This window comes from Anolis sagrei, chromosome 3, assembly GCF_037176765.1.
Source record: "Anolis sagrei isolate rAnoSag1 chromosome 3, rAnoSag1.mat, whole genome shotgun sequence".
Lineage (NCBI taxonomy): Eukaryota > Metazoa > Chordata > Lepidosauria > Squamata > Dactyloidae > Anolis > Anolis sagrei.
In genome coordinates, this window is record NC_090023.1 from 143,539,539 (window position 1) to 143,611,627 (window position 72,089).

Below are 72,089 nucleotides of genomic sequence, written 5' to 3' on the forward strand. Positions count from 1 at the left end.
GTAATTTTCTGACTCAGCCCCCTCTGGCCTTTTCCTTTCCTCTCTTTGTCATCTCGGAATCTTGGAATTGAGGCTGGCCAATCAGAGACCATATGCAAATTTTCTTCTCATGACTCCGTTTCTGTCATGAACTCTTTTCTCCACCAGGGGCTCCTCTTGAAGCTGGCCAATCAGAGACCATATGCAAATAGCACCGCTGCCCAGCCAATCGGAATCTTTGAACTTTCAGGCTGGCCAATCAGAGACCACAGTGGCAGCCAATCAGAAAGCGAGCACATACACCGCCACACTTTTGTCCTCCGCATACAAGTTTTGACTTTTATTATATACTAGCTTGGGGACCCGGCGTTGCCCGGGTTATTAGAGAAAGTGGGTAATGGCGGTTCTGTATGCCAAGTTTGGTCTTTATTGGTCTTTGGATAATGGCTGCATTATTTTCAGGAAGTGAGTGAAGGTACTTGAAGTCCCATCATCCATGGGCCATCCTCCTACAAACAGCAGCAGGATATAGAGTGGGTCATGGGGGCTCTGTGTGCCAAGTTTGGCCTTTATCAGTTATTAGATGAGGGTGGCAGTGGTGTCAGTAAGTGAGTGAAGGTACTGCAAGTCCCATCATCCAAAGTCCATCCCCTTTCAAACTGCAGCAGAATGTAGAGTGGATCATGGGGGCTCTGTGTGCCAAGTGTGGTCTTGATTGGTCATTAGAAGAGGGTTGCAGCAATTTTTGGAAGGGAGTGGAGGTGCTTGAAGTCCCATCATCCATGGTCTGTCCTCCTCCAAACTGCAGCAAGATGTAGAGTGGGTCATTGGAGCTCGATGTGGCAAGTTTAGTCTTGAGTAGTCATTGGCGAGGGTCTCAGTGGTCTCAGGAAGTGAGCAAAGGTACTGCAAGTCCCATCATCCATCTCCAAATTTTTCCAAACAACACCAGGACGTAAAGTGGGTCATGAGAGGTCTATGTGCCAAGTTTGGTCTTGATCCGTCATTGGATGAGGTTTGCAGAGGTCTCAGAATGCGAGTGAAGGTACTGGAAGTTCCATCATCCATGGTCCACTCTTCTCCAAAACTGCAGCAGGATGTAGAGTGAGTCATGGGGGCTCTGTGTGCCAACGTTGGTCTTGATTGGCCATTAGATGAGTTTTGCAGCAGTCTTGGGTAGTGAAGGTACTTGAAGTCCCATCATCCATGGTCTGTCGTCCTCCAAACTGCTCCAGGATGTAGAGTGGGTCATTGAAGCTCCATGTGCCAAGTTTAGTCTTGATGAGTCATTGGCGAGGGTCTCAGTGGTCTCAGGAAGTGAGTGAAGTGACTGCAAGTCCCATCATCCACTGTCAAATTCTTCCAAACTGCACCAGGATGTTGAGTGGGTCATGCTGGGTCTCTGTGTAAATTGTGGTCCTGATCCATCATCGTTGGCAGTTGTAATGGTCTGAGGAAGGGAGTGCAGGTATTGCAAGTCCCATCGTCCATGGTGCATCCTCCTTCAAACTGCACCTGGATGTAGAGTGCGTCATGGAGACTCAGTGTGCCAAGTTTGGTATTTATTGGTAATTGGATGAGGGTTGCAGTGGTTGTGAAGAATTGAGCAATGGTACTGCAAGTCCCATAATCCACGGTCCATCCCCGGCCAAACCACACCAGGACGTAAAGTGGGTCATGAGAGGTCTCTGTGCGAAGTTTGGTCCTGATGAGTCATTGGATAACGTTTACAGCGGTCTAAGAATGTGAGTGGTGGTACTGCAAGTCCCATCATCCATGGTTCATAGTCCTCCAAACTGCAGTAGGATGTAGAGTGGGTGATGGGGGCTCTGTGTGCCAAGTCTGCTCTGTATTGGTAGTGTTCTGACCCAGCCCCCGGCCTTTCCTTTCCTCTCTTTCTCATCTCGGAATGTTGGATTTGAGGCTGGCCAATCAGAGACCATATGCAAATTTCCTTCTGTCATGCCCCGTTTCTGCCATGAGCCCTCTTCTCCACCAGGGGCTCCTATTGAAGCTGGCCAATCAGAGACCATATGCAAATAGCTCCACAGCGGCAGCCAATCAGAATCTTGGAACTTTCAGGCTAGCCAATCGGAAAGCTGCCACAAACACGTCCGCCCTCCACACTTCTACCCTTCCACTACAAACACTCTCTTTTATTATATATACAGATACAGATATAGATAGATATAGATATAGATATAGATAGATAGATATAGATATAGATTAACTTAGGTACCCAGCAATTTCCATGTTAAGTTGGGTTTTTTTTTAATCGTGTCAGAAGCAGCTTGAGAATATACTACAAGACGCTTCTGGTGTGAGAGAATTGGCCATCTGCAAGGACATTGCCCAGGGGATGCCTAGATGTGCTACCATCCTGTGGAAGGCTTTGCTTATGTCCCTGCATGGGAAGCTAGGGCTGACAGACAGGAGCTCACCCCATCTCACGGATTTGAACTGCTGACCTTCAAGTCTTCAGGTCAGTAGTTCAGCTGGCACAAGGGTTTAACCCATTGCGCCACCATGCTCATAATGGGTTTAAAAACCTGAATAGTGCTTATATTAACTCTATTATGCAATCTTTCTTGAGATTCTAATGCCGTGCTTTTCAGCCTGTGGGTCCCCAAGTGTTTTGGCCTACAACTCCCATAAATTCCAGCCAGTTTACCAGCTGTTAGGATTTCTGGGAGTTGGAGGCCAAAACATCTGGGGACCCACAGGTTGAGAATGACTAGTCTAATGGCTATGTGTTTATTTTGCAAGACATGTTGAAGATTTTTCAATGTAAAGATGGGTTTTACATCCTGGACATTCCACAGATATATAAACCTCACTTGCCCAGTTTCCCCTCAGCCTCTGAGAATGCCTGCCATAGACGTGGGCGAAATGTCAGGAGAGAATGCTTCTGGAACATGGCCATACAGCCCAGAAAACTCATAGCAACCCAATTTATTTATCGTGTCAGGAGCGAACCAAACAGTTGTATTGCATTAAAAAAAACCACAAAGTTTGCAAACTTGGCATTCTAGCTGGCCATTTGGAATGCCTCTGGTGTTGCTGCAAGAAGGTCCTCCATTGTGCATGTGGCTGGGCTCAGGCTGCATTGTAATAGGTGGTCTATGGTTTGCTCTTCTCCAACTGGCATGTCGTGGATTCCACTTTGTAGCCCAGTGTTTCCCAACCTTCCTAATGCCGTGACCCCTTAATACAGTTCCTCGCGTTGTGATGACCTCCAACCATAACATTATTTTTGTTGCTACTTCATAACTATCATTTTGCTACTGTTATGAATCATAATGTAAATATCTGATATTTATTTTCATTCACTGGACCAAATACGGCACAAATACTCAATATGCCCATATCTGAAAACTGGTGGGGTTTGGGGGGGGGGGGGTTGATTTTGTCATTTGGGAGTTGTAGTTGCTGGGATTTATAGTTCACCTACAATCAAAGAGCATTTTGAACTCCCCCAATGACAGAATTGAACAAAACTTGGCACACAGAACTCCCATGACCAACAGAAAATACTGGAAGGATTTGGTGGGCATTGATCTTGAGTTTGGGAGTTATAGTTCACCTATATCCAGAGAGTACAATGGACTCAAACAATGATGGATCTGGACCAAACTTGACACGAATACTCAATATGCCCAAATGTGATCACTGGTGGAATTTGGGGGAAATAGACCTTGACATTTTGAAGTTGTAGTTACTGGGATTTATAGTTCACCTACGATCAAAGAGCATTCTGAACCTCACCAAACTTCTCACACAATACCCCCACGGTCAACATAAAATACTGTGGTTTCTGATGGCCTTTGGTGACCCCTCTGACACCCCCTTGCGACCCACCCAGGGTTCCGACCCCCAGGTTGCGAAACACTGTTGTAGCCCCATTTCTTAAGGTTGGCTCTGCATCTCGTGGTGCCAGAGCACAGTCTGCTCAGCACCTTCCAAGTCGCCCAGTTTTGTGTGTGCCCAGGAGGGAGTCTCTCATTTGGTATCAACCATTAATTCAGGTTCTGGGTTTTAGCCTGCCACTTTTGGACTCGCTTGATGAGGTGTTCCTGCGAGTGTCCCAATGTGCATACAGATTGGAATTCCAAAGACCAGAACTACTCCAGATTCCAAAATTGTCTACTCTGGTGGGGGGGCTTGTTGCTACTAAAGGTTTGCAACGTACTTTTCTTAAGTTTTGGAAAGGATCAGAGCTGTTTCTGTTACAGCTGACACAGTTAATTATTGGGATAATTAAGTGTATTGTTATCTCATGTGTGTTTGTACTTTAAGTATTGCATTGTATTTGAGTTTTGCATTATCCGTGTTGGAGTTTTGCATTCTTTGTGTTGGAGTATTGTGTTCTACGTGTTTGAGCATTGTGTTTGTATGCTTTGCTTGGGGCTCGGTTTGAGTTGAAAAACCTTTGTTTGTTTGATGCCGAGAGAAGTTACTGCAAGCGTCCAGAGCTGAAAATAAGGCAGCAAGTCAAGGTCACTCTACGGACAACTGACTAAGGGAGACTGCATATCAACGCGGAATGAAGAGAACTCACCGAAGATATTGTTTTATGTTATGTTTTTGGTGAGAGCAATTCTTCTATTTTGTTTTGTATGCTGTGAATACAACTTCGTTTCTTTTCTACTTAAAGCTGAAGACTCATGTGTTTTTCTTTTATGAATTACACACTAGCTGTACCCACCATGCGTTACTGTGGCCAATCTTACATCTCTCCTTCCTTCCTTCCTTCCTTCCTTCCTTCCTTCCTTTCTCTCCTTCCTTCCTTCTCTTCTCTTCTCTTCTCTTCTCTTCTCTTCTCTTCTCTTCTCTTCTCTTCTTCCCTTCCTTCCCCCACCTTTTCTTTCCCATTCTTTCTCCCCTTTCTTCCTTCTCTACTTACTCTTGGACTGCACCTCCTAGCAGTCCTCCTGATCCATCCATCCATCTATCTACCTTACCTATCTGGAGGATTGCTGGGAGTTGCAGTCCAAGAATAGGAAATTGCAAGTATGCAGGGATTGGGATGCTCTTTAAAAAATCTAAGAAGAAAGCTTGCAGCTTGGAAACACTGCATTTGGATCATCCCCCTCTCTTAAAAGGCCTGGTCTAGGGGATGCTGGGAGCAATAGTCCGAAAGAGAGTGTGGAATTGCTATTGTGTGGGTATTTTTGCCGGGGGAGTCGTTTTTGTGCATGCTCTGTAGCATCTTTTTGCTTTTTTGGCTTTTTAAGTCCCAATGTGTTTTTCAGTGTTTTTATGAGTGATGGTCACTTGTTGGCCTGATGGGTGTATTGTGTCCAAATTTGGTGTCAATTCGTCCAGTGGTTTTTGGCTTATGTTAATCCCACAAACTAACATTACATTTTTATTAATATACTAGCTGTCCCCTGCCACGCTTTGCTGTGGCCTAGTCTGTGTATATGTTTGTGTGTATATATATTTGTATATGTGTGTGTTTATATTTGTGTATATATGTGTGTTTGTGTATATATGTGCTTTTGCGCATGCGTTGTAATGTGTGTGTGTGTGTTTTTTTTGCTTTTTAAGTCTCATCCACTGTGTTTTTTTGTGTTTTTATGGGTGATGGTCACTTGTTGGCATGAGGGGTGTCTTGTGTCCAAATTTTGTGTCAATTTGTCCAGTGGGTTTTGAGTTATGTTAATCCCACAAATTAACACATTTTTATTTATATAGATTTTTATTAATATAGACTAACTGTCCCCTGTCACGCACTGCTGTGGCCCAGTCTGTGTATATGTGTTTTGTGTGTGTGCATATATGTGTGTATATGTGTATGTTTGTGTATATATATGTGGTTTTGCGCATGCGTTATGTAATTATTGTTTTTGGCTTTTAAAGTCTCTTCTGCTGTGTTTTTCAGTGTTTTTATGAGTGATGGTCACTCGTTGGTCTAATAGGTGTATTGTGTCCAAATTTAGTGTCAATTCATCTAGTGGTTTTTGAGTTCTGTTAATCCCACAAACGAACATTACATTTGTATTGTCGAAGGCTTTCATGGCTGGAATCACTGGGTTGTTGTAGGTTTTCCGGGCTATATGGCCATGTTCCAGAAGCATTGCAAAGGTGTCCCTGCCTCAGCCTTGTCAGCATTTACATAAGTAGCCCGCAGGCTGACTTTACCCTTGTAGTAACTATATAAATAAAAATGTAATGCTCGGTTGTTGTAGGTTTTCCGGGCTATATGGCCATGTTCTAGAGGCAGTTTCTCCTGACATTTCGCCTGCATCTATGGCAAGCATTCTCAGAGGTAGTGAGGTCTGTTGGAAGTAGGAAAATGGGTTTATATATCTGTGGAATGACCGGGGTGGGACAAAGGACTTTTGTCTGCTGGAGCTAGGTGTGAATGTTTCAACTGATCACCTTGATTAGCATTTGATGGCCTGGCAGTGCCTGGGGGAATCTTTTGTTGAGAGGTGATTAGATGTCCTTGTTTGTTTCCTCTCTGTTGTTGTGTCGTTGGCCTAATAGGTGTATTGTGTCCAAATTTAGTGTCAATTCGTCCAGTGGTTTTTGCGTTCTGTTAATCCCACAAACAAACATGACATTTTTATTTATATAGAGTTATTACAAGGGTAAAGTCAGTCTGCAGGCTACTTATATAAACGCCGACAAGGCTGAGGCAGGGGCACCTTTGCTATCTGATATTTGCTATCTGCACAAAGTTATTGTAAATATTGTTTTTTTTTAAAAAAATTCAGGCCGTCTACGGTGAAGATGAACCGTGAATGAAAACCGTGTTTGGAGGAGGGTCCCATCTCGTCGGGGCAATGAATCAGGCGGGGAGGCGGCCCTCCTTCCCTCCCTCCCTCCAGAGGTGGGGTCCTTCTGCCTCCGAAAAGGGGCGGGGCGGAGGCCACGCCTCCTCCTCCTCTTCCCCTTCCTCCCGCGCGCACGCCAGCTTCCCTTTCCTTCCCTCCCTCCCTCCTCTCCGGCTCCACATCCGGCCAGCAGACAAGAGAGCAAGCGCGAGCCCAGCCCGGCCCCGCCCCTGCCTGCGCGCGCCTCCTCCTCCTCCTGCTCCCCCCTCCCTCCCTGATCGCGGAGCCTCAGTGCGAGGGCTCGGAGGGAGGGGCCGGGCGGGGAGGGAAGGCAAAGGAAAGGAAAGAAGGGGGCGAGGGAGCCGCCGGGGCCGCCATATGCTCCGAATCGCGCCCGAGCAGACCCCGCTGGAGCCCTGCCCCTGAGAGGCCTCTCGATGGGCAGCTCCCACTTGCTCAACAAGGGCCTGCCGCTCGGTAAGGCGCCGCCGCTGCCTCGGGTTTGCTGTGCCTGTTTCTCCCGCCTCGCGCACGGAGGGAAGGGAGGGGTGGGGGAAGGAGGAGGAGAAGGCCCCTCGCGCTTTGTGAGGCATTGTGTCCCCTCCTGCTTCCCCTCAGAAGCTGAGGAGTAGGCCGCAGGGAGGACATTGGGGGAGGGGGGGCTCTGCTTCGGCCTGGCCTCGCTCTCCGCTGGGGCCTTTCCCCGTGAACACAGCCCTTTGGGGAGGGGGCTCGCTGGAGGCCGGTTTCCGGTTGCGCCCCCAAAGGCTGAATATGGTTATTGGGCGCCGCTGGGAGGGTCCAAGGCCTGGCGCCTCTTGCCTCGCTCGGGAAAGTTTGATGTCGTCCCCTTTTGTCCTTCCTCCTTCCCTTCCTTCCTGGCACCGCCTGGGCCCGGTTTCGAGCCGCCCCTTCCCTCCCTCCTTTCCTCCAGGGGGCCGTTTGTGCCAAGATGGAGGAGGAGGAGGAAGAAGCCGAGCTCCCGCTTCCTCACCTCTGGGGGGCTCCCTGACTTCCTGGCTGTCTCGCTGCCCTCCCTTTTGATCCATCTTCTGTCTCTCCCTCTTGGCCATCCAACCAAGGGAGCGTGGAGCGCAGGGCTGCTCTTTCGATGCCGGCTTGGAGTGGGCATTGTTCTTAGGAAGCCATGTAAGGGCCTTGTGGTCAAGAGGGCTTTTAATAAAATAATAATAGTAATACTTTATTTATACCCCGCTACCATCTCCCCAAGGGACTCGGTGCGGCTTACATGAGGCCAAGCCCACCGCACATCAATAAACAAAACATCAATAAACAAACAATCAATACAATACAATTCATATAAATCACATTAACAAAAAATAGGCAATAAACAATCAACAGTGACATACAAGCATTTAAATCCAATGGTTGGGCCAAATGTAATAGATTAAAATTAAAAAATAATTCTGACGTGAGCAAGGTAGGATATAACTGGGATAGGATTTTCAGAGAGAATTGAGGGAATGCAGTCATTCCTAAATCAGTGGTAAAGTGCATTTTGAGGGCACATTGCTGAGAGTTTTCCTTATTCTGGGAAGGCACACTGGCACAACCACGCTTTTGTTTACAGCCACCCATCAACAGAGAGGCCATCTAGACTACCATATAACGCAGTTTAGAACTACTTTACGTGGCCAGTGTTGACTCCTATAACTCACTTATTAGGACCTCCTCACACTAGAGCAGTGGTTCTCAACCTTCCTAATGCTGTGACCCCTTAATATAGTCCCTCATGTTGTGGTGACTCCCAACCATAAAATTGTTTTAATTGCTACTTCATAACTATAATTCTGGAACTGTTATGAATCATAATGTAAATATCTGATATGCGTGATGTATTTTCATTCACTGGACCAAATTTGGCACAAATACCCGATATGCCCAAATTTGAATACTGGTGGGGTTGGGGGAGATTGATTTTGTCATTTGGGGGTTGTAGTTGCTAGGATTTATAGTTAAACCTACCATCAAAGAGCATTCTGAACTCCAGCAATGATGGAATTGAACCAAACTTGGCACACAGAACTCCCATGACCAACAGCAGATACTGGAAAGGTTTGGTGGACATTGACCTTGAGTTTTGGAGTTGTAGTTCACCTACATCCAAAGAGTACTGTGGGTTCAGACAAAGGTGGATCTGGACCAAACGTGGCATGGATATTCAATATACCCAAATGTGAATACTGGTGGAGTTTGGGGAAAATAGACCTTGACATTTTGAAGTTGTAGTTACTGGGATTTATAGTTTACCTACAATCAAAGAGTATTCTGAACCCCACCAATAGAATTGGGCCAAACTTCCTACACAAAACTCCCATGACCAACAGAAAATACTATGTTTTCTGATGGTCTTTGGTGACCCATCTGACCCCCCCCCCCCCCCGGATCCTGACCCCAAGGTTGAGAAACACTGCACTTAGAGAATGAATCCACTTTAAATCCGGTTGCTGCCTCCTGCAGAATTCTGGGGTTTGTAGTTTAGGGACAAGTCTTTAACAGCCTCACTAAACTACAAATCCCAGAATTCTGCAGGAGACACAAACTGGATTCATTCTCTAGTGCAGGCAAACTTCAGCTCTCTAGGTATTTTGGACGTCCAACTCCCAAAATTCCTAACAGCTGGAGTCCAAGACACCCAGAGGGCCAAAGTTTGTCCATGCCTGCTCTAGTGTGATGAAGTAGACAGGCTGCATTATATGACTCTACACAGACCATATAGTGCAGTTTCAAACTGCATTATAGGGCAGGGTAGATGAGGTCCCGAGGCTGGATCTACACTGATCTATATCCCAGAACCTGATCTCAGATTATCTGCTTTGAATTGGATTTATTTCTTTACTATATTTATACCATGCTCTTCTCACCTCAAAGAGGACTCAGGGTGGCTTACATCATAGCAAAATTCAATGCTGCATTATACATACTAAATATAACATATCAAATTATAAAACTATTAAAACATATAAATACAATAAGTAAAGCCCCCCCCCCCCTTAACATTAAGTCTAGTTGAGTCCGACTGTGGGGTGGTACTCATCCAAGGTGATGTGGCCAGCATGACTGCATGGAGTGCCATTACCTTCCTGCCAAAGCAGTACCTACTCACACTTGCATATTTTCGAGCTGCTAGGTTGGCAGAAGCTGAGGCTAATAACGGGAGCCCACCCTGCTCCCCAGATTTGAACCTCTGACCTTTCAGTCAGCAAGTTCAGCAGCTCAGTGGTTTAACCCACTATAAAACCCCTATAAATACAATACAACAGATTAACATCATAGTACCAAGTCCCATAGTCATTATATAAGCTGCTACGTTCAAATCGGATTGTATGAGTCTACACTCATATATGATCTACTGTGGAGGGCCTTCTCTTAGTCCCACCACCCGTTCAAGGACGCTTGATGGGAGCATGAGAGAGGGCCTTTTCGGTGTCTGCTCCCAGGCAATGGAACTCCCAAGAGAAACCAGCATGGCCCCATCCCTGCTGGCCCTCCGCAAGCAGATCAAGACCAACAGGCTTTTGGGGAAGGGTAAGGGGAGACTCTGGGGAGAATGGTGGGGGGAGATTGGGGGTATATGAGTTTTAAAGGCTATTTTAATGAATTTGCTGTATTTTAATTCTGGTTTTACTACATTTGTTATTATTTAATTGTTTTTAACTTTTGTATTGCTCTTTTTATACTGTTTATTGTGGATAGATGGTAGCCACGTTGAGTCCCCATGCGGTGAAAGGCGGGATAGAAATAAAGATAATAATAATAATACTAATACTAATAATAATAATACACTGCCAGATAATGTAGGAAAAGTAGATAATCTGGGATCAGATCTTGACATATAGGGCAGTGTAGATCCAGCCTTAGTGTTTAGAACCTCTCCCCTTATAATATGCCTTGCTTCCTCTACATTGTGTCTCCCTCAATAATTGGCTGTTAATGTTGGGTGCTCCAGGCCTGCCTTTTTCAGATCTGATTAAATGTTGTATTTGCCCTGTCCTCTGGAGACTAATATTAGCAACACAGAGAGTTAACCCAGCTACTTCAAAGGTACTTTGGTCTAAGTACCAAAGTAAAATCTCATGCAAACTTGCTATAGCTCAAAAGCATAGTTTTCATTTCTCCCTTCCCAAAATAAGGAAAGATAATCTTTGATAATAAAAAATCATTTTTTATCTCAGGTTTAGGTTTTAAAATATTATTTACTTAAATTCAATCAATGACTGCAATGTGATGATGACTGACCAAGGCACAGTTCCTTATGTGCAGTTGGTCCTTGGTATCTACAGATTCTGTATCCACGGGTTCAACCATCCATTATTGAAAAACATTAAAAAAAGGAGACATTCCAAAAAGCAAGGGAATTATGTAAGAAAAACTATTTTACCATACCATTGTATATAATAACACCTGAGCTTCAATGGGTTTTGGCATCCATAGAGGACCTGGAACTAGACCCTAGCAGATTCTAAGGGGCCACTGCTCAGAACTGCTGATAAGCAGTTTTATTTCTAATGAAAGTTCCAATAAAGTGGTGTAGTTTTTAAATTACATGATGCTAGCTGTGAATACCTAATGGGAAGAAAAATACTAACAATAAAACTATATTATATTCTTGTCCCCTCCCCCATTTTTAAAAAAAAGAAATATGATTATCCTGTCAGCATATAACATTAACACGAAATGACATTTTAGGTGCAGCACATTTCTTATTTGTATGAATCACCGTTCCTTTTTGTAATATGCCCATGCCTACCATTATTAATTTGCAGATAGAATGAGTACTTAAGTAATGGTTTTACAATTATGTTCAATTTATCACATTCAAAGAAAATCTATTTGCATTGATAGTAACATGGGGGAGAGGAGGCTTTTTGGTTATTTTTAGCATCTAAGGGAAAACACAGTTTTATTTATATTTAATCACAAAAACCATATGAATTTCTTAGTATTATTTGATGTGTTTTTTAAATAATTCCTTTATTAACTATAATTCTACTTGCTTCAGTCTTTGATATAGTAATTAACATTTTTTATTTTTTGATATTTCCTGGCATTGTGCAAGGAAATAGCATTGAAGCATGTAATAAGTGGGGGAAACTTTTTCTCTCACCCACTGCCCATCCTTTTACTTTCCAATTTACTTGTTACTAACCCCCCCCCCCCCATAGAATGGTCATGATACTAAAGTTTGAGAAAGCGTATCATGCAATTAAAGGAGCAACTGCAGCAATTGAAAGAAAAATGACTAAATATAAGAAAAACAATATTTTCCAGGGGTTGTTGTGAGTTTTTTCGGACAGTATGGCTATGTTCCAGTAGCATTCTCAAATTCACAACAGCCCAGTGATTCTGGCCATGAAAGTCTTTGACAGCACAATATTTTCCAAGTTGTTACAAGGAGAAATATTGGTAGGCCATTATTTTAAAAACAAGGATAGAACAGACTTGTTCTTTCTTTTTGAGTTAATATCTGTGTATGATATTTATACCCCACAAAGGGAGACTTCTATTTCTGCGTGGTGATCTGTTCAGCCACCAAAAAGCCCTCTTCAGTTTAATGAAATTCACCCGAGGATACAAATAAATAGTCAGAATGATGTGAATTAAAGAAGATAGTAATGCAAGCTGTCCCTAAAACTGGACTGCCATTATCTTACTATCAATAACTCAAAGCAAATAGTTAAACAGAATGCTTTTAGGGGCTTGATTAAATCTTGCAGTGATCGGAAGATAAACCATTTCCCTTTGTTCTTCGTGAATTAGCTGCCAGTTGGTTTCCCCCAAAAGACAGCTATGGCTGCAGTCCTATGCCCACTGACCCGGGAGTAAATGCTACTGAAGTTAGCGTGATATGCAGTTGAGTATGCATGTAGTGAAATAGAATAATTATTTACATGTCTGTTTCAAATAAGCATTACTGATTCCTGTGGGACTTAAGTAAGTGTATAGGATGCACCTTAGATCAGCCCTGAGCTTTGCTTTTCACTGGTTAGGGAAAAACATTTTTTTAAACTATGTAGTATGATCATGGATTTTAGAAAGCTGATAGAATTTGTGAAAAACAAAACAAAAGAGAGGGTGCAGTAGAAATCAGGCAGCAACCAAATCTAACGCTGTGTTTGCAAATACTTTTTCAGTTAATGTGCATGCTGTGTCAGCACAGAAAATTATTATTAAGTAGGACAGTGGCTTTCATGTTCTCTAAGGCCTGTCAAGGGTTTTGTACTGGTAATGGCAGACAGGCTGGTCAAAAGAAGGACCAGCTGTCATTTTGAATAATCTCTGCAGTATACAATCACAGGGAATGCTGTGTTTGGGTTGAAGGCTATGACTGTTTTGGAGCTCCAAAGGGCATCTTGGAAAAAATAGTCCAGAATTCTTGAAACATGCTGGGATTACGTGAATTACTGAATAAAAACAATAGGAAAAGTTACCTGGGAACTGGAACACTGCCAAGGAGAAGCTGAAGATCTGAAATATCTGTAACAGTGGAACTGCTTGGTATATGGCAAAAATCAGGATTTAGTTTGGTGTTTTTTTTAGTATTTTCAAGTCATTGTTGGCTAAATAAGTGGATACAAAGGGCTGACTGTAATTCTATATAAGGCTGTCCACAAAACCTCCCTGAAATAGGCGTCTTTTTGAAAAAAAATTCAGTGGATTTCCAGTGTTCAACCCAGTGTTCAAATCAGTTGGCCAACCCAGTGGAGCTATTTTGAACACAAATGCACCAGGAGCTTCTACAGCTTTCTACTAGGATAGATTTGTCTCTACTATAGAAACACAGATTGAGGATAATCGTTTTTGAGATCTTCAGGGGCCTGGTAGATGCATGTGCGGGCTTCCAGTTTTCTTGTTGGCTTCTGGACAGACATACCTGGCCTTGGTTGTGTGGAAGGAATTCTAAAAATGAGGAATAGGTGCTGAAAAGCTTGAGATAGGTTGCTTTAAATTTCATGATTGCCATTTGTAAAATTGCCTTTGTGCTGCTAGCAGGTTATGTGTTGGTGATTTCAGGTCAAGGAGAGTGTTTTGGGCTACTTCATGGGCTTGAAACGGATGTGATGACACTCACAGTCTCTGGGCTTGCGGCATTTAGAGGCTGTAAAATCCTGCAGCAGTTGGCAGTGGAAGGAACACTGCAGTCAAAATCTGAAGCCACTTAAACCTGGTCTCTGCCAATATTTATTTCATGAAAATGTTAGTAAAGCATTACATATAGGTTGGACACTTCTAGAGGAGAGAACCTTGGTGGAATACATGGATGATGTGGGGACAGTAAATAGTATCAGTAGACGCTTCAGTGCAGAAACAAGTTTTTTTTGAGAACACAGTGAAGGATTAGGGAGCAACCCTATTTATATTGACAGTGCTCTCCAGCTGAAAATGGAAAAGATGGATCTGAGAGCTCTTAACTATACTGATAGCAGAAAGGTTAACATAACTTAATTAAGCCATTGTTGTTTAGCCTGTTCATACAACAGCAAAACTCGGGAGTATCTAGTTTGTGGTGTTTATTTGTTAATTTCTATTACATAACACGTTATTTATTTAGCTGAATTTTAAAGTGTTTTCCCAAATGTTCAGTAAATGTTTTCCCAATTTTCAGTAAATGTGTTCTGGTGTTTTTGTCCTCTGGAGGATAGCTTCAAACCAACATTTTGGGGGAGGGGTGGGAGTCTATAGAGTAAACAATCCAAGCATCTTTTAGAAAATGATACCTGTTTCTAGTTTTAAAAACCTGTTTAATTGGTTGCGAAACTTGGCTGACCTGCCCTTGAGCCTCCCCCCTTTCCACCAATATTTCTCCTTTGGGTGATTGTGCTCATCTGTTTGATGTTTATCTTACAGCTCCTTTCCTCCCATAGCAGATGCTGGAAGCACTGCCTAGTGAAGATACCTCAATGTCAGGGTGTTTCTGGTCAGTTCATCCAGCATTCTTGTGCTTTTTCACTACAGTGTTTTCCTGCTTCCATGGCTTGTTGTACATCAAGCGACCTGCTTGGAGTGATGGCAGTTCTTCATTTTTCTTTTCCATCTTTTTATTTATTCTTCTGCATCAGTTCATGCTACCAATCCATGTTTATTGTGAATGTTGTGGGGACAAACAAAGAAAACACCTGGATTTTACTTTAGAAAGGATTTCACTGGCTACTGGGCTTGTTTTCAAGCATAATTCAGAGTGCCGGATATGACTTAACATCTCCTATGAAACTTTGCCTAAATTCTGAAATCTTTGGGGTTGGGGTAAGGAAGGGGCTTCTGTGTCCTGCTGCTCTGTGGGAGCCATGAGCTGGTTTTACAACAGCCTTTCTAAGTTCGTGGAAGGCTGGTTGCCTTCCCGGTTTTCCTCTTGTAAGCAAAAACATATTTATTAAGATATTCCTTTGGCAAATAATAATTTGCTTGAAGAATTGACTTTATACTCAACCAAATTTACTTTTTTATAGATAGATATGAAAATTGTTTTTAATTATGCTTTTTAATGCATGAACTTCATTTTGTGTTGTATATTTATTCATTCATACCGGGTGTCATTTTAGGTTCCATGTATAGGTGGAATATTACTCTGGGGAAAAAAATTGACTGAGTGTCCCAGAGTGACTGAAATACAGCCTCAATTCTGAAATCTTTGTCCCCGTGCATACTTTTTATAATCTAAACCTAAAATAGGAAAGCAGGCCTAATTTCATTCTGCTGTGCTCTGTAGTGTGATCTGGTGTTTACTTGTTGCCATTGCTTTTTGTTAAAATATGTATGTTGTTACAGGATAGCCACAAGCTTTAAATGGGAATTAGACATATGGGGGAGGAGAAGAGGAAATCGGTGTGTTGATGCTTCCATAATGGCTGAGTGGAACCCTCCTATTAAGAGGCAGTCTATGAAACTCTGTATTAGTTGCTGAAAGCTGCAGTGCAGAGAGAGTGGGAGGCCTTCAAGCTCTGTTATGAATTCCTGTGGGTATTTGATTGGGCTGCTAAGGCTAGCAGGGTGCAGAGTTGCTTTATTCAGAGTCTCACATTTAATCTGAATGCAGAAAGTGCAAATACATGTTGAACCTCAACAGGTTTACAGTTAGCCATGGGGATACCTTCGGTTTCATCACTCTCTGAATTATAGTGCAGGTGACACTGTGTCTTAGAAAAATATCTTAAGAATACATTAAGGACAGTCCATTTTTCTTCTTTCCAAGAAGGAGCCACATTTTGGGATACAGCCCTGGGATAAAAATATGCCCACTCTCCATTCAGATTGGTCACACTGCAGGAAAAAAACTGTTGCCTAGGGCAGCATCCATTTGTACTCTCTGTGCTGTGACTCATTTTTGCAGCAGCTGAGGGACAGCAGCCAGCAGCAATGTTGCTCCTGGTGCATAGCCAGTTCAGCAGTTGGGACAAGGAATGCAACAGTAGTTCATCTGTCCTGTGTCGATACTCCAGCTTTGGACTGATAAATATTAAAAGCTTTCCTGTCTGTGTGCTGGTATCAGTTCTTACACATAATCCTCAGTGAGAGTTGTTTCCATCTTGGCAGCAGACATTTTGTCCAGTAAGTTAAGTGTGGTGGTAGTCGTGATGCCCTCAAGTTATTTTTGATTTACGATGACTAAAGCACCATGTCATAGAATTTGTTCAAAGGAGGTTTACCCTTTCCTTTTTTTGAGGCTGTGTGTGTGACTGACCCAGTGTCACCCAGTGGGTTTCTGTAGCTAATAGGAATTCAGACTCTGGATTCTCAGCCCTGTCTACACAGCCATGTAAAATCCAGATTATCTGCTTTGAACTGGATTTTGTATTGGAGTGTAGACTCATATAATACAATTAAAAGCAGATAATGTAGATCATCCGCTTTGATAATCTGGATTATATGGTAGTGTAGAAGGGTCCTCAGATGTTACATCCATGCCATATTGTGTCCCATCTATTCCATTACTTCTTAAACTGTAGGTCCCAACTCCAAATGGGTTATCTTGGGGTCACGAAGAATTTGGCAGCAGTAAAAGGAGTTTGAATGTCACCAACTTACACAAATCTCTTCACAGCAATGTGCAGTGTTTGCATGGACTGCAGAAAATGCTTCAGCTGTCTTCCACACAAAGGAAAATCAGCCTGTTTAGCAGGCCTTGAAATGTTGATTTATTATCAGTAAATGTTTGATTTTTACACCAGTTTTATCTACCTATATTCCAGGGTCACATTAAAATTTCTGGTAGAAAGGGGTCGTGAGTGGAAAAAGTTTAGGAAGCCTTGATCTGTTCCAATTTTGCAAATTGTGTTGATGACTTCTATCATATGATATCTTCTATAGTTTTGCATTTCTTCACTGAAATTGTTGGTCTCCGTGATATCAACTTTTTGTGGATTTGTATGATTTCCATTCTTCTGAAGAAATATTAAAACTATAGTACAGCTGCAGATGGGTTGATACAGCCCTGAAGTGAACTGGCTTCACTGTGACAGAGGAGCTGGTGATCCTCTTATACAGAACCTGTAAGACCTTTGGAACCCGAATCTGCATTTACTGTGTAGATGCTAATGTTTTTTGGATGGAGAGATTTTATTACCATGCTAATTTATGCCCCCATCTTTTTTTAAAAAAATCCATTACCTCTCATTTTAGTAGTGGGTTGAATAGAGACCCACTGGTACTGATTCTAGCCTTTAACATGTTTTGAGTCCCACATACATTGGAGCCCACTCCAATATATGTAGTGGTGGCCAAGTTTGATATTCCTGTTTTGTGCAGGAAAGGACAACCGTGGACACTAGAATGGCCATTATGGTGAATTGTCCCACAGGAGAATAGTTTTTCTTCCTTTTATTGATATCTATTGATAATGTTAATTGCAGTTCTGGTTAACGCCTATGAGTTGGATGCATTCACTTACTGTTGCTGTTTTTTTGATGGGTTGATATGTATCTTGAATATTTTGAATAAGTTCTTTCCTTTTTAGGATTTAATTTTGTTGCTTGTGGCGATGGTTTAAGCTGCTCCAAGCTTGTGAAATATAGAATATAAAATGTTTTTAATAAACATAGTATCTCTCCTAAATGATCAGGAAGCATGATGAATTGATGGTTTTTAGTGGAAAAGTAGAATACAAATGTAAGATGTACAGGCAGTCCTCAGGTTACAAACATCTGACTTACAAACAACTCATAGTTAAGTGTGAGTTGAGACAACAGGAAGTGAGTGAAATCTACCCCTAGGAAGGAAAATTCACTCTTGAAAGAGTTATCATGGGGAGAGGTGTCTCAATTGAAGCTTTAACACCAATCCTTGTTCCCACAACAAGCCAAATTTTTCAAAATCCAATTATCACAGGGACAGAAAGTGAGGTGAAATCTTCAGAACAGGGACACAAAGAGCAAAACATCACCACAGAGGTGTTACCCCTTCCCTATGCTATCCAAAGCACACACTATATACATATATTTGGCTGGAGTTACACTTAAAATGTACATGATGCAACTTGCATGCAAATTCAACTTAAGAACAAACCTAAAGAAGCTATCTTGTTCATAACTTGGAGTTTGCCAGTGCTCTAACACAGTATTTTGATAGAATCAAGAAATTCATGAACCCAATGCCCTTGACAGTCCAGGGAATCAAGCGGTTATTTATTTATTTATCGTGTCATCAGCAACCATTGTATTACCATTCTAACAGAGCAAAACAAACACAGAGATTAAAAAGAAAAAAAAGAGAAAGAAAAAAAAAACACACAGATTTTGTAAATTTGGTATTTGGTTAAATGTCCTTTGACCAGTATCTGGCCACTTGGAGTGCCTCTGGGGTTGCCGCAAGAAGGTCCTCCATCGTGCATGTGGCAGGGCTCAGGGTGCATTGCAGCAGGTGGTCAGTGGTTTGTTCTTCTCCGCACTCGCATGCCGAGGATTCCACCCTGTAGCCCCATTTCTTAAGATTGGCTCTGCATCTCGTGGTGCCAGAGCGCAATCTGTTCAGCGCCTTCCAAGTCGCCCAGTCTTCTGAGTGCCCAGGGGGGAGTCTCTCATCTGGTATCACCCATGAATTGAGGTGCTGGGTTTGGGCCTGCCACTTTTGGACTCTCGCTTGCTGGGGTGTTCCAGCGAGTGTCTCTGTAGTTCTAAGAAAACTATGTCTTGATTTAAGTCGTTGACGTGCTGGCTGATACCCAAACAGGGGATGAGCTGGAGATGTCTCTGCCTTGGTCCTTTCACTATTCACCTTTCACTATTTCACTAATCAAGCGGTGAGACTTTATATGTATGGAGGGTTGTTTTTATATGCTGCAGCATTTTTAATTAAAACTAAATTTTCTCAAAAATTTTTTTTAGCACATTGCTGATATTTAAGTGACAAATATGCATGTGCTCATACACACATCCAGTTTCATATTTACCTAATTCTGTCCTCTGAGAACATACATAATGGATGCCACTGTAACCAGCAAGGGGTTCTTGCTGATCTTCCTTCCCTTTGGGATTTTGTAATTCATTAGAGTCTGTTCGATTGTGTGATGCAGCTTCATTTGGAGGCTTTTCCCGCCATGTCCTTAATTATGCATACAAATCTGCTTAAGTATTTGCCTGTTCTTGCTGGGTCGCTCAGACATCAGAACATCAATTTCTTTTTAGCTTATTCAGCCTTTAAACTTAATGCATATACTGCATATAGAAACAGTTTGTCTTCTAATTTTTGGCATGTTCAAAGGAAATAACCTTTTTACCTGACGCAGAATAGAATATATTTAGACTCAACTGTTCAAATAAAAAGAACATTGCTGAGGGAAGTGCGCTATAATGCTTCCTCTGTTGTACTGTTTGTGCAGGAAATAAGTAATTTGATGTGAGAGAGAGCCTTGCGAAAGGAGCCTATAACTTTCTGGACTCTCCACAGTGCCATACATTTTAAAAAAAACATTTTTAGTTCACTGTAGCATTTTTCATGGGTTGTAGGGTTCACTGTAGCATTTTTTTTATGGATTTTTGCTGTACTTGTAAGTTGCTTTTTGCTATTTTTCCTTTCATGTATGCTATATGTATAGACTGTTCAAGATGAAACAGCTTACTCTTTGAAACAACTGTTTTGGTTCTTGATGTGCACACAAGAAAATATCCTTTCTAGTGAAAGATGAGAGCTTATCTGTATATCCATACATGTAGCCAAGTCTAGACTCCTTCGCTATCTGCAAAGCTGTTTCATTAAAAAAAACACAGTGTGTTCATTCATGTATCTAGTTTCTCCTAGTAGTGAAACTGAATTTTTCAGAAACATCTGGTGTAGTCAATTTCTTACTCCACTTACAAATATTGGACCAGAGAGATATTGCTGCAGTTAAGAGTTAGGACAGAGCTGTAAAATGAGCTGTGAACTTTTCCTTTAAATCTAACTTTTGAGTGCAGTTAGATTTAAATTTAAATTTTAGCAGGTATGGTGGCAGCAAGGTGGATGATGCTATTGCTTTTTAGAAATATTATCTATACCTATATCAGAGGAATAGTGTGTTGGCCACATTTGAGCACAATCTCGCCAATTTGCCTTGCTCTCCTGAGGCAGTTGCTCACAGAGAGTGAGCAATATAAGGCCTAGTGGTAACAGTGAGTTTAAATTATGTAGAGATGGAGAATGAAAATACTTCTTTGTTTAACAAGTAGTGGTTTCAGTTGCTCTGAGATTAATATATTGAGATTAATACCGAAAACTGATTTTTAATTTCAGTAGTGGAAATAGTATCAATAGATAAGCAGCAGAAGTTGTCAAAACATTTTTGCCACTTAAAGACATTTCCTCCAAATGTTACAAAAACTGCAAAGGAGGACAGCTCCCCCATCTCTGGGGCAGTCCATGTCTGATGTCTTACTGGCAGGATTTTCTTCATAGTGTTTATTTGAAATCTCTCTCTCCCTACAATTTGAACCCATTTGCTGCTCTGGAGAGTCCTAACCATTAGAGCAGCTAGGGAAAAAATTAGGTGTTCCATCTTCAGATGAAGTTGCTGCTCCCAATACGTTTGCTAGCTCGTATCCAGGCCACATACGTGTCTGGAATTTTTTTTTTTTTTACTGAGTGCTAAAGGGCATTTTGTAAGTTTGTGAACCTGCTTTGTATTGGATGAGATGAGTTGGGTTCCAGTGTGGTCTGATTTGGCTGGCAACAGCTCTCAAGGGCAAAGGATGTTACCTATTAGATTTCAGTGTAAAATGGACATGCAAAGGATTAACCTGCGCTTACTGAGCTGTGTCCCTTTGGGTGTAGACGTGGGGCAGAATGCCTACTTGGAGAGTCTCTTCAGTGAATTTGTCTGAAGCTGCAAATTCCTCCACATTTATTTCTAAAACTCATGACTAGACTTGGACTTTAGAGAAATTTGCATATACTCTCAGACTCCAGGAACAGTTGCTCTGATGCAGGTGAATTGCAACGACAAAATGTTTGATGTAAATGGAAATTACACTGCCAAGTTACTGAGCAGAACGTAGGTTAGTCTAATTCTTCTCCAAAACTCTACAAGGTTTCTTCAGGCCCTGCTGTTTCTGCAGTTGTATCAGAGACTTATTTCATGACTCCCAAGTTGTGTCCATGTTACAGGAATACACATTAGTAGCTGCCTGTTACTCAGATTTAAATGAAACTGCTGAATATGTGTTTTCATATGTTTTTGCACGTCATTTGGATGCATACTTAAAAGGACCCCTTTGAACAGTTTTAAAATGCCAGTTTGTTTCTGAACACAATTAATAGTGCTATATAGGAAGCTCCCGCCTAGCAACTTTCCTGTGAATTTTGTTAATATCAAGAGCAGTGACAAGGTCTTGAGTCTGAAAAACAGTCCTAAGTAATTTCTAAAGCAGTGGTTCTCAACCTGTGGGTCCCCAGATGTTTTGACCTTCAACTCCCAGAAATCCTAACAGCTGGTAAACTGGCTGGGCTTTCTGGGAGTTGTAGGCCAAAACACTTGGGGACCCACAGGTTGAGAACCACTGATCTAGAGGCTGCCTTGCCATTTGACAATCCCTTTTATCCATAGGGCCACATCTGTGGTTTGATTTATCTGCAGCCACCATTCCCAGAAGTGCTTGTGACTATCTTCTAATTCTCTATATTGTATTATATACTTGAAAGTTGACCTCCCCACATTCAAACATCTGAAGAAGCAATGAAAAGAAAGTTGGGAATGGCTCAGCAGCAGATGAGGAAAAAAGATGGGAAGTGTTGTTACCAAAGTTCCTTTAACTTTGCACCAAATCTTATCATTTCAGTCTATAGTTGACTGCTTAGACTTAGTGGGTTGCATTTAAGAAGTCGTCTGTGGTTTGAACATATAGGATTTGATAATATCCATGGTTTTAAGTACCCTCGGGGTCTAGAAGCATGCTATCCATGGATAAGAGGGTCTTACTTCCCTTAGGTATGAAATATTTTTGTTCTCCTGTTAAATGTGTTTTCTATTCTTCTTTGACATGGAAGTGATAAGGTGTAGTTTTTTCCTTTTCAAAATGCTCCTGTACCACTACTAAAATGTTGATGGATATGTGCTATAAACAAAAGAAATACTATATTACATGTTGCGAATTTGAGTGGAACATACTCCTGTAGTTCTGTTTTCAGGTGAAATATAGAGTGCAGTCTACCAAAGTTAGTTTTCCCTCATGAAAGACTGAATGAGGCAGAAATATAAGTTCTTTGTTACACATTAGAAGTTTTAATATCCTGAAGCTTATGTTGAACTGCGGCATCTATGTCTGTTCAAATTTGCTTGAAATCTTGGGACTATGATGTTATCTGCAAGAAATCTTTGTTGTTAGTTGCAGCCTGAATAGGAAGAGAAGAGACTTCCGCTTGATAAGTGCTGTTGAGATGGATACGTGGACTGACTGACTGTATGTATTTTATGGTTGGAAACCGGTCTGAGTCCCTCAAGAGAGGTGAGATGGTCGGTATATAAAACTTTTAAATAAATAAAATAAATGTTAAAGACTTCATAGTTACATTCTCATTCCCAGCCACATTCTGTGTCCCAGCATAGATTCCTATTCTTGAGTTCAGGGATCAGCTGTCCATTGTAACAGCATGTCCTGTTCTTACATGAGGCTTACATTATTTGTGGTAATTCCGTTCTGGCCTGTTGAGTAACTGAGGCATCATTTGATCATGGTGTAATTTTGAAACTGATCTTGTTTGCAGAGCAGGTGGAGACAGAGGTACTGGGCTTTTGAGACTCATTTTGTTTCTTTAATAAAACCCTGAGGCAATCCTTATTAGAATCATTAAGAACAAGTGGGTTAACCTACTGGCAATTGTTTTTGAACAGTGAAATGTGCTACTTATCTGATGTGCTTTCGAACAGCTATATCTAATCAGTGATTTCCTAGCACTACTTTCACGATATTGCACTTTGTATTGATCGATAAAATGCTTGATTCTAGGTATCAGAGCATTTTTGTGATATAGCAGACATTTTTCCTGCCAGGTGAAATTATCCCTCAGATACCAGAACTAGTGGAACAAAAACTATGGAATAAATCTGGTTGCTAGACCCAACTACACTAATAAATATGACTTTTAAAGCAACATTTGTTTAAGTTCAGTAAATTAATTTCTGTGAGTCTACTCTGGAGTCAACAGTTGAATATAGCCTTAAGTATGGAAATAATTTTATAAGTAAACCCAAAAAAGCTTTTAGTCTGATTTTGAAAGTAACCTAGGCAGATAGCATGGAAATGCAGACTCAGTGCCTCTCCATCACAGTTGAAAATGTTTTCAATCAAGCAACCTGGAAGAGAAGGGATAATATTGAAGGATAGGCACTTATTTGCTTGCTGTTATACTGACTGCTAGGAATTCTGTGCTGTCATCTCGGTAGAATTCCTCACCTGCGGCTACTAGTCAGGTTGTTTTTAAATACTTTTTCTTTGGAGGAGTTTAGATATGTACATGATATGGCCAATGGCTGATTTAAAGCAATCTCAATTGTAGCCAATTTTAACCTTGCGCAAACCTTCTCTAGACATGCAGTAGAAATTTGTAGGGGCGGAGATGGGGATGAAAGCCACATCAGCTTTGACAGTCCATGTAAAATTTGGAGGTAGACTTAGCAAGGTAACTTGGAGTCTTGTGGTGTGGTACACAGCACAATCCTATCCCTTCACATGTTCCTTGTTACGCACAAACCAAATGGGTACACTTTATTGTGTAGGCCATGACTGGTTTAAAGTAATTTAAATAACCATGAAAACAGTCACTTAAAATCAAATGTCTTAACGAGTGTGTTTTCTGCACAATAATACAGAAAGTGATGAAAATGTCTTAGTGTATAATTACTGCATATAGTCATGTGTATGTCTTAACATTTTAGTAAAACAAAATCAATGCCCAAATCCTAGATCAGGGATCCACAAACTTTTTAAACAGAGGGCCAGGTCACAGTCCCTCAAACTGTTGGAGGGCCGGATTATAATTTGAACATAAATTCCTATGCACACTGCACATATCTTATTTGTAGTGTAAAAAACACTTAAAAACAATACAATAATTAAAATGAAGAACAATGTTAACAAATATAAACTTATTAGTATTTCAATGGGAAATGTGGGCCTGCTTTTGGCTGATGATATAGGGTTGTTGTTGTTATGTGCTTTCAAGTCGTTTCAGACTTAGGTTGACCCTGAGCGAGGGCCGGGTAAATGACCTTGGAGGACCGCATCCGGCCCCCGGGCCTTAGTTTGAGGACCCCTGTCCTAGATCAACTAAACCATGAGTCAGCAGGAGGACTGTAGCTCAACTCTTATCAAAAGGGAGCAGTTTCCTTCTTTGAGAAGAGAATTGAAGAATGAGAGCATGTTCATCCTGGGAGAACCTAAAACAAGCGCCAACCACTTCTACTTTCTCTCCTGTACTACGGCCTCTGATCCTTTTGAATGACAGCAGCAGTGCAATTAATAGCTTGCTGCCTGGCAAGGATACTAGATCAAGACTTGCAGAATCACAACCCAGTACAAAACTGTATGCAAGATAATGTGCCTAGTGCCCAGCATCTCCCAGAAGGAAGGCTGGCACTTATTGTGCAAAACCATTTTCCCACTCTCATGTGGAAATACATTTTGACTTCTGTGAACTGTTGAACTAAAAAACCATGGGGTAAGTAAGTTAGTAAAACAAGTTAAAACAATAACAATAAAAAACAAGAATGAAAAACCATGTATATTTACAGAATCAGTGTAAGACAAGAATATAACTCCTCAGTGTTCACTGCTATGTATTTAACATGTTTCTTGTTGTGTGTCATCAAGCCATTTCAGATCTTTGGTGACACTTAAGATGATCCTGTCACAGGGTGTGCTTGGCAAGATTTTTTAACAGGGAGTTTATCATATCCTTTCCCTGAATCTGAAATAATGTGCCCATGATTACTCAGTGGGCTTCTGTGGTTTAGTGGGGATTTAAAACTTGTTCTCTAGTGTCTAAGTCCAGTGCTCAAAACATTACTCTGCACTGGTTCTATGTAGCATTATGAGTAAATATATAGCGATAAACACTGCACAGTCAGTTACATGCTTGTCTTAGACGTTGCCTCTGCATATGCAGGTCACCTTCATTTTTTGTTCACAGGTTAAAATAAGTTCATCTTGTGTTAAAACAGGAGCAATAAAGACATCTCATACAAGGGGAGCAAAGTGAATGGAGAGTGATAAGATAGCTTAGATATTTGCTTTCATACTAGCCAAATGATTACATCAAATATTGTTTGGAACATGTACTTTTTACAGTGTATTGCCGGCTGCCATTTTCAGATTTAGCTAAAATTTTGTTTGGAATCTGTTTGAAATGGAGATTGTTATTTGTAGGGTATACACTGTCATCTCTGCTAAATTATTTTTTGCTGTAATTTTTTGCATGGTTGTGAAAATAATGCTTACGCTTAGAAGAAATGACTGCTTTTTTTTTAAGGTGATGGTTATTATTTTGAGCTCATTCTCTTTCCTCCCAACTAGCATAAACCAAGGCTGCAATCTTGTACACAATTACCTGGGATTCAATCCTATTGAATGAGATGAATTGTACTTCTGAGTAGATGTGTATTAAGACCGATGAATCAAATGCTTTAATGCAGTGTTTTTCTGCTCTGTTTAGTATTAAATGTTGTTCGAACAAAACTAAGGTTGTTTCCCACAGAGATCCAAATGAGTGAAATTTATGTGCTTACAAAGCTTATTTTCTTAAAATAGAAGAGAGTTTAGATCTGATAAGAATATAAATATATAATCATATTGGTTTTGAGGGGAGAGGGAGGGAAACCAGGAGAAAATTTTATTAATCGCTTCAAAATCTCTGGAGGCATTCCAGCTCCTGGTATCGGTGGCCTTGCATGGGCTTGGATTTGCCGTTAAGACACAGGAGTTGAGCCTGGGATTCCTGTGCTTATTCTTTTACTTAGTTACTTATCACATTGAATCAAAAAGTATTGTGTATCATGAGGGAAGAATCAGTCCAGAGGCATTTTAGAAATACATGCCCACAATACATTTGCAGAATTTTGAATCTAGTTGTGTGAAGTGGAATTTTGAGTTTCCTAGTTTGCAACAAGATAAGCTGGACTTCTTTGTGAGCGTGTTATAGGGGATATAGATTCAAGATAACAATTCTAAAGTAATAGCTGCTAAAACGGCTTTGGATATTCTTATCAACCACATATAGTGTCAACAAGTTCTAAAAAGGAGTAATTGGAATAGCTGTTTCTAATTAATTAACTGTTAACATAGCTCTAAAAAAGGCTGCCATCCCTTGGGGTTTTCCAGATATGAAAGAGTAAACAGAAGTATAAGCACTAAACACTGAGATTCAGGAGTGCTAAAGGAATGTGTGCCTTTAGCACTCCTGGATTGGAGCATCTATCAGATTTACATTGGTAGTGGGTGTTCATTGCCTCTAGAAGTACTTGTTCTTTCCACTTGTACATACTTATCAGGCAGTTCTCTGTGGGTTGAAGCATGGTGTCAACAGACTTTCCATACCTTGTTGTTCTCAGCTCACTATTGCATTTTGATTGTGTTTCACTTGACTTTTGACTCATTTTCCTCAGAGTTACAAGTTAAGATCATGTAGCCACATTACAAGTAGAATTTCGTAGTAAGAACACAATGAAGATACCCCTTCCTGTGATGATAAATGATAATGTGTTTTTTTTTACTCTATGTAATGGAGGTGGTTACTGTTAAACAGACAATAAAAGTTCTTCATTTATATTTCATTTTCTTCATTTATATTTCAGTTTCTCTTCAATTAGTTACATATGTTTTGAGAAAATAGGAATCACTCAGTTGTCATAATATTAGGAATTTTCTGGTGGCTTTAAGAAGTAGTAGAGGTTGAGTATCCCTTATCCCTTAACTTTGTTACACCAAAATATTTTAAAATATTGTATAAAATTAGCTTCAGGATATGACTATATAAATTAAATATAAATTAAATATAAATTAATATCAGATTTAGAATTATGTTCGATTTCCAGAATATTAAATTGTATGTATATGGAAATATATGTATTCCAAAATTTGGAAAAATCCAAAGCACTTCTTGTCCCAAGTATTTTAGATAAGGGATAATAAATCTGTAATTGGAATCCAGTGTTGCTGTTTTCTCCAGGGATGTCACTTTAGTTTCTAAAATTAGATAGCCGAATGATCATTTCTTTAATTTTTAATGCTGCTTTATAGACATTTCTCCGCAAAGCAAATGGTTTATGAACTGAGTGTGGGGTTTTTTAAGGCCTCCCTTTGCTTCAGCAAAAATTACATGTGGGAATGAGAAGTATAACTTTCCCAAAAGTTCCCAAAACACCATAACCAATAATAATAATAATAATAATAATAATAATAGAGCCTTTCATTAACTTTGCAAGAATACCAAAAGAACCATTCCAGAATATTTTAATGAATCTGAAATTGAAATCTATTTAAAGATCAAATTATTATGAGCAAATATTGCTATGGTCACTTTTGGTTGTTGTTCATTTTTCCTAATATGTAGGAAGGAGGGTAAAGAAAACTGAACTGGGGAGGGATATGTCACATTTATATGATTTATATGATACACAGACGTCATGGAGATGCTTCCTAAGTGTTTTTAAATATAATTTTGGCAAATGCAAGGAGTAACTTAAAAACAACAACAACATCAAACATTCATGGAGATAACAAAATAATTATATGGAAAAACAGAATTACTAGTTTGCTTAGTTGTACCACTCTCTGCACTTTACTCATTCCCCGGCATATATTACTACCACACGAGCCCCAGCCAGCCCTTTCAAATTGTCTAGGCCCACATTGGTAACCTATTTTGCACAATGGAATAATGTTGGAATCAGTTTGTTTTAATGTATAGGATTGCGTTAATGATTATGTCTATATTTTTAAATGGCTACTTTGTATGTTTTGTGTTTGCTTTGTGAAAACTGCCCTGAGTCCCCTAGGGGAGATAGAGTGGTGTATATAAATAAAGGTGGATATTATTATTATTATTATTATTATTATTATGGCTATTACAATTTATCCTTGAATTGTTTCGGAGTAAAATTAGGTATTTCAGTTTCATATTAAAGTTGCAAAACAAAATTTGGGTATTTAATTACTTCAGAGCCACCAATAGTGTGTGCAGTACCATTCATTCCTTTTCTGAGAAACTTTTCACAGTCAGCATAATTTTTGTCTTAAAAGATCTATAATTGTTTTGAAGTTCTTCTGTTTGTAATTATTTATATCTTGTGAGTGAAGATTGATACCGCAATTTTTATTTATTTATTTATTTAAATAGAAGTGAAGCAAACATTTCATGTTTAACATGGAGGTAGAAGTCAGAAGACCCAGTATGGCCTAGTATTGTTTGCCAATATGTCAGGCTTTGAAGGTTTTTTGTGAATCAGCCCTGTTCCAGAGCTTTAATTAAGGGAAGATGGTTAGAAATTGTGGGAGTTCAGGCTAACTCTAGATTTGAACAATACACAGTTTAGCTGGTACTTCAGGTCTTCCATTCACCCTCTCATTCCATATGTGTATATTCAGCAGCTGATGGGGTCAGTCTGCATGCATGACATGGAAACTGACACAATTCGGATTTTTCTGTAGAACAGTTAGAAATAGATAAAAGAGTTAAATCTAAATCGTAGCCTACATTAGTGAAAGGATGTATGTAGGAAGGAAACCTTTTTTCATCATAGCAAACAAATAAGATATGATCTCCATTTTGACCTTAGCCAATGATTATTGAAATATTGGCATGCATTTGAGAGGAGACATAACTGGAATGTAAGATGCATTTATCATGTCAGTATTATATAATTACAGCCAGATTTTGCCTTAGATAACCTACTTTATGCTATTTGGTGTGTGTGTGTGTTTATGAGAGAGAGAGAAATCCAACTTCTTTGCTTGGTTCTTGTGGAAATAGTTTATCTTCACATGTGCCTGCCCTTGAAACAAGATCTTCAGTAGAGATCCCAGTGGATGCTTAAACCATCTGTGTTGGGGATGGAACCTTCTCTACATTAAGGTCCTCATTGTGGAAAGATTTTGCCAGGAAGGATGAACTGATTTTGACAGTGTTTCAACACTGAAATGAAGGCCTTATTTTCCAAATGTGTAAAGCCAACCTGATGTATCTTTGTTGTTGGTTTTTATGCTACTTAGCATGGTATATAAGTCCATAGAATTTAGTAGACTGCAGAATATTTTACTACTCTATAAGGAACCAGGCAGGTCATAGCTCTGTTCCTTCTCCCACATCCCAATGGGGAGGGTACATCTCTTTCTCCTCCACCTGTGGAATTCCTAGTCTTTCCTTGATGACAGTCCTTAACAGTTTGTGCTAGGCAAGTGACTAAACACTTATCCACATTTCTTATATCTCTCCTGATTTTAGGCTTCATTTTTTAAGTGATATTTCTAACTGAAGAGTGGGCAATAAGTAGTATTCAGGTTTCCTTGCCACCACCATGAAGCTTGATTGTCAAGAGAATCATAGCATTACAAAACCCTTATGTTCCACCTCTTACTTCAGAAAAGGAAAGTTAGCAGCTAGATGTGGTGCAGTAATGTATCCTGAGTGCTATGGGCAGGTGCCTGAATGTATTTAGAGTCTGCTGAATTGTGTCACTGTGCTAAATGCATCACACAAGGATGTTACCCATACTGTTTTGGACATTTTGATCTCTCCCCCCCCCCCCCATCTTATTTGTTTACCTTCCAAGGCATGAGTAAAATATGTATATGGCACGAAAAAAGAGAAGTCAACCAACTTTGGGGAGGAGAGTTTTTTATTGGAGCAGGTATAAATTGTTGGCTGTGGATTTATATTAATGTATTTATTTGATCAAATATATGTGTCACTTTTCTGCACTGCAGACAGGATAATTCACACAGTAATCTAAAACAACTTTGTTAGTAAAATAGAAAATGATTGTATGCCTATATGCCTTCAAGTAACACATATGTCAACATCAAGAATTTCATAGTGTTTTCTTAGCCATTTAAATTTATTATTCCTGCTTGGTTGGGGAATCCCATAACTCAGCAGTAGAGCACATTTTTGTACGAAAGGGTTCAAGGCATCTCCAATTAAGGCCCTATTGTTATTGTTGCGTGCTTTCAAATAATGTCTGGCCTATGATGACTCAAGGGGCCAACCTTTTCCTGGGGATTTCTTGGCAGACTTTGTTCGGGGGGGGGGGGGGATTTGCCAGTGCCTTCCTCAGGATTATTTGCCCAAGGTTGTCATATCTGAAATACTAGATGGACCTGTCAATGGATACAATACTGAACTAGATGGACCAATGGTCTGACAGGCAGGCCCATTTGTTCCTATGTTCCCCTGGCCAGCATATTAAATAGGTACATGGCCCACTCCAGTAAGTCATCACTTCGTACATGTTTGAATCCACCTCCTGTTCTTTGTTGTGCAAAAAAGTACTGTGCATTCTATACAAGCATGCCTGCAGCTTTTTAATGACAGAAAGCTTTGCTTGTAGAGAACCATAATATGCTCAGATGGCATTGCAGATTAGTGTGGGATGGGGAGCTGTTTTAAGCTGTAATTGTGAAATGTAACTTTTTTCTTTTGCTGTTCTAACCAACCGTACTGTAGTATTATTCCACTGGAAACATTGCTGCCACAAATAGCAGGTTTAGCCAAGGGGGAGATGAATCATAGTGAAAGCTTTGCTAAAAAGAAAAAATAAGCTAATGTCTCAAGAAAAGAAAAATGCATCTCTCAAATTAGATAAATCAACTCTGTGAAGTGTTCTGAATATGCCATTTAGAATCAGAAGTACAAAGCACAACTGGAGTGCCTAGATTTTTGCTCTCTGTAGAGCTAACAAGGGCTTGACTGCATAGGAATAATGTTGCTCATGGAGTTAACATGCCACTTTTGTGCAGGTGCTGATGGTTGTGCTTAGGCCAATAGGTTCCCTCCCATTTGTCATTTCTCCTCCTCCGTGCATCGTTGTGGAAACTCAGGCTCTCTCATCCCAACTGTGCAGCTACTAGCACACTTGCATATGTTCAAACTTTTTCCTGTGGAAGGAACCTCACCCATCAACACATTGATAGGGACTGAATCCCACAGACTTTAAGCAGCAGTGTGACACAATGTCATTCATAAAAGATACAGTAGGGTTGATTTTGGTGCAATGAATAACTTTAAAACTCTATAGAACTGTCCTCTATTTGGTTTTAAAACTGGTGCTGATTCTCGCAGACCAGAAGAAAATACACTGAGAACCATTTGAGATAAAAGATCAGCTGTAATTGCTAAGGCACGGGAGCTTGGTAATCTAGGCTCCTGTTTGTTTATTTATTTTTCATGTCACCTATCTTCCAACTTCTTACAAAAAAAATTAAAAATTCAGCTGAAATATATTTTTTCTGATTGAAAAGTACCCAAATTATTTTGTTTACAATATGTATGGCTATAAGCAGTGTGTTGTTACTGCTGTGTGTTCTCATCAGAGTTTTGTTTTTCAATAAGATTCATGCCACAACGGCTGCTTTAAATAAGGTCCCACCAGTTGGAGCAGTTGTTGATGCTGTGTTTGTTCAAATTGTTTCTGACTTATGACAACCCTAAGATGACCCCGTCCAAGGATTTTTTGGCAAGGTTTGTACAATGAGGTGGTGGTTGCCTCTGAGACTGAGACTGTGACCTGCCCAAAGTTACCCAGTGGGTTTCCATGGCCGTGTTTGAATTGTGGTCATAATCTAGCACACAAATATTACATCATACTAACTTTCTAGTTCCACATATCCCAACATAGTTCTGCTTTGTGCTTCTCAATATGCCACCCCTTAACATCAAGCTCCATTTCAGATTTCTTCCTCAGTTTACAGTGGCATTTATCTGCATGTTTTTCTTATTTGTGGGGATTTTCTTCACAAAATTATATATCTGCCTTGACAGCTATCACATCCTAAGCAAAGGATGCTACCATAGAATATGATGCAAATGTATACTTCTGATTTTGAAATGTAAACTCACTTGCACATCAATTTAATATACAGAAAAATATGTCAGTTGGCTAAACAAACCAGTAACAATTGCTGTAAACTTCTTTAAGTTCTGTTTGGAACACTTTAAAAGAACAGGTTGGAATTAGGAAACCATCAAATTGTTGTTCTTGAAGCACCTCCCAGATGTGATAAGTAGTTAATGAGAAATATATGACAAAGGAGGAGCAACTTAGAAGAAACCTGGACAAAATCTAGAGATTACAGGAACATTTAAAAGGTCAAACTGAGTGTTCTGCAAACATCTGTACTATTAATTCTTCAGTGTTGAGTATCATATGCTAACTTATAAAACTTGTTTGATTAATTGTACATTAATATGGAAGCTTTCTTAAAATAAAAAGTGCAGTGTTCACAGGGAACTTTATTAGGGGTAATTGTGTTGAATCCATGTGCAGAATAAGTTTTTTTTTCTAGAAGTGTGATAATTAAGCGTCTTTTTACAGTATTATCTCCATTTCATACTTTTGCTGGCTTGTAATTTATAGGGTTACTCATGAGTGTTGTGCTTTTTTGGCATTCATATATTTTTCAGAAAAAGGAGAATTCGAGCATTTGTTTTGAGGAAAAAAGGAAAATTAAAGAATTACATGGACTTTGCAAACAGATGTTAGAAAATGAAAGGTAGGTCAAATGTTGTGCCTACAACGTTGTGGACCTGTGGACAAATGCATTGAGAAAGTATTTTATAAGATTGGGTTTTATTGAGCAATATCAGGATGTTAACACTGGAGGAACATGATCTGAGATATGGTTGGCATGGATATATGTGGTATGATAGAGTGAAAGTGAGTGTGGATTGCAAAAACCATTATGATAGACACGCTTTAACACAAATATGGGAAAGATATAATTCAATTTTATGCCGAAGATCCCAGGGTGGGTATTTGCGCAAGAAGCATTTTGTAGAAAAGAGACAAAAGGTAAGAAGAAATGGTTAACATATCAAGATCTCAGAGAAAATGTACACTGAGAATATAGAATTAAAATGAGAACAATTAATTGCAGAGGGTTTTGACGTCCAGTGTTTTTTTTTAATTTACAGTTAATGGAAAGATTCAGACAAGAGAAGCAGTCAATTGGTTTTGAAATAAGCAAATTGGAATTTGAGTTACATGTGCGATGTATAAAATGTTAGTGAAATGGGAAATGGCAGATGAGCAAGTTAAAGTGGGCACAAAATATTGGGCACAATATAATGTTGGAACAATGGGAGAAAATGTGTAATAAAAGATTACAATTCACTTTATGCTATAACTTGAAAGAGAATTTCTATAAAATGATGTATCGGTGGTATATAACACCTGAGATATATAAAAAGAGCTCCAATATTTGTTAGAAACAACAAGTGGAGTTCTTCTATCATATGGTGGACATGTAAACATGCCAAGAAATGCTGGATTCAAATACACAGTGATCCAGAAAAATTTAGGGGAAACATCCAGCTAAAACCTGAGATTTTTTCATTCACTTTTTGCATGAAGAAGAGAAGGACGTGTCAATTCTGAGTTTTGAAGAATAAATTAAAGATTTTTGTTGTAATATGAGAAAAGAACTAGCATAGAGAGATCTAGAGCAGTGGTTCTCAATCTGTGGAACTCAAGATGTTTTGGCCCTCAACTCCCAGAAATCCTAACAGCTGCTAAACCGCATGAGATTTCTGGGACTTGTAGGCCAAAACACCTGGGACCCCACAGGTTGAGAACCACTGGTCTAGAGGGTGAAGTGTATGATACTAACTTTCTTTGTGACAAAATTGGGATAACCAGAGGTCATCTATCTCCCCCCCCCTTTTTTTAAAGAGAAGGATGTATACAAAGAGAAAGTGCAGTAATGTTACATGGAAATGAAGTGTGTATAAGTATGAGCACCAATGGAAACTAAGTGCTAGCAAGATATTGTAATGTTGAAGGCAATAAAAAAGAAAAACAAAAAATAAAAATTCTTTTATAGTGCTCTATTGAAATATACTGTGCAAGTTATTTTTGATTCTAATTTTAAACTGTGTATTTGAATCCATCCAAATGTGTCTTAATGTGCTATTGACCAAAACCAGAGAAAATGTTAGTTGTGACCAAATGCCATTGAGGCTAATAAGTGATTTAGTTAAACCTAAGCAATATCTACACCGTTATTGGCACTTTAGTGTCACTATGTTTTTCTGGATAGTATAAAAGATTTGACATATATGATGGATTCATTTTTACCTGTATTTTATGCATTAGGCTGGTGCCTAAAGCACATCCATATTTCTTAAAAGACGTCTTGAGTAGTTCTTACAACAATTGCTTAAGCAGAAACAGTGCCAAAGCAATGCTGTGGTCATTACAAGGTGTGATGGAGATTTTGTTTATGAATTGGAACTTTTCATTCGAAAAATTAATGATTTAACTCTTCAGCAGTAGTTTACCAAAAAATAAGAACATTGTTCACACCCCAAACTGAGGATTTGGAATGTAATTGCAGAGAATGAGAGTGGGACATGTCCTGTCTTGTACTCCAAGCTTTCACTAAATGAGGAAATAAACTGAATTAATTTAACGTTTTTAACAGTTGAATCAGTTGCTTCTATTTCTTGATATTGGCAGTCACTTTAGAAGGGAATGGAATATTTTATATACATCACAGGTTTTCTTAATTTAACTGCTTTAAACTGCTTTAAACAACTTAAAGTTATGTGACAATGCATATTTCTATAAAATGATGGCTACAAGCAGTCAACACAGGTTAACATTGTTAAGGTTTCTTCCTTGTAGAAAATGTTCTGCTGGTGGCAGAAGTGGTAGATAGCTTTGTATGCCTATCAATTCAGGCTTACTTAGGCTTACTTTGAAATAATTTGCATGATGAATGATCACTTCTTTTCTATTGTAATAACCCAATAAAGAGTGATAGAAATATTTCAGAGTTGTTCTCTTAATGCTTAAAGGTAGAACTTGTTGCTCATTTCTTCTTTGGGTAGCAACTATACTAAGTACACCAGCACATATACCACAAATTTTGGTATTGGTCAAATGTTGACTGTGGATCATGAGTTTGCATTGGAGAGTGTGTTATCTATTTTGTCAGTGGTAAGCTGTACAGTTATGATATTTAATTATTGAATTGTTAAATTGGTTTAAACTAAATAATAACAATACACTTGCAAAACATTAGGGACTTAATCCTGTGAGTTCAAAATAAAGGTGTCTCAGTGTACCTTTAGTTTATACGGCTGCAGTAATAATTTTCTCCCTGTTTGTAATAGGTCCTGTATTTGTAAGTGGTTTTTGTAAGGCAGATTTTCTCATTCCTGTGGGGCATTTGTAAAATGTGTACTGAATTGTTGGTGTATTTAAGAAATATGTTTGTATACTATTTTTGACTGTTTCTCTTAAATTTACAAAGACTGTATGACGAATTTGCAGTGTAGATAATACATAGTGGTATGTAATTAATGTCAAGGTTAGTTGTTACCCACTCCCCTTGGATGAGCTTGTTCTTGACTAATCTATTCAGCAATTCCTGTTTTGCCCCACCCCCCTTACTGCCTTCCTTCTAGAAGGAATCACATGCCCCAGAAAGAAATTCTTTAAGAATGAGAGTACTTATTTGTCCCTCCATACCTTTTCCACAGCATACACACAGGTATCAGATGTTAACCTCTCCTGAGGAAGCAGGGAAAGAAGGTGATGTGATGATGATTTGTTTTTGTGTTCTGCTGTTTTCAGCAGAATGTTAGTGGATGATGGCAATGTGCAATTGAAAAGATTCAGTGGGAGCATTTCATCTTGAATCTCCAGGTTTTGGCAATTGTCAGCTCTTTCATATGGTCTTATTGTATTTTTTTTGTTTTTTAATTTTTAGTAAAAAATTGAATTCGACCCACGATTCAGAAGTTGCAGTGACTAAGAAGTTTAAAAGCTTTGGTTCAAGATTGCAGGAGACTGAACAAAAGGTTAAAAGCATGTTGCTGTATTACCTTCCAAGCTGAAGATTGTAAATAGCTGAGAAGTTGAATTAATGACACAGAAACTGAAATCCAATTTAAGAGATGTCAGGTTGGTAGGGGTTCCTGGAACTCTGGAATTAGTGTATAACTGTTTTAATCAACTTTGAGTTTGTATTCAAGGAAATTTGTGTCAAAACATTGAACATAAAATTCTAATTTATCTTGGAGATTTGATGATTTGAGTTGAAGACCAGATGTTTGGACTTTTAAATGTTTTAGTCTTTTTAGACACAACGTGGAACAGCAAGAGCCTCTGTTATGTCTGAGTATATGGAAGTAAAGACTATCTTAAACTGGCTTGATTAGGCAGGATCAAACTGTGGCCTATAACTGCCTTGAGTTGAAATGTAAAGAAGAGCTATAGAAACAGATGCTTCATTTCTCCTCACATCTGTGGTAGAAGGCAGGGTTTTGTAGTTCATTTGCTTAATGCTAAATCAGGTTTCGTGTTACATTTGAACTGGATCCATGAATTGACTTTTCTAGACAATGAGTGAAAGAACCAGGTGTTTCCAACTGGTTAGGCATTTATCAGATGCCTTGTCTTTTTAGGAAAGATGGAAAGAAAGATTACTGCTTGTGATTCTGATAGGCTGACTTTTGAGCTTCTTTTCTACTTCTGCATCACTTTCTGTACTTGGATTAAAAAGATACATCATGGGCTGTAGTTTTCCAACTTCTAGAAGGCAAAGGAGCCCATGAAGGATGCTTCCTTAATCCCCTTCCTCAAAACCAGCCCCCCTTGAAAGAAGGAAAGGAAAGGATCCCAGGAAAGGAAAGTTTTGTAAGTTCCCCATTCCACCAATGGGCTGGATCTTCCTGGATCTTTTGGCAACCTAGTCAAAACCAGATTTTTTTCCGTTAGCCGATTTTCAGGAGGCTCTTGAAAACAGATCTGGGTACCCAACGAAATTTGGAAACCAAAAACGGATAGCCCTCCAGCCGAATTGCAAAAGCCTACTAGCTATATGATTGGTGTTAAGTTAGTGGGAATCCATTAAACCACTGTCTGACTTTTTATCCAGCACTAGGGATGAAGGATTGGGTAGGATTCCTCTGAGAAAGGAGACTGGTTGTGTGTTGAGATGTTGAAGTTTCAATGGTGTGTGTTAAAAAAGGTTTCATCTTTCAAACTGGGTTTCAAGGTAGCTATGGATCTGAAAATGTTGAAGATCTCTGTATGCTCATACTGGCTTTCAGATGGGTGTTGTCTGACCAGGAAAGGAAACTTCTTGGTTTTAAAGAAAACTGCTAGTGTCTAAACTGCAGGAAGTCAAGATGTAAATTAAAAGTGTATCTATAGATATGATTATATTTATTGTTTAGGCCCATTGGTTAATAAATCTGTTTTTCCATTTTGATTTCTGAGCTCTGCCTATTCCTGATCAGTCGATATGCAGGAACAAAAATTGTACTTTCTTTCATAAGTTCTCAGTGTTTTGACAATGTTAGCCCAGAGTTTGTGGTTATGCTGCAATTCTGCGATGGAGTCTATTGGAGAAATCTTTGTGGGACTTCTCATTTTCAGTACACCGTAGTAATTGTGAACTCTCAGATGTAATGATATATGGAAGCCATGTAATTGGCGATTTCTTTTAAGTTTGAGGATTTGTGGGCAGGGGAATTATGACTTTGGTTTAAGCATACAGTTAATCAGCATTTTCAAAGAGGATGGAGCACCCAAATCCCAGAGCTATAGTGCTTTTCCTCCACCTTCAGTCCCCTACTTCCATCTCCTTCTCAGTCAAGAACATTGACAAGTGTGTCATGTGCTGCTGTCTGAATTTTAGGAAGGTTTGAATATAGAGGGGAGAAAAGCCTGGTTTGCAGCCCTTTTTCTTTTTTTTTTTTTGCATCAAAAATAATAGGATCATGTAAAGAGTCCTTTATTCCATACCTAAAGTCGCTTTCATTGCCACTGTGATCAGTAGAAAAAAAAAATTCAGGGTCAGATCCAGTACTCAGCCTGCAGTGAAGTCTCTGGCTTGGCAATGATAAAACAAGAGACAGTAGATTTTGCATCCTGTACAGTTTTCCAGACCTAGCATAACTTAAGGAACCCGGAAGCATAGGTTTCTCAACTAGAAGCATCCTCCATCATCCACTTAGATCTTGTTGGCAAAGAGTGAGATACCCTAGCACCCTGTTCAGTTGGAGATAATTTAGAAGTACGTGGGAAAAATAATCATGAGTTACTACATTTCAGAGGATTTATCTGTCCTTTAGTTAGCATGTTTTCTTTGGAAAGTATTAAATTACATAAATTCAGAGGCACCTTTTTTAAAAAAAGGAAAAGAGAAACCAAGATCTTTAAGAATTTTCATTTTTTTTAAAAAAAAAATCTTGATGTCTGTGATCATAGACATATTATGATTCGTGTTTGTGTTTTATTTCTGATATACAGCAGAATATGAATTTACAACAAACAATTGCATATGACATCAATATAATTTATTTGCAACATTTTAGTTCTTAACTAGATTTTGAAATCATGTTAAGAAGGAGATTAAGAAATCGTGTTTCGAATTACTCTGGGGTAATTAAATCCAGAGTTACATGTTCACAATCCATTGAAGTAAATATTTATTTTATGTAAAAATAAAATTGGTACATTTAAAGGATATAGGACTGAGCACATATTGCAATAGGAAATCAGTGTTCTTTTGTATTGTAAAATAATGAGCATCTGTCCCCTTCCCAGACTCACAGGAAAATGGAAATACTTTAAATCTTCCCTCCAGGTATATCAATTCAGAATGAGCTCCTTTTCCTACTCCTGCTACTAATATTCCATGATTATCCACCATTTTCTTTCTCTTGAGTTACTTATTATTAGTACACTTCAAACTTATTTCTTTTAGAGTTGCTTTTGTGTACATATGTGCGGTTTCTTTAATAAGTCCTTCACATTTATTTATTTATTAAATATGTATATGTTGTTCTGTATCACAGGCTCTCAAGGGGTGGGGGTGGTGTATACACGTAAAATCAATTTAAACAAGTCAAAGCAATTAAAAAGTTAAAACAATCAAATTATACGTTAGACAGACTAAAATCACATTATACAATTTGCCACAGAGTACGACTCTGGAGACCAGGAGTTAAATCTGCATGGGCAAAGGTAACATACTGGGTGACCTTGGACCAGTCACTTTCTCTCAGCCTCCAAGTAAGGCAAAGGCAAATCCCCTCTGAACAAATCATAAAATAAGCGCACATAATGACATGGATATTATTGAAAACAACATTGATGAGAACTGCAGTTGACCTTGTTTCTTGTTCTATGAATCTATCTAAAAATTGCAAACTCCCTTTGTTAGTTATATGTAAATTAAACTGTGAATATAGTTTTCTGCCTGATATTTTACTTGTCCCAGGCTTTCAGCTTAATGGCCTTTTATAAATGTTACTATGGAGAGAAATATCCTCATGTGATACATCCTTTTCTTGATCCAGAGTTCAGAGTAAGGCCAGGGCAAGACCTTGTACAGTCTATTTTCTTAATAAGTCATCTTGGCATAAGTTGACTACTTTTCTTTTGCTTCTACCAACCATCCCATTACTGTTTCTTTATCATTACATCTAGTAGCATTGTCTCTACCAGCCTAGAAGAATTATTGTATCTGCATTACACCACTTTAACATGGAATTTAGCATGTGTGTATAAAACTGTTTCCTTTTTTGTTTTAGGCATTCGACCACCAATCATGAATGGGCCTATGCACCCACGCCCTTTGGTCGCACTGTTGGATGGCAGGGATTGTACAGTAGAAATGCCAATCCTGAAAGATGTGGCCACAGTGGCATTTTGTGATGCACAATCCACACAGGAAATTCATGAAAAGGTAATTTTGAAAGTTTCTTTAAACATTTATTTATGCATAGAAGAACACAAGAATGATCACGATTGGAATTTTTATGTATTTTAATCGTTTTCTTGGGGTATATGTTTTAATGTCAATTATGTTATTAGCATAATTGTGCTTTATTTGATTATTTTATTCTTGTTTTTAATTTTGATCACTCTTTTTGTTGTAAGTTTTTGTTATTATTTTGTATTATTCTGATGTGTTTGGATTTATTGTAGGGCATGGAATGTTTGCCCTTTTTGTATGTAAACCATCTCAAGTCTCTCGGGGAGATAGGGCAGTCTATTAATAAATTATTACTATTATTATTATTATTATTATTATTATTATTAGTAGTAGTAGTAGTAGTAAGTATTGTTTTCTTACTAATGCATTAGAACACTGTGGGTCCTCCACTTTCCAATATCTGGAGAAATACTCCAGCTGGCAAGCCTTTCTGCTTTCTTTAATGTCCAAGTCAGAATAATCTTCTTCTTCTTCTTCTTCTTCTTCTTCTTCTTCTTCTTCTTCTTCTTCTTCTTCTTCTTCTTCTTCGTCTTCTTCTTCGTCTTCTTCTTCGTCTTCTTCTTCGTCTTCTTCTTCGTCTTCTTCTTCGTCTTCTTCTTCGTCTTCTTCTTCTTCGTCTTCTTCGTCTTCTTCTTCTTCTTCTTCTTCTTCTTCTTCTTCTTCTTCTTTTATACCCTGTCACCATCTCCCCAAAGGGGACTCGGGGCGGCTAACGAGGCCAGGTCCAAAAATTACAACAAAATAAAATGCAAAGAAGCAAAATATCATCAAAATACATGAAACATGAAATAAAGATACATGAAATAAAGAAATAAAAACACTTCCAAAATGACATAAAAATGGGATGAAATGAAACACAGTGGCCGGGCTAAATGTACTAGCAATAAAATTGGTAAATAGGTAAAACCCTGGATGATATAGGGAGAATATGTTCTGAGGGAGAATGTGTTTCTGAGGGGGGAACTCAAGAGGGCCAAACAATGGGGTTAAACCTTCCTTAGGGGCAGGGGGAAAAATGCATCCTGAGGACAGAGCTATAATTGGGACAGACCAAAGTGGAAAATATATTCATTTGCCAAAGAATGAAAGCTCTGGTGTGCAGCATTATTGCTCCTTGTACAGCTGCAGGACCAAGCCTCGTCTGTATTCGGAGCCCACAAATGGCTATTTTCTCGGCTGATGATCCCTTTCTGTCTGGAAAGACAGCTGTTGGGGGGCCCAGCAGCCTCCCTCTACAGCCTGGTTCTTTGTGGCTGCTCCAGCTGGTTGCAACAATAGATGAAGAAGTGTAGACAGCCTGGGTGAATGAAGATTCCAGATTGGTTTAAGAGAATGAAACCAGGAATTCTGGTTGGCTTTGTGTAAATCTTGCCATTAGGTTAGGGATCCTCAAACTTTTTAAACAGAAGGCTAATTTATGGTCCCTCAGACTGTTGGAGGGTGGACTATAGTTTGAAAAAAAAAAAGGAAAAAATTCCTATGCTCACTGAAAGATCCATGAAAGAACAATGCACTATTTAAAATTAAGAAAAAAATTCATCAACATAAATTTACCCATATTTCAATGGGAAGTGTGGGCCTGCTTTTGGCTGATGAGGTAGTCAAGTTCATTAGGATTGTTGTTGTTGTTGTTGTTGTTGTTGTTGTTGTGTGTCTTCAAGTTGATTCAGACTTATGGCAGCCCTAAGTCTAAAGTTTAGGGCGTGGGCCAGGTAAATGACCTTGGAGGATTACATCTGACATGCGGGTCTTAGTTTAGGGACCCTATGTGCCTTTCTTAAAAACAAAACATTACAACAGAAGTATTGTAGAAAAATTGAGATAACACTCATGAACCATTTCTGACAGTTGGTATGTGGTATGTAAATGCAAAGTATTTCCCCTTTAGAACAACACAACCGTAGTTTGGCACATAGTCAAGTTTCAGGGTTCTACCATAATGGCAATGACTTGAAAAGGGATAGTCCATTCTAACTTTTCCCCCATTCAGATCAAACTGCCTTGACTCCATTCTACATCCACATTTGGAAAGCATAAACTGGTCCTCATCTGTTGTATATTTGTCAGTCTGACGTATGATTTCGTCCTCGCTGAAAAAATTAGTGTAATTTCTGTGAACTGATAATGGCTGACCTTTTTAGAGAAATGTCAAATTTATTTCCTGTATTAAGTGGAAGTGTGCTTCAGGGGTTGTTGACAGTTTTGCATGGCATCACTCTCTTTACTTTGTCACTTGTCAGATGTTTTCCAGTCCAATACAGGTGACTGACCTTTCAATTGAATGTTGTCGGAATTCAACTGAAGACATCCTTCGCTTAAATACATACCCAGTTTTTATCATTTAGTAGACTGGAATATATTGTAGATAAATAATGAAAATTGTGCCAAAGAATTCAGAGCTTGTGTAGTAATGTTGACAATGGCAGACAATTTCGACAATGGTTATTTTCTTCTCTGGTTTATTCATTCCAAGGAAGCAGAAGACTTGGGGTGGCTCTGGGTGGTAAAGTTAGAAGAAGAGAGGCCATAAAAAAGGAAAGTGAGTGTCATATTTTGAGAAGGTCCTTGAAATGCTAATAGATGTCTGTATGAATTTCCTGGATAACATTTATGCATCTTTGCCCTTTACCAACTAAGGATGGGGCTTCTTTAGTCGTGAGTGTTGTGTTAATTCAGAAATTGATCAAACTGCATCTGTATCCATATAAGACAGAGGTGATGATGCTAACGCAGTCCTCTTGATCTCAATCTATTTGTCTGCCCTGTAGCAAGGATCACACGATTCCCTGTGATCTTCATAGTTTAGAGATTACCCAGTCCTCTTCTTGTTGACACTGTGTGTGAGAATATTTTCTAGTTCTTTATGACCCAGTAATGTGAGGGTTTTTTTTATACTCCACAGGTGCACTTGCATTAGGAAGGCCAATTGTTCTAATATTGTGAATCCCTTATTTATAAGGTGCCAAGTCTCCAGATGTGCTTGTTTCCCTGGCTCTCACCTCTACTCAGCCAGCACCTGCAAGCAGCAGTTGAGAGTACTGGGCTGGATGGTCCTCTTACTTCTGTATGCTAGAAATAATTGTGTTGTCGAGCCAGGCTGGAACATATTCATTAGTAGGGAATAGGATATCATTTGCCTCTCCCTTTGATTCCACTCTTCCCTTTGAGTTACCTGCAGTCCCCACAGTAACAGGAAGATTAATTTATTTTCCCAACAATTATCTCTTTCCCCATTAGCCAAAAATATGAGTCTTTTCCCATTCTTTAGGTAACTAACATTCATGTATGGTCTTCTGTTGGAGAAGCAGTACAAAAAGATATTCAAAAGTAATGGTACTAGAACTCCCGTGCTCTAGGAAATGATGCAGTTAGAAGTTCAGGGCTAAAATATAAATAAGTGAGATAATAGCAGAAATGATTATGAAATGTCGCTTTGTGAGACATAAAGGCTTTTACAGGCCTATACAGAGAAGGGCATCACGATGTATGTGATCAAGTGAGGTTGCTTCTTCAGTTATGTGGGGTATACATGAATCAAAAGAAAAGGCCTGAAAATGGAGGGCAGGTGGTCCAGAGGGAAAGGAAGTAGCTAAAGCTGGGCAACTTAGCCTTTGTCACCATGCTTTTGCATTTGAAGACCACAGTGGCTGACTAAAGAATTTAATGAAAACAAAGTTGGTGACATATTGCAAACTGATTGGTATAACTTCTGTAAGTCCATGCTTTTATGGCATCTTTAATCATTGCAGATATATCTTTGATCATTGCAGATATATATTTTATTCCTTTCCAGAAATAAGAAATGTATGTCAGTAAGAGGTTTGGTTACACTATCACTGTTATTGGAGTTGAAGGAAATTATTGAATGCTCGTACATATCTCTTTATGTAAATTAACAGTAAATAATATTTTTGGAATTACAAGAACATATCTTGATGTTGCTTACATAGTATTCCATTTTTTGTTTACCCTTAATTTTCTGTTAAAAGATTTGTGGGATATGCAGAAAGTCATATAATCAAATATGGGTAGCTTTTTTGTAAGGATAAATATATTGTTCTGGAACATTATGTTTCATGATACTAACAGTACCTAACAAAAACATGTATAATTACAAAATAAAAGTGTTGTGATACTCCTTTAATTGGCCGGCGTCTGACCTTGACAAAAAGCATTGCATAAAAGAGAGTAATAACTGTAGTTTTGGAGGTTATTGTGCTAAACCTCTAATGAAAATATAGGTTTTTAAAAGGCATGTTCTCCTTCACATATGTTTTTGTTATTTCTTCTTTTGTTTTAAATTTTTGTTAGTAAAAGCTGTCCTATGGCTACATCCTGTACTTCCTTTCCCTTTCTTTCTTGTTTGAAAAGGTATATAGTGTTTGAGGATAATTTTTCTTTATTTTTTATTTGCATAACAGTTCTGCATTTTCATATTCAGTAGTTAAGCAAATTGTTACTTTTGAAATGTTAAAGTGTGATGCAAAGTATTGTTTCATAAATGATGTAGATAACTCTGCTTTAGAGGTATGAAGCATGAACTTAACATTGATAGAAAGGTATCATTGAAGGCACATGCACTATTCTTGTGTGGTTATTATGTGTTATAAACAAATGTTATTCAGCAAAATAAATAGTATTAAGATTTTCCCCTGTTGCCTTAATTTGTAATATAGTAGATATTCATAGATAAGACTGTTGTACCAGGTTGCACTAGCAGCCTTCTTTTGCCAAAAAGAGGTGAGAGTCTATGTGAGTCCCTCCGGGGAGATAAAGAGGAATAAAAATAAAGTGTATTGTTATTAGTAGTATTAGTATTAGTATTAGTATTATTAGTATTATTAGCAAGATGAGTCCACAGCAGACAAGATCACTCTGCTGGCTGTTATATTAGATCCCATTTCGGACACTTCCCAAGTGTCTAGGACTGTGCGATGTATTGGCGAACAATGTGTGCAGATCTGAGTAGGGTGGCCTTTTGCAGCTGACAGATAATACTTTTTGTCAGTGCCGATTGTTTTTAAGTGCAAGACAATGTCTTTAGGCACTACACCCAGTATGCCAATCTCCACTGGGACCACCTTTACTGGCTTGTGCCAGAGTCTCTGCAGTACGATCTTTACATTATATTATTATTGTTGTTATTGAGATTGTTGTTGTTATTATTATCGGGTAGTGCCACATGTAAATAGAGACATTTGATAAACTGGCAGCACTCTCACCAAGGTATAAGGAGTCTTTCTCCTGGAGGAACTGCATGACTGCCCCCTGCAGAGTAGCCAAAGCCACCTTTTCTCAAGGAGGCATCAACAAATGCCTCAATCTGACTTTTCAGCCCCCTTCTTCCTCATTGACAGAAGCTGTGGATGAATAACGAAGAAGCAAAGGTTGAACAAACATATAATATATTGGGTTTCTCCATTGCCTTGCCCACCTTATCTTTAATAATGCTCAGATTGTATGTCTGAGTTTATTAGAGAATAAGAACAAAATAAGAGATTCATTCCATGAATGAGGATAAGCATAACATACATTGCAATGAAAGCAAAATATTGATTAGTGATGGCAAATCAAAAAATTGTGTGATTTCACCATCAGAAATGGAATACAAAACAAAATACAAAAAAGGTAGAAGATGAAATTGACAAGAAACTGACAAGATGATGGAAGAAGAGAAACCTCACTTTTCCAGATGCTCAAGAGAGATGGTATCTGCGAAGAACTGGAGACTGTTGTAGAAGTGTTTGTCTGAAGCTAAAATTCTGTTCAAAGATTATCTTTTCTTTCTTCTTTCCTGATCCATCCTATTCTTGACAGAGCCTGGCTTCCACACAAGATGGTATGATGTGGAGGTTCCACATACACTGGCTCTTCTTATGTGTGTGTGTGTGTGAGTGAGAGAGAGAGAGAGAGAGAGACTCTTACCTCTCTATCCTTTGTGCAGTAGAACAGGGTGGGTGTGTTGTCTTAACTGAAGGAAGAGGAAATGGCACATGTGTGACACGCTGCTGAGAATGTAGTCTTCCCTATGGAAGAATCATTTGCTGCCGCCCGTTGCATCATCCAGTAGTTGACCAGCTGCCTGTATTTGGTGTTTTTTGGGTACTCTAAAAAGTACTGACCAAGTACTTCACAATGGAGTTGAAATGACTCTTTCTAAAATCAAAGAAGCAGTTGGATTAGCAGTAGGCAGTTAGATCAACAGGAAGACCTGTTTTTTCCTGAAAATCAAACAGACAGCTGTCACTTCTGATTAATAATGGAGGATGAAAGCAAGAGTAAATAAGACAAGAGCCAGCATTTCAAACAAACAGGTTGAAGCATGGTTAGATTTGCGGTAGGCTGCAAGCTTCTTTTCATCCTACTTGTTCTGACACTTGGGAGTCTGTTTATGAGTTGGGCAGCCTGATCCTCCGAATGTGACTGTTACAGAGGTGGATTTGTATACCACAGTCTGGGCAGCTGGCAAGCTACTGTTGTTGGTAATGAAATCAAGCAGCATGCCAGTGAGATGCCTGAGTGCATATTGATAACAGTGAATTGCTTAACAATGTCCTTTGACATTGTAGATTACCATTACCACAACAATGGTTCTTCTAGTTCAGGCCTGCACAAACTGCCACCTGGTGAGGAATTCTGAGAAGTCCAAAACATCTGTAGGGGTGCAGATTGTGCAGACCTGTTTTATTTTGGAAATGTATGCTGTTTCTTCTCTCTCCTTGAAAGTTGGTGGGAGTGGAAAAGACTTCAGGAGAGCCAGCAAAACAGGCTATGCACACAGCTCCCGTTAGAAGCAAATGTAATCAGGTTATAATTTCCTATACGTTCTGTAGCATCTGTACCTTGAAATATGTTCCTGTCTTCCTTCTGACTTGGCAGATGGACAAACTATCATAGGTGGCAGAGCTCACACCACTGAGACATACCATCTAAATTGGCTACATTTTATTGGATGGATAGGGTTTTATATAACACACAATCTTCTTCCTTTTCCTCAAACCCCTAGCACTGATAGCACTTTTGTTCTTACTTTGCTCCTAAGCAAGCCTAAGCAGTATATCTTTATTTTATGGGGAAAGTAGATGAATCATGTTGGTTTTGTTTTCTAGGTACTGAATGAAGCAGTGGGTGCTCTGATGTATCACACCATCACTTTAACCCGTGAAGATCTGGAGAAGTTTAAAGCACTTCGAATAATTGTTCGAATTGGAAGCGGCTTTGATAACATTGATATTAAATCTGCTGGTGATTTAGGTATCGTATCTATATTTGAAACTATGAAACTACAATGTTTCCCTTTTATTCCGCATTGCATAGTAACCAAATATTTTAAAGTATATAGTGAATGCACATATTTGGTAGCCAAGACTTTGTATTAAAAATTACATATTGCATCAATTTATCATGTAAGACATCTTTCATATCCAAATGTTAATTCACTTGCTAGTTCTAACCAGAGTAGATTCATTGAATCAGGAGGATTTACATGAGTTGGGTTCAAGGGTTCTGCTCTAGAAATTGGATTTAGATCTTAATGCTGAATTCTTACTTAATTCTTGTGCATCTTATGTATCTTAATATTGCCATGAGCATAGCACACTTCAGAGCTTGGAATGTTATTTCTGAAACAAAACTTAAACTTTTTTTTCAAAAAAAATGTTAGTTATAAATTGTTACAAGCACAGCGGATCTCCAAACCCATGAGAAATCAGTTCTGTAACCCCTTGTGGATGGCAGAAAAACATGGATAGTCATCCCCATATTATTAATTGAACATGTGTGTGCCTGTGTTCATGTCACTGCCATTTTCGGGATGGACCATGATGATCCATGGTTGATTGAAACCATGGATCAGGAGCCTGAAGATTAGAATGGTCCAGTGTACACATTAAAGAATAACATTCCCTTTGTTGTTACATTATACACATTCACTGTACTGCAGGTAATATAATTACTAGCACATAAAATCCAAACTCCTGTCAGGGATTCCTTAAAAGTTTATTATGATCCTACTGCTGCTCTACAAAAAAAGATTGTGTCTGCTCAGATTTCATCCTCTGGCAGATAAAAGAGAGGAATTTACTCTCCCGACAGCTCTGTTTCTCCCTGCTCCAACGTTTCTTCCTGTACCCAATCATTTTATTGATATTGCTGTTTTGATTGGGCATTTAGGGCCATTTATGCAGGATCAAGAAGCACAATTAATTTAGTTACAGATATACAAGGTTCTTGGACATTTATTTTACTGAAATGTCTATACCACAAATAATAAAACTCCTATATCCAAAATGTGATCTCACTCAACTGTGCAAATATTTTAAAAAATCTGGCTTTTATTATTTGACTGGGTAGATGGGCTATTTCAGAGAGAAAAAAACTTCAGATATTAGCATTTGCTATCACAAATCATAAAATGTAGCTCTACTATCTTATATTAAGTTTCAGAAAGAAGTACAAAATGTTTTTGTTTGCTTAAAACAATACTTTTCCAACTATAACTGACTACCTTTGGCTTTCTTGGCCACTTTGGTCTGAACCTTTTACTTAAGATATGATAAAATCTCACTAGTTGTGCTTTATTGCTGAAGGGATTGCAGTGTGTAATGTTCCAGCTGCCTCAGTGGAAGAGACAGCAGATTCTACGATGTGCCACATCTTGAACCTCTACAGAAGAACCACCTGGCTTCATCAGGCCTTGCGAGAAGGAACAAGAGTGCAGAGCGTGGAACAGATCCGGGAAGTTGCTTCTGGAGCTGCAAGAATTAGAGGAGAGACCCTGGGCATTATTGGGTTAGGTATGCCAATGTAAAAATAAGTGCTAGATGTTGTTTCTGTTGTTGCTGGAACCGAATTAGGGATACTATAAATTGCCATGCTGTCTGCTCTTTGCATGGAAAATTGCTTTTACATCAAGTATACAGGATTGTGTTTTCTTCATAAATATAAATAATTATAAAAACAAAAAGAAACGTGCTTTGTAGCAGTTGACTTGTAGCAGTGTCTACAATTATTCCGCTGTTTGTCCTTCAAGAATTTCCAAGCTGGGAAACACTGTATGCCTCTTCAGTGGTCTCAGTTTAGATTTAACATCATTCTGGTTTAACATGATATAAATGATACTTGGACCTGGCAGCTCCCTCTCCTCTTGTGGCACGGCCATAAAAAGATCAGAAAACTTTCTTCAATTTTCAGCAAATTTCAGTTAGTCCTGGAGTCGGATTGAACAATCTTACCAATAACCTGCAGTCATAAGCTGAGCTGTGAATAATTCCTATGGGCATGCATCCTTTGTAGTTAGTGCAAAGAAACTAGCAATACCCAGTTGACTAATGTTGATCAAGAAATAATCATTTATATCTTTGGAACAAGTCAGGATGCTAATTTAATTTGAGCGATACAGTTGTATTCTGGCATGTTCTGACATCCTTTGCCCTAGTTTCTGGGTTCATACAGAATTCGAGATTTCCTACTTTATTTCCTGCTCACTCAATAAAAGGATTTGTGAATGGGTGTTATGCATGAAAGTTTTGTCCATTGCTTGGCTTGTTCAAGTGAAGTGTGATTATGTTGAAACCCAGATTAACTGTGATATCTAATTGTGGAATGTTTTCCTAAACTCTTATTTAAAATTTGCCACTATATTTGTGAGCTCTATGAGTGATTGCTTTACACCTATCTGACAACAGTTTTCTAAAACATATTTTCGTCTTCAGGTCGTGTTGGGCAAGCAGTTGCGCTACGTGCAAAGGCTTTTGGTTTCAATGTCATTTTCTATGACCCATACCTCTCAGATGGCATTGAACGTGCACTTGGACTTCAGCGGGTGAACACTTTGCAAGATCTGCTCTTTCACAGTGATTGTGTCACTCTCCATTGCAGCCTAAATGAACACAATCATCATCTTATTAATGACTTCACCATTAAACAGGTAAATATGCATCAGATGAAATTATGAGGTCAGTTTTGTTAATCTATAGCAGCAAAACGAACGTAGTCCTTTGGAACTTTAAAACTAGCACACTTAATGTGAACCTAAGGTTTGTACATTTCAGGCCTTTTAATCCTGTACTTGGGCTGCTGTCCACACATGCTCATGTCACATAAAAGCTATTTGACAGCATGTGGAAATATTCTTTATTCTATTGCAGTAGATAATGATGAGCATAATTTTTGTAACAATTCTAGTATTTTATATGCTTTATGAAAATCATTGTAGAAATTGTTAAAATTGCTCTGCAAGGTAGGGCAATATTTTTAACCTCGTATTACAAAGTTATGGTTATCATTATCTCTTCTGTAGATATGGTTATACTTACATTGTGTTTTTTTTTACTCATAGATTTTGTCTGGTGAAAAGAAATAATATATCGTGTCATTCTGTTTTATAACATCAGTCTTTATTTACTTAGGTGTTTAAAGCTGTAAACCGGCACTGTGAGAAAACCTCTGCACATCATAATTCATAGACTAGGTGTGTAATGAGTGACTAGTGCCCCCTCGTGTTCAGTTTTTCTCTCCAGTGAACATATTTGGAAGACTATTTGTGAAAGATAGTAGAAGGAAACATATTTAGGTTTGAAATCTTTACACATTGTCAAGACACATAGCTTTATGTATGTTTTCTTTCAGATAATTGGGAGAACTCTGTTAGCAATGAAAAAGTCTGTGTTCCAATGCATCACACTAAAGAAAAAATCTGCTTAAAATCCGGTTCCTGCCTCCTGTTTAGAGAGGAGCCTTTAACAGCCTCACTAAACTACAAACCCAAGAATTCTGCAGGAGGCTGAAATCAGATTTTAAGTGGATTTTTCTCTAGTGTGGATGAAGTGATTGATCTGGAAGTGAAGAACTGCACAAGAGACAATACTATTGTATATTCAGTGATTCCTCTGAGGTCTGATTATCAGACTGTGCATATGCATCTGATGAAACTAGCTCTGGCCCTTTGAAACTGATTTGTACCAGAGTTTTTCAAAGCGCTCATCCTCTGGCCTGCTCCTGTGGAGGATATTTTTCTCCAAAAGTAACTCTGCATTACTTATTAAGGATCGCAAACGTGTGCCTAATCTCATTATTTGTTCCACTAGTCCTCAAAGTAATTTGTACAATTCCTCATTTTGTCCTTGTTATGTCAACTAGAAACTCAATGAGACACATTTTAATGTTATAGTCTGGATGTTTGTGGAATAATGTTAATTTATGGGATTTCCATATCCAAGCTGTGCTTTCAAGATATTTATTTATATTTATTTGTTTATAATACTTCAACCCCACCCTTCTCAACCCCCCACCCCTCCCCGGGGGAGAGGGGGCTATTGGTCAAAAGAAAAACAAAGTTATGTTGATCCATTTTCTGACAAATGTTTAAAGCCTGAACAGTTCTAGATGAAAATAAATACAAATCAAGGCTGTTGCTGAAAGTTACAGGTCACTGTATCCTGGAAAGTGTTCTGTTTACTGAAGGAAATTGTAATATAAAGATGTTCTGATAAAATATTAATATGTTACCAATTTTTTCTTAAGTTTGCACTTTACACTTCGTACAACTTCAATTGTATATGTTCTCTTTATAATATGTTAAGTTAAGCAAACATAAATGAGCAAGTAACTATTTTTAACACTTTTTGTGAGCTTGGCTTTTAGAACCTGCAGAAAAGTGGGATGGGGTTTGTTTTTATGCTTAGAGATACCAAAGTAATACATTGTCTCAAAATATATTGTATATATCATAGATAAGGTCATTTAATAATTAATCCTTGGTTTTCCTCAGTTTTAATAGAGACTTAGAGCCACTTTAACTAGATGGACATTTGTAAAACTATTTTTGTAAAGATTTCCCCCCAGAATTGCCTAAATCTTCAGTATGAAAATGCAAAATATGCTCTCTCTTCCGCTTTTTACCTTTGTTCACTTAGTTCTGGGTTTGCAAACCTTTTTGACCAAGGACCACTCTCCAACATTAGTATCAAATGGGTTACAAACCAGTTTTTGGCCAACTTTAGATTCAATGTGGTTATTTTGGGTGCTGATTCAGAAAATTGCATTTGATAGACCACATCAGCTCTAGTTTCTGATACAGAGCATATGCCATCCAGTAGCCTGCTTTCCCACAGAAAGCCATATTTAATAATCTAGAGCAGCGTTTCTCAACCTGGGGGTTGGCACCCCTGGGGGGGGGTTGCGAGGGAACGTCAGAGGGGTCGCCAAAGACCATCAGAAAACACAGTATTTTCTGTTAGTCATGGGGGTACTCTGTGGTAAGTTTGGCCCAATTCTATTGTTGGTAGTTTTCAGAATGCTCTTTGATTGTAGGGAACTATAAATCACAGCAACTACAACTCCCAAATGTTAAGGTCTATTTTCCCCAAACTCCACCAGTGTTCACAATTGGACATATTGAGCATTCATGCTCAATATGGTCCAGATCCATCATTGTTTAGTCCACAGTGCTTTCTGGAGGTAGGTGAACTACAACTCCAAAACTCAAGGTCAATGCCCACCACACCCCTCCAGTATTTTCTGTTGGTCATGGGAGTCCTGTGTGCCAAGTTTGGTTCAATTCCATCATTGGTGGATTTCAGAATGCTCTTTGATTGTGGGTGAATTATAAATCCCAGCAACTACAACTCTCAAATAACAAAATCAGTCCCCCTGCCCCACAAGTATTCAGTTTTGGGCGTATTGGGTATTGTGCCAAATTTGGTCCAGTGAATGAAAATACATAATGCATACCAGATACTTACATTACGATTCATAACAATAGCAAAGTTATTTTTTGGTTGGGGGCCACCACAACATGAGGAACTGTGTTAAGGGGTTGCAGTATTAGGAAGGTTGAAAACCACTGATCTAAAGGAACAAGCCTAAAAACGAAGACACCAAGAATTTTTTTTTGGTTGAGCTGTGTTATTATTTGTGGATTTTGTTAATGCTCTGCACTATAAGAGGGTTTCGCGAGACCAGTCACTCTCATTGCAATGGTGTAGGTATGGCGAGGCCACAGACAATATTTTAGTTCTTGCAGACCACTGGTGGTCCATGGACCACAGGTTGGGAACCACTGACTTAGTTGAAGGTCCATTTTTATTAGTTTGACAAATATTTAGACCTGTAAAGCCTCAGTAGTGAGAAACCTATTTGCAAAATACTTCTTGATTGTATTTTTCCAGGATATGTGACAGGGCAATAGTCCATTTTCTGTTGATTTAATTAATCATACGTGTTTCCTTTCAGCATAGATGTCTGTCATAATGATTCCACCCGCACACCCTCAACAGTGTTAAATTGCATTTCGTCATTTTAACTTTCTGCAGATGAGACAAGGGGCCTTCCTTGTTAACACAGCTCGAGGAGGACTAGTAGATGAAAAAGCACTTGCACAAGCCCTGAAGGAAGGCAGGATACGAGGGGCAGCCTTGGATGTACATGAGTCAGAACCATTCAGGTGACCATTAGTTGTGGCTTTTTATATACTTCTGTACCAGTACATAGAGTTAACAAAGAAATTCTTGTTTATTTGTATCATTTATTTGGTCCTTTAAAAAAAAATGAGTATTCCAAGTGCCTCCTGCAATTGCTGAGCAGTCCTTACTCAAAACAATACGCTTCTATAGAGCTCTGGATTTGCCAGAATAAACATTAGCCTAGAGAAGAAAATGAAATATGCCTTCCATTATTTTTTATATAAAAAGAATAAATTAGGTCCAGATATAGATCATCAGTAACCAGACCTTTGTATACCTTTGTATTCACTGGCTTCACTGAACAAAGAAGTCACTTTGTCCAGTTTCTTGTGTGACTTTTTGGTTTTTTTAATATTAGAAATTTCTCCATGGCTTAGCAGCATGCCCAATTAATTCCTGCTTTCAGCTAGTAGGAAATTACCTGTTCCCAACCCCCACAAAAATCTCGAGACAATAGGCACATTTCCTCACAGAATATGCACAGGTTATTTGCATAGCATGACTTCCATCTACCTTTTCTTGCTATGAAATTGCTGTGATATAGGCAGTGCATTTTGATGAATGCGCTGAGATACTTGCAGTATGTTTTGATGATATGCGTGGGACCCAACAGGATCTTTCAGTGAAATTTATTCAGACAATGGGAATAAATTTCTCATGGATGCAGTCACTGGAGACATTGTGAAGAAGAGATCCTTCAGAGATCTCTGATCCTTTTTCATTGCCCTCAAGATTACACCATGAAATCTTTTTATTAAGCCCACTCATCCCAGTATAAGCCTTTGTTTTATCCTTGTGTGAAAAGACCTATTGGAGGAATTGGGAGCCAAGGTACTGTTTAGGCTGGGTATGATATAAGAAGCTTAGAGTATTGAACTGTGGGCATGACTATGTAGTATCTTGTATTACATTAGAATTAGCAACTTAACTGTTTATCTTTGTGACATATATAGATATGGCCCTCCATATAGAAAACTCAGAAAACATCTAGAGCAGACATGGGCTAACTTCAGCCCTCCAGGTGTTTTGGACTTTAACTCCCACAGTTCCTAACAAGCTGGCTGGGATTTCTGGGTGTTGAAGTCCAAAACACCTGGAGGGTTGAAGTTTGTCCATGCTTGATCTAGAGCCTTGCCTTTGAAATCCTCTTTGTCTGAACTTTTTAGTTAAGGAAGAATGGTTTAGCTTGTTGTATTGCTGTTTGTGGTATCACAACATAAAATGGGAGTTACTATAGGTTTTAAGTTTGTTCAGTTAGCAGAACATGGGCAAAACCGAATGAAAGATGTTAACTTTTGTTTGTTTTCAATATTTTTAATTAACAATTTTAACAATTAAAAACACACAAAAAGGGTACATAGACATTGACATACTTAAGCAATGATTGCCTAACAAACATATATCACTATCTAAAACTCTAAAACTACCAACATATAAACATAAATTAGTTTTAAAGGTGTATTTCCAGCTTTTCTTTTGTCTGTTTCTCTATACATCTAACATTTTTCTTCCACTTTATATCCAGCAAATAGTTTACTTCTGTTTGTTTTAACATTTACAAGTGGATATTCCTACACTTTATGTCTCCATACTTGTATATATTTGCCTCTTCTCTCAGATATATATTGATAAAATAGTTTCCATTATTTTAAGAATGTGTCCAGTGACTTATCCTTCAATAAGATTGCTAATTTGTTCCTTTCTATTAATTCCCACATCATCACTGTCTTTTTTATATGATCACCCAGTAGCACTAGAACTACAAGTTCTGGCTTGAAGTTGATTCTTGTTTTAATGATATATTAATTACCCCATGGTTTTGTCTCCAGATTTTTTTGGCCTCTTTACATGTTCCCTTAAAAAGTTTTTGATAGTAAATTTTAGACCCTATCCCCCCCCCCCCCAATTTTATACTATAGCCAAAATTCTGTGCCTGTTTAGCCATTGTTTTTAATTACTTCTTCCATTTCCATTTTCAATAAAAATTCATATATTTTACCAATTAAATGGTCACCATTGGGACATAATTGTAACTCAAAGTCACTTTTGTTTTGTTCAAAGACAAATAATTGTAAATGCATTTTGTATCTTTTATGTAATTGTCTGTACTAGTACCAGTTCATATTCCAATCCCCTGATGATTAATTTTCATTGTAGCTGTTAATTTGTCATACATGCAGAGAATCCTTTGTGCAAGAAGACCTAAATGCCATATTTGTTTTTCCCTTTGCAGTTTTAGCCAGGGTCCTTTGAAGGATGCACCAAATCTGATCTGTACTCCACATGCTGCTTGGTACAGTGAACAAGCCTCGATAGAGATGCGAGAGGAAGCTGCACGGGAGATTCGGAGAGCCATCACAGGTGCAAGCAATATCTGCCCTCTGAATTTTTTCTTTTTTCCCTTCAGTTTAAAGAACATATGAGCTTACAGTGTCTTCCATTTCTAAAACATCCATAGTACAAAGAGCACTAAATCAATTTATAATGGCACTTACTAAAAGGCATCACTACTGTTTCTCACTTTGAAAAGAAGGATGGAAAGTGAATTTAGGGCTCCTGAGTCCAAGGCTCTAAATCAGGCATGAACAAACTTTGTCTGTTAGGAATTGTTGGTGCTGAAGACCAAAACACCTGGAAGCCCAAAATTTGCCCATGCCTGTTCTAAATAATGGGCGTCTTAATCAGCATTAAGTTAGCTTTCAAAGCCCTCTGGCTTCTTCATCAGGTACATTGTAAAAAAACAAGCAAATGCTTTGCTTGTTGTTGTTTTTTTACAATGTACCAGATGAAGAAGCTAGAGGGCTTTGAAAACTGGCTTAATGCTGATTCTTTGCACCTTCTGTTTGGCCTGGTAGGCATATTAACAATGTTCAATATGAATTTTCAGATTTGTTTTACAGTCAGCATACGATCACTGAAACATTAGAGCAGGGATGTCAAACTCATCAAGTGCTACATTAGCCTTATTATTGCTTTCAAACGGTCGTTGAATCCATAGGTGGAGAATCCGTAGATACAGAGGGCCAATTATAACTTTTTTACATAGTGATCAGTGCCCTTTGGTTTTTACCAAATTTGGGTCCTCAGATTTTATTGAACGATAACTCCCACCACTTTTGATTATTGGCCATGCAGACTCGTAATAGTGGGAATTTCAACCCAACAGCACTTCTGGCTCTGAGGTTGGGGAGGGTTTTAAAGGACATTTTAAAGCCAGACTTCATATCCACAAGCCTTGTATCTAAATTCAAACCCCTCTATCCTGACTAACCAGAACAAACTGCAGCTTTCCAGATTTACGGCATCACATTTCCCATCAACTGTAGTCATGATGTCTAACGATGAGGACTACAGGAGTTGTACTCCAGCATCTGGAGGGCCGCATTCAGTCACCTGGATTTGGCCCGTGGGTTTTGAGTTTGACACATGTGCATTTGGGCCTCAACTGTGACCAGAAAGAATTGACTTATGCTGTAATGTTTTCCTGATTACTAGGCCGGATTCCAGACAGCCTGAAAAATTGTGTTAACAAAGAACACTTGACTGCAGCTACACATTGGGCCAGCATGGATCCAGGAGTTGTTCATCCAGAGCTTAATGGTGCTGCCTACAGGTAAGAATGTAGGAGGGTGAGCTTTGGTCCCCTTACATATAACCAGGCTGTTCTCTAAACAGTACCAAAGTGGCAGTAATTCTTTTAACTTTCATCTAAATACTGACAGTTTGTACTGAGAGCTAGTTTCAGTATGCTTTGATTCACATAGTGAATGCCCAGAGAGCTAATACAACGTCTTCTCTTTGTCCCTCAGCAGGTATCCCCCTGGGGTTGTAAGTGTGGCGCCACCGGGCATCCCTGCAGCCGTCGAAGGAATCGTCCCCAATGCCATGTCCTTATCGCATGGGCTCCCACCCGTCGCACATCCTCCCCATGCTCCGTCTCCTGGCCAAACAGTCAAACCAGAAGCTGATAGAGACCACCCAAGTGACCAATTGTAGCCTAAGAGAACATCATTCCCAATGTTGGCAGTTACCACTTTGGAAGCCAGTGTGTGGAAAATCATTTGGACTTTGAATAGATGCAAAACCACAAACGTATGGAGGAGGCCATATATGTTTTAGAAACTGGTCCAGTATGCAGTATAAAGCAAAACAGCGTGGAGAGATGGAAAGAAGATTCAAAAACTTTTATTCCTCCATATAAAATGTAGTTTGTCCCTGTCCAGTGACCTGATTCACTGTTTTGTGTCCTATTGGGTTCTTTGTTAAGCCAGAGAAGTTAGTAGTTAATTATATCATGAATGTACTTGTCTGTGTACAGTTTTTAGAACATTAACAAGGGTTTGTTTGCTTAGTGGTCAACAAGAAAAAAAAACAACCATAAGGGAGGCATTCGACAAACCAATCTTGAGATTTGAGATCCTTTGTTTTTTATATGTTTAAAAATGCCCAAAAATGAGGCAGTTGGTGAACTTCTCAGGACAACGATTTTATCCCATTTTTCTTTCTATGCCACGCAGTGCATTGTTTTTTCTACCTTCTTGTCTTATTTTTTTAGAATAATTTAATAAAATAAAAAGTTTTTTTTCTTAATTTTGGCACAAATTTCCCTTATTTCAGAATGAAGACATTTCAAAGAGATTTTGAGGAGGAAATAAAGGTTTTGTATAAACAAGCATCATGCATTAAAGTATATATTATTGGTGGGATGCAGCGAAAGAAAGAGAGACTGAAAGAGGCACTAGACTACTGAAAAGTAGCAGCATTTCATTGCCTACATGGATTCTTTCCTGGTAATGTGGTAGGCTAGCAATATTTTGGGTTAAAATCATGTTTGTGACTGTATCCATTTGTATGAATTATTTTAAAGAAATAAAAATTCCAAACCAATATTACACATGACTTTTCTGTGTAGTAACCATTCAGTTTTTATATTGGAAACCATAGATTGTCCATGTTTATTCTGTATTCTGTTAATCTTAGAAGAAAAAAATGTATTATTTTCCCAATATAGACTTGACAGATGGTCATAATCTATTTTTAACTTGTCTGCCTGTATGTTTTCTTCCTGTACACACATTTAACAGTTTCGAACCTGAAAATAATTCAGCTTTGTTTCTGAAAGAACAGCCAGTTTTAGAACAGTTTTTACAGACCTGTCAGGAGGTTTGTATAGATATGCTACAATAATAGCAATAGATATCTTCTTACAGATTTTGTAGAATAATTTGACCAAAATAAATTGACTAATTTAGAACATAGTTTTAACCTCCTGGCATGAGATGGGGAAACTATCACACTGACCTCATTAATTTTACAAATTGAACCATCTGTTTTACAGACCTACTGCATGCTCAAATGGTGCATCTGAAGATTTAGGTAGAATGCTTGGTAATTATTACTGGAGAATGGCAATATACTGTTCTTTCTGTTCCCACCTTTATGTCATACAGCCTCTGAAACAAATTTGAAGAGCTACATTATTGATTAAAGACTTCTTCCTGCCAAACTGTTCTGTTAGGAGTATCTAACTTAATGGCATAAACCTTCAATTTTTTCTTGTCCATATATGTTTGTTGCTTTGAGATAAGAAAATAACCACTATTAGGACTTGGAGAATTGGGTTTAAATTACAGGAATTATTATTATTATTATTATTACCGTCACTTTTACCCCGCCCTTCTCACCCCGAAGGGGGGACTCAGGGCGGCTTACAGAAAAAGGCACAATTCGATGCCTTATCACATATACATACAAATATAAAAACAAGTAAGCAATTACAAAATTAAAATTAGATCATCAATACATAGTAACACCATAAACACAATAGTAGGCTAATCCTGAGCTCAGAGTTCGGAGTTCCGTAGATCCATCCGGTCCAATTCCAGCTCGTCATCAGGTCTTTCTTTAACTGCCTGGGTGTCCAAACGCCTGGTCCCACATCCAGGTCTTCAGCCTCTTCCTAAATGAGAGAAGGGACGTTGCCGATCTAATCTCCCCGGGGAGCGAGTTCCATAGGCGGGGGGCCACCACCGAGAAGGCCCTGCTCCCCGTCCCCGCCAATCTCACTTGTGAGAGAGGCGGGGTCGCGAGCAGGACCTCCCCAGAGGATCTTAGATTCCGAGGTGGGACGTAGAGGGAGATCCGTTCGGATAGATACACTGGTCCGGAACCGTTTAGGGTTTTGTAGGTCAAAACCAGCACTTTGAATTGTGCTCGGAATTGGATCGGCAGCCAGTGGAGCTGACGCAACAGGGGGGTGGTGTGCTCCCTGTATGTCGCTCCAGTGAGCAATCTGGCTGCCTCACGCTGGATCAGTTGGAGTTTCCGAGCAGTCTTCAAAGGCAACCCCACGTAGAATTGAGATTCCACCTGAACATTGAGAAGAATTTTCTGACTGCAAGATCTGTTCAGCAGTGGAAGTTCCTTCTTTGGAGGCTTTTAAACAAAGTCTGGATGGACATCTGACAGGGAGCTTTGAATGTGATTTTCCTGAATAGGAGGAAGTTGCACTACATGACTCATATGGTCTCTTCCAAATCTATGATGCTTATTTATTTATTTATCGTGTCAGAGCAACCAGTCCATTATATTACATTTCTAACAGAACAAAGCAAACAAACAGACAAATACAAAACTTGTGAGTTTGGTAGTTGGTTAAATGTCCTTTGACCAGTATCTGGCCACTTGGAGTGCTTCCAGTGTTGCTGCAAGAAGGTCCTCCATTGTGCATGTGGCGGGGCTCAGGTTGCATTGCAGCAGGTGGTCAGTGGTTTGCTCTTCTCCACACTCGCATGTTGAGGATTCCACTTTGTAGCCCCATTTCTGAAGGTTGGCTCTGCATCTTATGGTGCCAGAACACAGTCTGTTCAGTGCCTTCCAAGTCGCCCAGTCTTCTGTGTGCCTAGGAGGGAGTCTCTCCTTTGGTATCAGCCATTGGTTGAGGTGCTGGGTTTGAGCCTGCCACTTTTGGATTCTCGCTTGCTGAGGTGTTCCAGCAAGCGTCTCTGTAGATCCTAGAAAACTATTTCTAGATTTAAGTCGTTGACCTGCTGGCTGATACCCAAACAGGGGATGAGCTGGAGATGTCTCTGCCTTGGTCCTTTCACTATTGGCTGCTACTTCCCGGCGGATGTCAGGTGGTGCAATACCGGCTAAGCAGTGTAATTTCTCCAGTGGTGTAGGGCGCAGACACCCCGTGATAATGCGGCATGTCTCATTAAGAGCCACATCCACTGTTTTAGTGTGGTGAGATGTGTTCCACACTGGGCATGCATACTCAGCAGCAGAGTAGCACAGCGCAAGGGCAGATGTCTTCACTGTATCTGGTTGTGATCCCCAGGTTGTGCCAGTCAGCTTTTGTATGATATTGTTTCTAGCACCCACTTTTTGCTTGATGTTCAGGCAGTGCTTCTTGTAGGTAAGAGCACGGTCTATGAGACTGTGATTCTATAATTCTACACCTCACAATCGTCTGCTGTTTTCAATCAAATTAAACTGTGTTTCCTCAGATGTATATAGTTATTATTATTTTAAAAAACAATAAAATAATGGTTGGGCCAGAGTATGAATCTGGCTTCTATCCATGACAACGAGCCACCAAGATCTTTGGGAGGATTACATGTAAGGAATAAAGGCAATAGTTCTTCCTGCTGTTTGTTCCCAGGATATGATACATTGACCCACAATTTATTTATTTTTTTCTTGTCAGAAGCGACTTGAGAAACTGCAAGATGTTCCTGGGGTGAGAGAATTGGCTGTGTGTAGGGATGTTGCCCAGGGGACACCCAGATGTTTTAGCAACCTGTGGGAGGCTTCTCTCATGTCCCCGCATGGGAAGCTGGAGCTGACAGAGGGAGTTTATTTGCGCTATTCCCGAATTCGAACCACCGACATGTCGGTCTTCAGTCCTGCCAGCACAAGGACTGAATACAAACCGCTGACCTTCTGGTCAGCAGTTCAGCCAGTACAAGGGGTTAACCCATTGCGCCACTGCGTCTCCATTGAGCCACAATGATTACAAGCCATTGATGAGATTTTCCTCCATAATTTTACCAGATTTCCTTTAGAGCTACCCAGGCCTTAGTTCCTTTTGCTGGTGCTGCAGCCAGTTTCAGGAAAGTCACATCTTGTGACAATGAAATCCATCAGCTATCCATATACTGTATGAAGAAGTCTTTCATTTTGTCTTTCCTGGCAGATCCCAGGAGATCACTGCAGGAGAGAGAGAAATTCTCCCTGTGCTTTCTCCAGACCATGCCCATTTTTGTTAAATGAGTGCTTATTTTCCTGTGCAACCACATCCCATCCCTATCACTGTAACCTATTTTGGAGTGTGAGTTCCTCCAGCCCTTTTGCCATTCTTGTCCTGGCTTCTCTTTATTTGACAGTTCTGTTATTTCCTTATTTGAGATACAGCTGCACAAGCAAATGTCTTGGCACTGAATGTTCAGGAGCATGCCAATCCCTTTCATAATAATGCCTAGCACGGACTTCATCTTTTCAGACATTTAAATTTTAAAATACTGCACAGGCTTTTATGGCATTTAAAATGTCCATGTTATCAGTAAAGTGGTGGTCATGATAAGATAAGTCCATGTTGAGTCTTCTTTGTGGAGAGAAAAAGCAGGGTATAAATAAACATAATAAACATCATTTTCATAATCCACATGCCTGGGGGACTTTTAAGCCACCATTTTGTGAATCTTTTTGACACGGGATGAAAACTAAGATTCAGAAAGCTGAAAGGTATTATCACAATCTTTATTTTCTATTTTACGTAACCCTATTATTTCCCCAAATGTGGGAACTAAAGGTAATTGATCAGTTAAAATAATCACAATATAATTAAAAAATGCAGAAAGGTAACATTAAAGCACAGTTAAGTTATTAACCATGTTGAAATAATTTAAAACAGGCACGTACAATTTAAATGTACAGTTAAAAACAATGCAGCTTTCAGTTGCAAAAGCCTGTCTAAAAAGATTGTGAAGAGTTGCTTGCTGGAAAGACAGCAAGGAAAGGACTGCTCTAGCCTCACTAATGATGTAGTTCTCGGCAGCCAGTGAGAAAGTCTCTCATATTCCTGTCAACCAAATCTGAACGTGGACTACAGGTACATATCGGGAGACATGGTCTCTTAATGGCTTGTGTGCCAGTTATATCGTGACTTCAACAGCACTTTGAATTGTGCCTCCCTGGTAACAGGTAATAAATTGTTTGGAAGCTTTTTCACTTGTGAGGAGGCCTCCAATATTTTTTTCTTCTTGTGAAGGAGAATAGTTCTTCATGGTCTCTGTTGATCACACAACTGGGTATTCTGTGACTGCTCAGAGCACTGTTCGAAACCTAGGAAGAATAGACTATACAAGGCCCAGTTGCCACCAAAACCCCTCCATTCCTTTCGTCCATGCTGCAGCCAGTTTCAGGAGCCTTCGCTATTGGAGCTCATTAGTTCTTCGGACCTTTCTTGTTTCCAAAAAGTAAACTTCTGTGTTCTTCATGGAAGAGTCTCTGATCAATCTTGGAAGTCCCTCAAAGCAGAAGAGGCTAGACAGAAGAAGGCCAAAACATCATCTTAGAAAGACGAATCCCAAGCATCTCATAGCAAACGGCCAGTTTTAACAGCTAAGCTAGCAGGGGCTCCGAGGGAAAACCTTGATATGTTTATCAGCCTTGCCTCTAGAAGGAACGCCTGAGACCTCTGAGCCACACTTTGAGAATGAAGAGCTTGAGTCTCTTGTAGAGGTCACTGAGGTGCCCCTACATCTCCAACTGACTATGGGAACAAACTTGTCATGGCTTTGTCCCCGTCTCACCAAAGGTCATGTGCTGCCTTTGTGGACCACGCTGTTGGGACTAAAGCTTCTCCCCTGGTACAGCGGAAAAACAGACTCACATTGTCCCCGGGAACGACTCACCCTTGCCATAGTGATCACACCCACTCCATTGCTGCCTACAGTTCACATCATGACCCCTGTGTTCAGAGATTGTCTCTCAAAATTCCTCCCTGCCTGGTCTGTCATCACCTGAAATCGCTGTGTGCTCATCATACTTGAATTCATCGATATAATCAGCTTCAATTCTTCACACCAAATAGGAACGATCCTCCGAACTCCGCCATCCCCTCCAGAGTCTGAGGAGATCAGAACGCTCCTACAGAAAGGGGTCATAGCACACACACACACACCCACACACATACAAAATAGACTTCCAATGGGCCTCTTTCTCCTGCTACTTCACTGTTCCAAAGAGGGACAGAGACCTCAGTCCAATCCTGGACCTGTGATTTATGAACATCTTCAGAAAGACAAAGTGGTTTTGAATAGGGTTGGTAATATCCATACTACTTCTACTTTAAAACGGTGATTGGTTTGCAACCTTGGACGTGAAAGACATTTATTTCCATGTTGGAATGCATCCAATCTACCAGAGGTTTCTCTACCGAAGGTTTCTGGCCTTTTGTGTTGGAAATTGCACGTACCAATTCCGGGACTTGCCTTTTGGTCTGTCCACCACATCAAGGGTGTTCACAAAGGTGATGGCAGAGGTAGCTGCGTATCTCAGAACGGTATACCCCTACCTCGACAACTGGCTTCTTGTTACTCAGTCTATGACATGTCTACAGGAGAACATAGACTTCACACTTCATATTTTGCGATGCCTTGGCCTCATGGTAAACCTGGAAAAATCCCACTTGTCGCCTACCCATTCCATCCCATTCATCAGATGCATCTTTGACTCTCGCTCCAACAAGGTCTTTTTTCTTGAGGATGGATTCTTGTACCTGTGCAAAGCAATCGTTTTCTTCTGCCGCCTCAAGAGGACCAAAGCCAAAGACATTCAAATTGCTCTGGGACACATAGCCCCTACCATGGTGGTCACATCCTTGGCACACCTACGTATGCACATATTCCAATGGTAGTTCTTCAACCCCTTCACATCCTTTGAGAGCCTCAAGGCTCTCTGGATCCTGCACTGAGTCACTCCACTGGTGGACTGTCAGACAAAATGTATGTGTTGGCATGCCATTTTGGTCTCCGAAACCATTGATTTCAATCACCATGAACACATCAATGCTGAGCTAGGGTGCCCACCATAGACACCTCTCCATCAACGAACCCTGGTCAACTTCTGAATCAGCACATTGCATAAATTACCTGGAGCTGTTGGCAATTTTCAAGGCCATGAGATGTTTTAACACACATATAGTGGGCTCGACAATACAAGTCGTGGCGGACAACACCACAGTAATGTTCTAGATGGACAAGCAAAGCAAAACTCAATCCTGCCTTCTACTACAACTGACATTGGAGCTTTGGAAGTAGTGTATATGAAGAAACATCTTCCAAATTGCTGTTCATCTCCCAGGGGAACACAACATGCTGGCAGATTTATTGAGCAGAACTACTACACGTCATGAATGTCAACTCCACTGACACTTCCTGTTCCACCTCTTTGACACCTGGAGTCATCATGAGATTGACCTTTTCGCCACATCCACCAATGCTCAATGCAATTGGTTTTGCACCATGGGGCCCCTCCGAATAGGACTGCAAGGTGCCTGGGGCACTTCCATTCCTCTTGGTATTCCCTCCAATTCCGCTGCTTCCAAAGGTCTTGGGGAAACTCTGGTTCTACTGCCTTTCTGAAAGGGGGCTCACTAGAAGCCATTTGTAAAGTGGCTACATGGAGTACTCTGTCTGCTTTTGTGTTACGCTACTGTTTGGATGCTAGATTCTTGAAAGTTACCTCCCTTGGTTGCTCTGTACTATTATCATGTGTTTTGTGACTCCCTTCCACCTTCTTGGGGCATTTTGTGGTTTTTGTTTCTCTTGCATGGCTTTCACAATCAGTGGTGTTCTGCCTGCTTTGCAGTGCTCACCGGGCAGAAATTCTTAATGTAATTAATTGTTATCCTGACTGTACAAGTTTGCTTTATTTGAATGTATGGTCATGCTCTTTGTGATGCTCATTGAGCATTGTGTGGATACATGTAACATTGTTTACCGCTGAAATGACTGGAGTCAGGTGCCACTTTTCAAATTTTTATTACTGTAAAACCTGTCAAAACATACTTATGCAAGCTTTATTTATGGTCCATTAAATCCAAGCTTTGATGATTGTACATGGTTTGTATGATGTACATTGTTTCATTGGACTCTTTATAGAGTTTTTATGGGTACACCATTTATGGGGTTTTTTTCCATGTTAGGATCGACTTGAGAAACAGCAAGTCGCTTCTGGTGTGAGAGAATTGACCATCTGTAAGGACGTTGCGCAGGGGACACCCAGATGTTTTGATGTTCTACCATCCTTGTGGGAGGCTTCTCTCATGTCCCTGCATGGGGAGCCAGAGCTAACAGAGGGAGCTCATCCACACTCTCCCTGGATTTGAACCTGCTACCTGTCGGACTTCAGTCCTGTCAGCACAAGGGTTTAACCTATTGCACCACCGGGGCTCCTACCATTTATGGTGAATAAACTTCTTGGATTTTGTACCAAAGGTGATGGTCTGCATGTCATGACTCTTACCTCCAATAACTTGTGCTTGCTAGTCACCGAGTTGTGTGATTCACAGAGACAACAAAAAAGAAGGACAGGTTGCTTACCTGTAGCTGTATTTCTTTGAATGGTCATCTGACTTCACACAACACATACCCATCCTCCCTGCACAGGGGTCATGCTACTTTAGGTGTTAATACAGGCTCCAGCTGATGTTTAGGAAATGAGGGGCTTTGATGGCAACCAGGCCTTATATAGCCTCAGGATGGTGGAAGGGATTACTGCCAAAACCTTTCTGTCTAATAATTCTAGAAGATTTCGAACAGTGCTCTGCATAGGCGCAGAACACCCAGTTGTGTGAATTTACAGATCACCACTCAGATAAATACAGTTATAGGTAAGTAACCTGTCTTTCTCTATTTTATACCTGTTTTGATAGTCAGTAGGATGTAGTGGTTTGAATATTGGAATGGGAATCTGTGGAGTACATTTGGATGACCTTGGGCCTACATAACATCAGATGAAGGCAAAGGCATATCCTCTCTGAACAAATCTTGCTATGAGAATATGATAGGTTTTCCTTAGGGTTGACATAAGACAGAAATTACTTCAAGGCATAACAGGAATCTTTTGGCTACTAGTGCTTTTATCACCATAATCTTCTGCCAGTCTGTAACCTGAGCCATTGCCTTTTGTCACCATTGCCTGTGTGCTCCACTCTTCCCTCCATGGGATCACCCTCAGCTGGAGCTGCAGGACATGGGATGTCGGGTTCCCCATGCCTCCTGAAGAAGCAGAGCAACTCCAGCAGCCATGTGATAAGATTGTAACTGGAGGTCAGTTGTTACCAACAATCCTATGGATTTTAAAGAGGCACAAATAGAGGCCAAAAGGGAGAAACATGCTAAGAGGGAGGGACATTGAGCAAATTCTTATTGTGACTGCCTTCCATCTGGAAATCTATATGAAAGACCATGTGAACTCACAATAGGTCTTCACAAACATTTTCATTGCCAAGACTCTACCTATGGAAAACAATCATACTTGACTGAGTCATTGCCCTTGAATGAACCCATTTGGATATACTCATATGCAAGAATACAAATAGCATTTTGTTCAAGAAGTATTTGCTAAAGCTTTTGGATCACTAATGCTGTTTGAGAGAAGAAAGTCAATAGCGTACAATCATCATGTCAAAAGTTGTGCTGGTTTGACCTGATGAATTACTTGCATCAATAATTTCACGTTAAAGGTGTTTTAACTTGTTCTGCTCTGTTCCGTTTTGCTTTGCTTTTTAAACAATACATATAATGGAACTCCGTGAAGAATGTCAGGACATGTTCACAACAACACATGTGCCAATTTTAAGCTGAGGAGAAAGAAAACTTGAAGGTATGAGGGGGAAAAAGCACATGCCCATGCATTAGGCCAGCCAACAAGGCAGTGGGAAATCGAACCCACTAAACAGAACTGCACTTTTGGACTATCTTGTCTCATCAAGTATAAAAGGAATGAATTGTCTAAAATTTCACAGAGAGGAAATAACAGGTCGAATAAGCAATGAAATGACATGAGTGGATTATGTCTGTTGAAAGATATATTGTGCCTTGGAGAATTCACAAAAGCACCACATAGAAGAGGGCTCAGTTCCAACAAAGTCCACAAATTGGTTCTTTAAAACAGAAATGCAGAGATTGCTGCAATCCGGCCCTTTACCTTCGGGCACAACACTACCGGCCCCTGAGGTTATTGGAGTAGCAAGACAGTGTTGGTGGGTGAGATACGTGTGCTGTGGGCCTGTGCATGTTTGAATCATATTTCTTTTTCCATACTCTCTTCCAAAATCACTATAATCCGCAGGTATTTTTTCCCTCCCCTCCTCCATTAGGCCATGTATTTGGTTATGGACAAATACTGTAAATAAACCTACTTTTATATTTTTACAAAAGGACCCTTCCTGACTCATTAAATGTTTTCCTTCTTTCTGATTATACCTGTGTGTGCATCACAGTTTGTTTTGGTTTTTTTGTTATGTCAGGAGCAACTTGAGAAACAACATCCAGTCCTAGTCATACACTGTGATGCAAGTCCAGAAGCGACTTGCAGACTTGCATCACAGTGTATGACTAGGACTGGATGCTGTTCAGCTTTTGGCTTGGTCATTCATTACTCTGCTTGAGGGATGCACTACTGCCTCTCACATTATACCTAATAGAGGGCGGATCTAGACAGGACTTTATCCCAGGAGAATCCACGTTTTTAAAATGCGATTTTCCTGAGGGTCCATTCACACCCAGACATTCTCTCGGTACTAGCCCAAGAGAGGGGGGGGGAGCAATTTTCCTCCCTCCTCCCCCTCTCCTGGCATGTCATTTCTACACACCGGGAGAGCTAACTGAAGCCTGTAATGGAGGCCGGGTAAGTTTTCATTACTTTTCTAAGAGGTCTGGGTGCTTGGGGGAGGGGTGTGGGTAATCCCACAGTTTACTGGGTTTATTTAGCCTGGTAAACTGTGGGAATACTGATTGGACTGCAGTATTCTGTAGTCCAGAACTGGAAATAGTGGTTTATTCCATGCCTTCCAAGAAGGTGCGGAATAAACCCACTATCTAATTAATTCACTACAAACAAGGTTTTTCCTGGTTTGTGGCAAATTAATTTGGGACTGTCCAGAACGTTGTCTGGACAGCCCCTTCTTTATTGTGGTAGGTACCACAATAAAGGTACTGTCTGGATGGGCCCAGAGTCTGTTGGTAGAATAGCTTTTTGTTTCTGAGTAGACTAAGTTTAGGGAGGAGCCTTTAACAGTCTCACTAAACTACAAACGCCAGAATTCTGCAAGAGGCAGAAACCAGATTTAAAGTGGATTCATTCTCTAGTATGATGAGGTAGTAACTGTTATGCCCCATTTTCATTTGTCTGAAAATCACAACTTTTCCTAGAATCAAAGATTACTTCCCTTGATCTATGGATCTATACTCCTTTTCATGTTGCCCAAAATCCCATTGGTTTTTTAACTGTTGCTTCACACTGTTGGCTTACGTTCAGCTTGTTTTCCACTAAGACTCCAAGATCTTTTTTACATGACTGTTGTAAAGGCAGGTGTCACCCATCCTATATCTGTGCATTTCATTTTCCGCCTAAGTGTATCATGCTACATTTCTCCTTGTTGAAATTCATTTTGTTAGTTTTAGCCAATCAGCTCTCTAATCTATTCAGTTCTTTTTGAATTCTGATCCCCCCTAATTTGGTGTCATTTGTAAACTTGATAAGCATGTCCTCTAAATCTTCATCCAAGTCATTAATAAAAACATTGAACAGAACTGGGTCTAGGACAGTATATTGCTGCTTTAGAAGTACTTATGTAGTTTAATTATTGCATTAATTACTTAGCAATCTAATCATTTGACCATAATCAGGTTTTTGCTTAAAATATGCAACAAATAAGGTTGTGGAAGTGTTAACTCCCAAATGAGCATCTAGCTGTCAACTGCAAGACACAGCAGCAGTTCTGGATTCATTTATATGCTGCAACTTTTAATCTGCTAAACGGAAAGGGAGCCTGCTGTTATTGAAGCAGAAAAAATAATATATCTGACAGCAAAAAAATGTAATAATAATTCATAATTATGCCATTCTAGGCTAAATGTAGATTTAAATGATGTGTGCAGAAAAGTAATTGGTTAGTTCAGAAGGTTTTTAAAAATAATTTTAATAGTCATAATAATGTTTAATTTCACTCATTGGCAATGACTTCATGTGTCATAGAATCATAGAGTTCAAACTCCATTATGTGGCAGTGTAGATACAGCCTAAGTCTCATTATCTTGTGAATGGAAGAGGACATATGCCCAATTGCCAATGATTAACTCTCTCATAGAAATATATGTATTTTAAAAATATCAAATTGGCTGGATTGTGATACATGTTTTTCTGATGCATAAAGATAGAACTCCTCAAAAATATCCACATGTGCCATCAGCAACTGCCACTAGGTGGCAAAATACTGCAGCAATGTATCATACTAATGCTGATACAGATGTGAAAACACAATCATACATTTGGTCATGCAACATAGAAAATCAGTGCCCGTAGTTATTTATTAGCAGTTAATATTTTACACATTTGGATCAGACAAGATAGTAGAAACCGCCCTGAGTCCCTTCGGGGAGAGAGGGCGGGTTTTAAATAAAGTTTATTGTTGTTGTTGCTGCTATTGATATTATTGTTATTATTATTAGAAATACTGCTACAAATAATGTCAATCTTTACTAGACTTTCTTTTGTCAACTATCTATCAAGAACTATCAGATTTAAAAGGACATGTCGCATACAAGAGAGAGAGAGAGATAAGAACAGTGGTGTGCTTTCCATTTATAAGAGCAGAACACATTACTTCATGTGGCCCTATGATTAACATAGTAAATGCGAATGCAGCAAGGTTTTAGAGCAGGTGTCTACAAACTTTTTAAACAGAGGGTCAGGTCACAGTCCCTCAAACTGTTGGAGGGCCGGATTATAATTTGAAAAAAAACAAAACAATGAATGAATTCCTATGCATACTATCCTATGCACATCCTATGCACATATCTTATTTGTAGTGCAACCCCCCCCCCTTAAAAACAATACAATAATTAAAATGAAGAACAATTTTAACAAATATAAACTTATTAGTATTTCAATGGGAAGTATGGGCCTGCTTTTGGCTGATGAGATAGGGTTGTTGTTGTTGTTGTTGTTGTTGTGTCCTTTCAAGTCGTTTCAGACTTAGGTTGACCCTGAGTGAGGGCCGAGTCTAGTTTCCTGCTCAGTTCTGGTAGTGTTCTGTACTCGGATTCAGAATGGTTCTGAGTCCGTGTTTGAGTTCATACTGTAGATATACAAATGAACTTCATTAAGTTGTATGCACAAATGTTAGAAAATGTGTTGGACTCTCCATGCTCTCCAATGAGAATGGCCAATGTAGCCAGCAATGATGGAGATTGCAGTCTAATATCTAAAAAATCACTGTTGGGAATCATTTTGACTTCCTAGTTTATAGAAATTCAGTCAGTACAATGATAGTACTTCCAATGTTGTACGGGTTTTACATAAGCCCTCTACCCACTGGAGAAATGTTAAGTAATATGTAATTAATACAAGCGGCAAATTAATCCAATGATCATACAGAAGAATTGGAACAGTCTTTGCTTGGAATTGATTATTCTGAGTCCAAGTTATATTTTCTTTGAGTGAATGACTGATCTCCCATTTATCTGTGAAGCTATGGATTTCACACATTCTCTAGATTTTAATTTTTCAAAAAGCAGGAAAGAGCCTCTTTTCACATTTATTGAAATGTCAAACTTTTTCTGAACAGCACAAGTTGTTCCAAATAACTTATGGAATTTCTGCTGGTTAATGTCACCACTTATCTATAAAAACAGGAAAAAGTAAATGTAAAGGATTCCCCTTGACATTAAGTCTAGTTGTGTCTGACTCTGGGTGGTCCCCATCTCTATTCCTAAGCTGAAGATCCGCGTTATCCTTAGATGCCCCAAAGGTCATGTGGCAGGCATGACTGTATGGAGCACCGTTACCTTCTTGCAGAAGCGGTACCCATTGAGCTACTCACATTTGCATGTTTTTGACCTGCTAGATTGGCAGAAGATGTGGCTAACAGCGGGAGCTCACTCTGCTCCTTTGATTCAAACCACTGACCTTTTGGTCAGCAAGTTCAGCAGCTCAGTGGTTTAACCCACTATGCCATCTGGGGCTCCAGAATAGGAATAGTGCTTGCAAAAACAAAGAAGAAATGGAAGACCTACCCAGTCAGTTTTAATAGTGAATTTAAAGCTAGCATATCAGTCCAGAGGGAAAAAAATGTATTAGGACAGCTACAGTTTGATTATCTAGCATGACAGCTACCCCCTGCAACTCGTAAACCCCAAGATTAA

At 39.4% G+C, this 72,089-nt stretch overlaps 1 protein-coding gene across 5 annotated transcripts; it reads left to right on the forward strand.

Annotated features, from left to right (window-relative positions):
* The first annotated feature begins 6,961 nt into the window (after positions 1-6,961).
* On the forward strand, positions 6,962-58,539 carry CTBP1 (C-terminal binding protein 1). 5 transcript variants are annotated; one of them, XM_060769282.2, is made up of 11 exons: positions 6,964-7,238; positions 32,859-32,947; positions 36,170-36,363; positions 40,005-40,159; positions 47,299-47,443; positions 48,778-48,984; positions 49,903-50,117; positions 53,503-53,633; positions 55,886-56,013; positions 57,148-57,265; positions 57,462-58,539. In XM_060769282.2, exons 3-11 carry the CDS (start codon positions 36,357-36,359, stop codon positions 57,646-57,648), a joined length of 1,293 nt encoding a protein of 430 aa, XP_060625265.2. In that variant the 5' UTR covers positions 6,964-7,238; positions 32,859-32,947; positions 36,170-36,356; the 3' UTR covers positions 57,649-58,539. The 5 variants fall into 5 exon arrangements, with proteins under 5 accessions (XP_060625263.2, XP_060625265.2, XP_060625266.2 ...); XM_060769283.2 differs by lacking the exon at positions 32,859-32,947; XM_060769281.2 differs by lacking the exon at positions 36,170-36,363 and having other exon boundaries at positions 6,965-7,238.
* The last annotated feature ends 13,550 nt before the right edge of the window (positions 58,540-72,089 follow it).

Excerpts from the sequence above, each read along its gene's own strand:
- CTBP1 (XM_060769279.2), top strand. The coding sequence starts at position 7,199 with ATGGGCAGCTCCCACTTGCTCAACAAGGGCCTGCCGCTCG. Across the intron at positions 48,985-49,902 it reads CCTGGGCATTATTGGGTTAG|GTCGTGTTGGGCAAGCAGTT; the intron begins GTATGCCAATGT and ends TTTCGTCTTCAG. Across the intron at positions 56,014-57,147 it reads GATTCGGAGAGCCATCACAG|GCCGGATTCCAGACAGCCTG; the intron begins GTGCAAGCAATA and ends CCTGATTACTAG.